Here is a 65,262-nt window from a genome sequence, read left to right on the forward strand (position 1 = left end):
AGATTCTGACTCCGTCTCTGCGAACAACTTATATATATTACATAAAGAAATATGGTTGAGATGAATATAAGTTTGGTTGAAGACACAAAGAACGTGCAATATTTTCAATTCACAACATGCAAAGACTATTGACAATTTTGTAGAAAATTTACAAGTAACCAATGCTTAAACCACTTTACATAATACTCCTCCATTTATCTGTATATAAGATTAACACACAATTTTGACTTCTACATACAGCCATAATTTCCAATATTTTCTCATAGCTCAACATCAAACACAACAACATGGGATTATTAACTTTGTTAGCTTGTTTAATTTTGTCTTGGAAATTTATCAACACATATAGGCAGAAAAATAAGAAAGGCCCAATAAATTGGCCTATTATTGGGGCAGGCTTAGAACAATGGGTTAATTTTGACAGGATGCATGATTGGTTAGTTGAGTATTTGGCTCAATCACCAACTGTTGTTGTTCCTGCCATGACCACAACTTATACTTACATTGCTCATCCAAATAATGTTGAACATGTTCTCAAAACAAACTTTGATAATTACCCAAAGGTGTGTATATATAGTACTTTCTTTCTCTTTAATTAAATTATAAATAGCTTGAGAATATATAATATATGTAAAATTCATGTATAATAATGGTATATACACTAATAGAAACAAAGATTTTTCCCACCGTAAATCAGTGGAACATTTGTACTATGAAACATGATTTTTCCATTCATGATCCATCGAACCAACTCACTGGAGAAATGAATAGTGGGAAACACAATATCACTGAAATAGTGGAAGCTTCCTAATTTTACCATATGAAACATTAGCTATTTTTTTCTTTTCTCACCGATTCAATCAAAGTATTGGTGAGAATAGTCACTGAACATTTTTCAATAGGAAATTCAGTGGGAAATAGTTACTTTTTAGTTAATTAGTGTATAATATATTGTATATTGGCTAAAAGAAGTAAATAGTGAATTCGATCTGCTATTTGTGTAAAAATTTGTTCGGAAAAAGGTGCAAGATTTTTTTTCTTTCTATTTATAAATTAGATTACTCACAACTTACATATGGTTTTTAGTCTAGCATGAGAAAGATTGTTTTTTTTTTCTTTTGTTTTGGCACAGGGTGAAGTGTACCATTCATATATGGAAGTTTTGCTTGGAGATGGTATCTTTAATGTGGATGGTGAGCTTTGGAGGAAACAAAGGAAGACTGCTAGCTTTGAGTTTGCTTCAAAGAATTTAAGGGATTTCAATACTGTGGTTTTTAGGGACTATAGTCTTAAACTCTTTAACATTCTCAATCAAGCATCTTTCAAGAATGAGCAAATAGACATGCAGGTGAGTTGCTGAATTCTGTTTGGAGTTAAATACAATGATTAAGATACTTTGTCTCTGACGGTGTTTGACTGAGCACAAAGTTAAAAAAAAATATGAAAGACTTCGAAATTAGTGATCTAAAACAGATGCATAGCCATTTGTACGAATATAAATCATATCACTAAGGGGTCGCTGGATAGAGATATAAGAATAATACTGAAATAAGTGTATTAGTAAGGTCTTTTTATCTCCATGAGATAGTGGTAAGGTTTGTGTACACTCCATCCTTCCCAGACCTAACTTGTGGGATTTCACAGGGTATGTTGTTGTTAAGTAATGTTGAGATTACTTATGCTAGGATTAGTTATGATGGGGTTATTCCTTATCCACTGTTTGGTTTGGAGCAGTACGGGGTGTTTTATATTTAACCATGCTTATCCATATATGAATAACCCTTGTATTGCTAATACCATAATTTGTTATGTATTAGTTATACATACGTTGTAAATCTTACCAAACAAAGGATCAAATAAAACCACGGTTAATACATAGACCCCTAGGGGCTAAGGGTAGAATTAAAAGTTTAAAGTTAAATTGTTTTCTGTTGAGTCCCACATTGGTGCTTTGGGATGGAATGGTCTCTTTATATAGTTTTGGACAATTCTCACCTCAAAAACTAGATTTCGAAGTTGGAGACCAAGATTCATTTATTTATCATGACATCAGAATTAGGTTCATCCCAATTTATTATTTGCCCAATGTTCACCCCCATCTTATATTATCCACTCTTCAAATATTCATTCTTGGACGTGCAGGGGTGTTGAGTCCCACTTGGTGCTTTAGGGGTGATGGTCCCAAAATCCATTTCTTTATCATTTAATAAACAAAAATATTTGTGTCATTTGTTTTTGAGGAAACTAAAAAAGAAAAGTGTATCACATAAAACAACACAAGAGGAAGTATAATTTTATTCCGTTTTTCTTTTGTATTGTTGCTAAAGAAGAATTGTTTTTCCAGGATCTGTTGATGAGGATGACTCTGGACTCAATATGCAAGGTGGGATTTGGTGTAGAGATAGGAACATTGGACCCAAAATTACCAGAGAATAGCTTTGCAAAGGCATTTGATGCTGCAAATGTCATTGTGACACTAAGATTCATTGATCCTTTGTGGAAAATCAAGCAATTTCTCAACATAGGATCAGAAGCCATCCTTGATCAGAGCATTAGAAAAATTGATGATTTCACATATTCTGTCATAAGAAAAAGGAAGGCAGAGATAGAAACAAATGACAAAGTAAGCTCATACAAACTTTTTATAATCATTGGTTTAGCTAAATTATAGCCTGTTTTGTCAAGCTTCTAGCAAGTCAAAAATTGCTAGGAGGTATTTGTCCAAATTTTTTGAAAAAATAAGTGCTTCTGAGTAGTAGCAGACACCATTTTAGAGAAGCACTTTTGAAACTTTAGTCAAGCAAAATTGTTGTTACAATATAAACTGCTACTTTTCAAAATAAGCAGTTTTCTCAAAGTTTTGGCTAGACAGGTTTATTAGTCTTATACTATGCTAATTTTTTAATGATTTTCAACATAACCAGATTAATAAGCAAGACATATTGTCAAGATTCATTGAGCTAGGAAAAGATCCTGAGAACAATATAACAGATAAAAGCCTGAGAGACATTGTCCTGAATTTTGTCATCGCGGGTCGCGATACAACTGCAACGACTCTGTCTTGGGCTATATACATGATTATGACTCACGAGAACGTAGCAGAGAAGCTATACGCGGAGCTGAAGTCGTTGGAACAAGTCCGTGCTAAAGAAGAGAACGTGTCGTTGCATCAGTATGACCCGGAGGATCCTGAATCTGTTGATTCGAGAGCGATTCAATTTGCTGGACTCCTGAATTATGATTCATTGGGGAAATTGTACTACTTGCATGCTGTGATTACAGAGACACTTAGATTGTATCCTGCTGTTCCTCAGGTTAGTTTCCATGATTTTATTGCAAAAATCAGCACACATTGTTATCAATTGGTCACCATTCAACTTTAATTGATAGGATTTAACTGGAAGCCTGGGTATGGATTCGGCAGAACCCAGTAACTTTTGCACAAATAGTGTATTTGTATTAAAAAGTTTTAATGTGAGCAGGATCCAAAGGGAATATTGGAAGATGATGTTTTACCAGATGGAACAAAGTTAAAGTCTGGAGGAATGGTGACTTATGTACCTTACTCTATGGGAAGAATGGAATACAACTGGGGTTCTGATGCAGCTTCATTCAATCCTGAGAGATGGCTTAAGGATGGAGTTTTCCAAAATGCATCTCCATTTAAATTCACTGCTTTCCAGGTATATATCTATAAACAGAGCATCTCAATAGAATTGGTGACATGGATCAACTTAACAAAACTAAAGAGAAATAACTTGCTTAGGGAAACTAACAACTCATCCGAACAACTTCAACAAAAATTTAAAATTATTTGTTATATATAATAACAACATTTTGAGGGCCTTTAGTTTTTCAGGATCTGAAGCAATGGTTTATGTAACCTTACCTTTAGAGTCGGCCCCGACCAAGGGGTGAATGTAAAAAGTAAAGCTATCGGCTCAGCTGAATTTAGTAGTTTTGGCTTAGATCCTATGGATGTGAAGTAATATACTAATTATGTATACGTGGTAAATTTTAACAAAAACTCAAATGATATGTGCAATTCTGAACCCATAAAGTTAAAATTTTGAATCCGACTCTACCTGGTCTAAAGTTGCCAATATATAATATGTGTATAGCCATGGTCCGATCTAGGATATTGTAAGGGGTTCATTCAAACGTCCCTAGTCAAAAAATTACACCATAAATAACTATATCAAAATTGTATTTTATGTATATATATAGTGAACATCGAATCCTACTGGCTTTCCCAATATTTACTTCATTATATCTTGAATCCCCTTAGTGAAAATCCTTGTTCCGCCACACTGATAACAACATTTTTTATGCCATGGTGTTGTAGGGAGGGCCAAGGATATGCCTTGGGAAGGACTCAGCATATCTTCAGATGAAGATGGCACTTGCAATTTTGTGTAGATTCTATAAATTCAAGTTGGTCCCAGGGCATCTAGTCAAGTACAGGATGATGACCATTTTATCAATGGAACATGGGCTAAAGCTTACAGTTTCACTGAGATCTTGAAAATCCCAAAATGTGTAAATGTTTATGATGGCTAGATTTTATTTCCAAATTGTAACTAACTTATATGGTTAAAATAAAATCTTTCATGGAACCAGAGCAATTGAAAAGAATTATTGTCACTAGAAAATTTATCATTACATACGTCTGCTTTAAGTTTTATGCACTGATAGTTTAAAAAAATTCTACACATTCAAGTCAATACGTCTGTTTGGATGGACTTATTTTAAGTAATTTATAAATTGAAAACTGCTTATAAGTTAAAAGGTGCAGCCCAACTTATTTTTTTGACTTATAAGTTATTTTCCACTTATAAGCTGCTTAAAATAAGTCCATCCAAACAAATACAATTATTTATTGGAATTTATTTTAAACACAAAATGATTTTAAGTTGGTCAGTCAAACACTCAAAAAAGTTGAAAACAACTTATAAGGAACTTATAAGTCAATCCAAACGGGCTCTTAGGAGGCGATCATGCAATTTTTTCACTCTATTTTCGAAATTGAACTCTGAAAAACACGTTTGATCATAAAATCTAGAATTCAATTTAAATTGAATTCTAGAATTGTCAAGAATTTGAAAAACAACAAACATATGTCACATTTGGCATATAGTCATTCCTAGATGACTAAATGCCATCTAGGAATAAAAGAGAAGTAAAAGATAATTAACACTACAAGGCAAAGAAACAAAAAATAAAAAGGAAGGACATATAATAAATATACAACAAAAGCATCATGTCCATTAATGCTCATTACTGCACTAAACAACTGGATTATTACAACTAAAACTTAGGAGAAAAAAAGTTTCCAAATTTCTCCAATTCATACAGACACTCCTAAATGAGGGTGGTAAAAGAATCCACCACTGCATCGCAACAAAAGAAAAAACAAAAATACATAAATTAAAAAAATAAAAATAAATAATAGCCTCATGGATATTATAGGGTCCTAAAGCTATGCTACCCTTAATTCAAATATAATTAATATGACAAAAAAGGACAACTTTAAAATCCCTATGTACTAACAATGACCATTGAGGCTTTAGTCAAGTAGTAAGAGCGTAATACATGATGTGTAGGTCAGAATCACATGACACATCCAGAACTTAAAAAAAAACTTATAATTCAGGGAGACGGATTCATTATTCAACTCATCGAGTTTCTAATCATGTGCCAAATGTTTAGGGTTAGTTTTTCAGTGGAACTGACCACCAGTGTATGTCTGTCCAAAAGACCAACTAGCAGGGGCAACATTGTTAGAGACCACACTATGTCCATCACTAGTAGTAACTTTAAATGAAAGGCTTTGTCCATTTAGTAAACTGTTGCTTTGCCAGTTTTGGCCCCAATTTCTTGACATAGATTGCCATTGGGTTTTTGATCCTTTAATGGCTACAGCGCGAACATCACCAGCACCGCCAACATTAGTTACTAGTACCAAGTTGAAGTAAGAGTGTCCATTGATGGTGAACCTGATGCCTCCCTTTCTGCTGCAGGGTACCCTACAAGAGTTGACAATAGAGTTTATGTTAATTGATTCTATTGCAAGCATTTATAGGTGCGACCTAACAGTTAATGAAGATAAAATGGACCAGGAAAAGAAGAGTTTAAATTCCAACAAAGGCAAAAAAGCTGTTGGGTGATTCTTTTGTATCTTGTAAGTCTTGGTGGACAGAGTATGTGCTGGTATAACATAGCCAATATTTAGTGGACTAATCGAAGTGATGTATAAGTTGACATGCACACCATAGTTATACAAAAAAATAATTCCTATTGCAATTTTTGGGTGGCTAGAGTAGAAAATGCAGTAATCAGTCAAGAACATGTTTCTTCCACTTGAAATTTGCTCAAAAATTACAAATTTCCTGAATAGACAGGGAAAAGCCCTTTACTAAACTAAGAAAATAGAATAGATAGGCTTTTTTCGCTTCTTCGTCAAGCTTTCGAGCAGCTCTTTCAACTGCCGCCTAATCCCCCAACATGCTCAAGAACAGAGAGCCGTCCAGGGACTGCCGGAGGGAGCTTGCTTATAGAAAGAAGATAGGCCAGAAAAACAAGGTGCAATGGGCTCTCCGCTAAAGTGAGGGCCCCGGAAATAGTATTTCTCAACTGTCGATCGATGTGACAATCATGCCTGCTTGACAAAGCCTTTTTCATTCAGTCTCCCAATAAACGAAAAAGGATTTCTGGTGACACGAAAGTTGTGATCGACACTCTCTTTCCTATTCCACTGCGCTAAGTGGTCCTTCCCTTTCTTGCTGGATGACTACTCCCAGACTCCCAGTCTCTGGTCAATCCATGCTGATGCTAGAAGAGCTATTCCCGCTGCCCACCCGAAAGAGACGAGGAAGACTAACCGCCATACCTCTCACATTCATTCAAGTGACTTCTTACCATTACCTTTTGATGTCTGAAATCAAGATTTATGAAAGGGAAAAGGACATTACTATTAATCTATAAGCGCCCTTTGTTTAATATTATTGTAAGCGGCGTATTCCCGCTCGGGGAAGAATGAAATGAAACGAATTCGGTACCGTATCGAAGCAATGCCCTGGACGAATCCACGGCTGGGTACATGCCTCTTGAAATCATTTCGGGAGACCTTGTTACAATTAATTATTGTTATTGAAATATGATAGGGGAAACAAAACTTTTATGTTTGTTTTGATCGGGTAGGGAAAGGTTTCGTTCCTCTTCGAGTGACTATGTACCTCTTCGAATGAGTTGAACTCTGTTCAACGAATCTTCAAAGCGACTTCGTACCTTAGTTGAACTATGTTCAACAAAGCGCAGAGACTTCGTACCTATAACTAAAACCTACGTATCTTTTCCTACGGAATCCAATATGAAGAAGAAAGAGGGTCGATTGCACTTCGAAGGCAAAATGGAGCCTTGTCCAAGTAAAATTTTCAATAATAGTGTGTGTATTTTACGTGTATTTCAATAACGAATCGACCATTGAACATATGTGGCAACGTGAGGACCTAGTTGAATAAAAGTGTGTGTATTTCACCCATATAACGAGCACCGATATGAAGTTTGGAAGGAAAATCACATAAGCAAGCATTATTTGGACCAAACATAACCAGACCTTTCTATAACAATCATCTTCTATAACAATGTTTCACTATATTGACCAAATTATTTTTTGAAACTGATTTTTCATGTTATGTTATATTAAATGTTCTTTATAACGGCATTTCACTATAGCAGAAAAAATTTAACTAGACAAATAACGTCTTTATAGATAGTTTTGACTGTATCATAAAAACCAATTGAACATATACCTTCTATAAGCAATAGGGACAATTCCAGCTCTATATTGGGCAATGTGCTGGAAGATAGACTGAGAAAGGTCAAAGTGGTGAAGAGGAGGATTGCACCAGCCACCAGCATTACTAGGTGGACATAAATTGGTTGCTGTTACTTTAATAGAGCCTGACAAACACCACTTGTGTTCGTTCACACACTTAATCTCATAGCAAGATCCACAACTCAACCCATTGTTGAACAGAGCTGTGCTCAAAGCTGCAGTTTTTGTTCCATAACCTTGGTTGTATAGATTCCCATAACCACAAGCACCACCTGTTATAAAATGCATGTAAATAAAGCTTCACAAGAATCAACATTATTGGCTAGTTTGACGTTGACTGTCTGCCTACTGCAATCCTCATTATTAGAACTTAGGTCGGCAATGTGAGCAACCTCACACAGGTGGAATTTACAAAAATCAACATAAACAAGGGCAAATTTATTGTGAGTTCTATGATTTTAATTTGACCCTTGGATTTTGCCTCAAACTATGTAATACATATGCAAAAATCAATTAAAAAGAATAGCTATAATGAAATCATACTCATTGATGGAACCGTAACTCTCCTCCTCTATCCAGACTTGAGACAAACAATGTGAGCATGCTTACCTAGCTAGAATTAATAAGAACCAACATAAACAAAGACAAAATTATGGGAAGTTGTATGGGTTCAATTGAACCTTTGGTTTTCTCTTAAATTGTGTAATATATATTTAAAATCAATAAATAATATATTAATGTAATGAGATCATACTCTTTTCAGAAAATTCACTTACTCTAGATCCTGAATTCACCGACATGTTTTCGATCTCATGAAAAATTATTTTCCCCTCCAATTAGCCTTATACCCTTTAGGGGATATTTTAATGATAGGTTCTATAAGAACATAACGATCCTATTTGGTCAACCACCTAGCAACGAACTCCGACATTCCTTTCATGATTATAGTATTACGAAACAATAGTTCCAAGCAACAAACTTCTATGTTCCATTCATTATAGTATTTCTAAATAAGTTCCTAGATTACAAGCCTAAAGGATTTGATGATAATTATGTTATTGATGACAGTTACAATCTCGATGCTGGTGACGATAACGATTGTGACCTTGATACGGAGCTAAAATTGCTAATCAAGATGAAAGGGCTAATAATAGTGCTAATTAAGTTGAGATATATATATATATATATATATATATATACATCATATATATTAGTTCTACCAATACTTTTAAATAATTATGTATCTTACCACTAATTAAAATTTTCTGCCATATATTGATGAAGATACGCCTAGATATATGTATTTTTGCTACTAGATACACTAAAAATAGGGAGAAAGGTGAGTGAGATGGGGAGAGAGGAAAGCGAGATAGTCATGTATCCCAGATACATGCGAATCACACTAGATACACATCACATACATATATCTGTATGTATATGGTATGATTCATGGTATGATTCACATGTATCTGGGATACCAGATACGTAGGAAAGGGCGAGATGGGAAGGAGGCGAACGAGATTTGTCTATGTATCCAGATACATGCGAATCCACTTTGATACAGTGTACCTAGAACAAATTACTCCTAATTTTGACCTCATATATTCTGAGATACATGTATCTGGATCTAGTTAGATTCGTAATTTACAAATTAGAGTGTATCTAAGTAATTAGCTCTTAAACCGGTAAGAATTCTATAAGTTCCCGCTTAAATTAAACCCTTAACATGAAAAAGTAAATGGAGAACAAAGAGAAAATATTTGCATACCCATTGTCCCTGAGGCATCACCACCTCCATAGAATGTAGCATGAGCATTGATCCACCCTCCTTTACCATGCCCCTTCACAAACGAGGCAATTGCAAGAAAACAAACCAAAAAAATCACAAGTTGATCCATATTTCTGCATTAAAGATTGGAACTTTTTAAATAGCACTTTCTTTAGTATAAATTCAAGAAAAGTTCACTCAGTTTTGGAAATTTTCATGTTCATTCTAACAAAACAAGGAAAATGTAAGAGAAGTAAAGGGGAGTCTTGGAGAATATAACTATGCAACAAAGAGTAATTGGAGATTGAGTTTAGAAAATTGCGAGTTAATTAGGGGATATAAATAAGCATTTAGAAATAAGAAAGCTGGTTACTCTTCCCATCAACATATGAGGAGGAATTATTGATAGTACTAATGAAGCTAGTAAATACCGTGTAAAATTAAACTGTCCTATTTGAGGCCATGATCTGCTTCTTAGATGTGATATTATGGTAGAAACAAAAAGGCTTAATAAATATGACCTTTAACTTTGATTTAATTGACAACTATGACGTCTAATTTTACTAGTGCACAAGTAGGTACTTTAACTATCAAAAACTTAAACAAATAGACACATTCGCCTTACATGGCACCCTACATAGCAATTTTGTATTCTACATGGCGTCCTACATATATTATACTACGTAGAATACGTATTTCTACTTGTTCAATTTTATATAAGTTTAAGTGTATATTGTGCACACCCGAAATTGAAAAGCATAGATGTCAGTTGAATCGAAGTTAAATGACATATTTATCCATTATGCCAAACAAAAAATGCTCATATTTAACAAGTTTAAAACGCTAAAATTGTTCATAAATATATTTAAAGAATCACTTAAAACTTATTCCAAACAGAAATGATCATTTTTGTCATTTTCTCCATCTCAGGGAGAAAAGTCCACAACCCATGTGAAGATTTCAGTAAGCAAATATTGCAAACAAATTAGAGAAGATGGAAGCATTTGAATTTGAGTTTTGAGGCGCTGGTTTTGTCATGAGTACTTTTTACTCTTTTCTTCGGTTTATTTTTGTTTGTTTACTATATTAAAAATAAATATTTATTTTTATTTATTTAATTTTAAAAATTAAGAAATAATTTATCACTAAATTCCTCATTTATCGTTATTATTAATTATAGTAATTTTTTAAAATATTAAATTTATTATATTAAAAAATTGATATAAATAAAATTATTATTCTATTTATTGCTCCTTAAGAGGTTTGAAAAGTCAATATTGAATAAGGAAAAATATAAGGAAATATTTCTTTTTGCCGAAGTTGAATTTTGGAAATTAGTTTTGGCCATAAGGTTTTGCAAAAATCCAGAATTTAACTTGACGTTGAATTTCAAAATTAAAAACACTGAAAAATTGTTTTTACTTAAAATTACTTACAAAAATTCAAAAACACTTCTAATATATAGTCATGATCAAACACAACTTCAATTTCAAAATACCATTTTTGGACTTTAAAAATCAGTACTTATATATATATATATATATATATATATATATATATATATATATATATATATATATATATATATATATATATGATTTTCAGAAAATTACTCAGTAAAGAATTAATTAATTATTTTGAAATGTACCTTAATTAAGCCATAGCATGACGTTCTTCATAAGATCATATTAAACAAGATTGTTTCTCCATTACAAAGATTATTTTGTTTATTATGTCATTTTAATTCTCCCTTTTTTACTTACAAGAAATTAAACATTATGGATAAATACCACATAATGCATTCTTGGAATAGAGAAATGGGTGGTCATCTAAGTGGCTCATATTATTAGTTACTCATATTCATCAAATAAGTGAGTTGTTAAAAAGCTCTATAACCTAAGCCACAATTAATCTATTATTTCCTTCTCTCCTATCTTTGCCTCTTCATATTTATGTTGACAAGAAATTAGAAAAAAAACAAAAAAAAAAGGAACTTGAGTACGTAACACAAACAAGTTTTGCCCATTAAGTAAAAATTTGAGAATAATTTTTAAAAATAGACTGATTGAAGATAATATTAAACCTTGGTCGTTCTAAAAATTATCCACAAATAATTGAATACAACCAAGATTTGTCATTAGCAATAGGGCATAACATATCATATGCCTTTTAATTTGGGTTCAATTATCATCTATGCCCTTCAATTTTGGATGTACATAAGTAGACATTTAAATTTGTATAAAATTGAAAAGAAAATTTTCAAAACCCTAACTTTTTTCAATTAAAAGGACCAAATTTTACCTGATTTAAGATGTATGTAAGAATAGTATCACGCCCCAAAAGAGTACCTTAGGCGTGACCGACACTTAGAAACCATCATTGGTCTCCGAGAGAACCACTTGGTCTAATCACTTATCTGTTCATCAGCGGAAGACTTATGAGATAAAAAGAATACTTATGTGGGCTCTCCATCATCAACATCAAATGAAAGAAATAATCCTTAGGAGAAGTAGTTTCAATGGAAAATTACTCCAATTACATCATCAAAGTCTGTTTATGAAGCCTTTAACACTATCAGACAGTGCCAATGACATATCCATGACTACCTCAAAAGAAATATAATTCTCAGCAACAAGGAAAGGATAAAGAGTTCTTAACTCACCAAATAGCTAGAAAGTAATGATCTTTAAAGATGCGCTTGTTGAGGATCTCTAACACCTGAATCTGCATCATAAAATGATGCAGGTCGAATGAAGTCAGTACATGAAATGTACGATTATGTAAAATGGAAGGAAAGTAAGGACATATATCAAGATACTCCCTTCAAGAAGACTCAGTTCAGAACTCAATATCATCTCAACATAAATATGCAATGCAGGTTTTTTTAAAAAAAATAATAAGAAATGCTTACTCAATTGGGAGTTTCTCTAACCGACAACCATCACTTATGAGTTAGTGATGATACAACGAAGCGATATCATTTCCACATCCATCCAATACCTTGCCAGGGTAAAGAACATCACAATCTTGGATCCAATCATCAAAATCCTCTTTTTGGGACTTAAGAGGCATAGCCTACATTCTACGCTGGCTACTTAGTTTTGGGGTTTGAATCAATTAAACTCTAACCCAACTCGGTGCGAAATACTACTCCCAAAATATGTGCTCATATTAACCTCATCATTTAGTCTCATTAGACTTTAATTTAAAACATCAAACTCATCTCATTGCATCATCAGCGTCATTACCTCTTCATTAATCATTACATTTCAAAACATTATTTACATCTCATCAAAATACTTTGTTCAAAACATTATTTAACTTAAAGAATCAAAGTCATTTAAACTCAATGATTTTGCTCTTTCAAAATTTAATAAAATACATATATAGTTTTAAATCAAATAACTCTTTTTGTCAATGCATATTAAAAGACAACATCTTTACTCAAAACACGCATGAAAAATAAATAAATCATGAATATCAAATCAATTAGGGTTCATGAAAAAGTAGTCACGAACAACAATTCCAATAATATGAAAGATAATAATAATAATAATAATAATAATAATAATAATAATAATAATAATAATAATAATAATAATAATAATAATAATAATAATAATAATAATAATAATAATAATCTCAATGCATAAATATATCTAACTGAATAGAAGAAGAATTAACTCATTTAGAATTTAAGAATTAAGGTAAAACTCAACTATAACTCAATTACGATGAATTTGAATGTTGGGCACATGGATGAACTCAATCTAATGATATGAATAGACTTACATACCTGGAATCTGTAGCTTTACGCAGAATCGAAGAACTCAATAAACACTCTTGAACCCTAACCTTTTCTCCTCACCGGAGCATTTTGTGTACTACCCAGAGTATATGAATCACCAAAATAGTATTTCTACACTACTAACAACTAAAACTATATTTGAAAATGAGGAAAAAAGTGAATAGAGAGAAGAGTTGCTTGAGAAAGTTTGATGAACAAATTGAGGAAATGAGGTGGATGTTTAAAAATAAATAAAATAATTATGAAGAATGATCTTGAAAATTCAATGGAGAATTTTGATGTCATTGGTGATATCAAATGGAGGACTATTGATGTCATGGGTGATGTAAAATGGATCTAGATCCTCCGTGGTTGGTGAGATGGATCTTACTTTTATAGAATACCCTTTTTCGGAGCTACATTTGAAGAAGTTAACTTCCTAATTAGAATTTGGTATATATGAATTATAGATCTAGAAGTCTCCTTTTATTTCGTTCAAGAATCAACCAATTTGGAGTATCCTACAGTGAGATATAATTTTCTTTCTACAAATACTCCATTTTATCACAACACCAGATCTTGCAAAAATTAATTTATTTGACCTACTTATCTTCCGAATCTTAAGCTATGATCTTCACGAAAGTTGTAGAGAATGATATAGGGGTTCTTCAACAACTTGAATCACCTAATTTGGACCATTCTATGAAGAGGTATGTCAAAAATATAAAAGCAATATTATTTTTATCAAGAATTAAAACACCACATACAATATTTTAGGAGGTGTTACAATATCTCCCCCTTGGAATCATTCGTCCTCGAATGAAGATGAAATTAGGAGACATCAAGCATGAATACCATCAAGACATCAATTACTCAGAAACTCCGATACTCAAATGCTCAAACAACACATACTCAAATAGTCAATGACTCAAACTCAAGAATACACATCGACTCAAAGGTAGAAATAAGGAATATTACCTTGAACATCATCATTGGAAGGTACAAATAGATAAGGATATTTAGCCTTTATATCTTCTTCAGCTTTCTATGTGGCTTTCTCAACAAACTGTTTTCTCCACAAGACTTTGACTGATGCAACCTCTTTGGTTCTAAACTTGCAAACCTGACGATCAAGGATTTGGACAGAAATCTCCTCATAGGACAAACTATCTTTTACTCCAATACTCTTAATAGGGAAAACCAAAGAAGGATCTCTCAAACAGTTTTAAGCATTGAAATATAGAACACGGGATGAATAGCCGTTAACTCTGGTGGTAACCTTAACTCATAGGCTACATTACCTACTTTCTTCACAATCTGGTAAGGACCAATATATAGAGGACTTAAAATTCTCCTTCTTTACAAATCTCATCACACCTTTCATGAGTGAAACCTTCAAGTATACCCAATTATTCACCTCAAACTCCAAATCTCTTATCTTAATATCGGTGTAGGATTTCTAGCGATTCTGAGCAGTCCTCAACCTCTCTTGGATGATCTTCACTTCTCCATGGCTTGGTGAACTAAGTCTGGTCCAATCAACTCAGCTTCACCAACCAATTGGTGATGCATCTCCTCCCATAAAAGGGCCTCATAAGGAGCCATCTGAATACTTGAATGGAAACTGTTATTGTAAGCAAACTCAATAAGGGATAAGTGATCATCCTAGTTACCTTTGAAATCAATGACACATGCTCTCAGTATGTCCTCCAAAGTCTGAATAGTGCATTCTGTCAGGCCATCAATTTGAGGATGGAATGCGGTGCTAAGGTTCACTCTCGAACCCAACCCTTTTTGAAAGAACTTCCAAAATTGAGTAGTGAAATAAAATCCTCTATCAGAGATAATAGATAGATGGACTTCATGAAGTTTGACAATCTCTCGAATATATAGTGGGGCATAGTGCTCTGCGGTGTCAGTAGTCTTAAAGGGTAAGAAGAGGGCTTATTTGGTCATCTTATCTATAATCACCCAAATCGAATCATGTTGTCTACAAGAGCTTGGTAATCCTGTGACGAAGTCCATATTGATCATCTCCCACATCCATTCTAGAATTTCTATATTCTGAGATACACCACATGGCCTTAGTGCTCAACCTTGACTTGTTTGCAATTTGGACATTTGAAGACATAGTATGCAATATACCTCTTCATACCACCCCTACAGTAGACTTTCCTCAAATCATGATACATCTTAGTAGACCCCGGATGGATAGAATATCTGGAGATATGAGCCTCTGCCATGATCCTATCTCGGATACCATCAACACTAGGAACACACAATCTGCCTTGGTACCTCAACATACCATCTCTCCCTTTGGCGATGACCATCACTTTCTGTTTATGTACATCTTATTTTAGCTGAAGTAAAATAGGATCTTGATCTTTTTTTCCTTCACCTCCGTTACAAGAGATGACGTAAACCCATTCTGAGGCATGACTCTGCCTTTGCTAGAGTCAACAAGTTGGACTTCCAATCGTGCAAGTCTATGCACTTCCTTTGCCAAATCCTTATTTTCCTCTTCCACATGGGTCGTACTCTCTATGGATAGCCTACTAAGAGCACCGGCAACTATATTTGCTTTACCAAAGTAGTAGAGAATGCCCATGTCATAATCCTTGAGCAACTCTAGCCATTTTCTCTGCCTTAAGTTTAGCTCCTTCAGACTGAGTACATACTGCAAGCTCTTGTGGTCTGTGAATACATCCACATGTACACCATAAAGATAGTGATGCCAAATTGTAAGACTAATTACCATAGCTGCCAACTCAAGGTCATGAGTGGGTAGTTCTTCTCATGAGTCTTAAGTTGTCTAGAAGCATAGGTAATGACCTTACCTTTCTACATCAACACACATCCCAACCCAATTCTGGAAGCATCACAATAGATTACAAAACCATTTGTTCCCTCAGGTAGGGACAATATTGGAGCAATAGTCAATCTAACTTTCAACTCTTGAAAGCTTTTGTCACAAGCATCCAACTATTGAAACTTATCTTTTTTCTGAGTCAACTTAGTCAATGGTGAGGATATAGATGAAAATACCTCAACAAACCTCCTGTAGTAACCAGCCAAACCTAAGAAACTCCTTATGTCAGTTAGAGAGATGGGTCTGGGCCAGTTCTTAACTTTCTCAATCTTTTGAGTACCAATTCGAATACCATCACAAGATATACTATGGCTAGGAATATTAAAGACTCAAACCAAAACTCGCACTTCAAAAACTTAGCCTACAACTCCCTCTCCTTGAGAGTTTGAAGGACAATCCTAAGGTGGTTAGCATGCTCACCCTTATTTCTAGAGTAGACCAAAATATCATCAATGAAGACAATCACAAAGATATCCAGGTATGAATTGAATACCCGGTTCATGAGGTCCATGAAAGCTGTAGGAGCGTTAGTCAATCCAAAGAACATAACAAAAACTCAAAATAACCATAGCGGGTTCGGAAAGCCGTCTTAGGGATGTGACATTATCTCACTTTTAATTGATGATAGCATGATCTGAGGTCTATCTTAGATAAGCATGTGGCACCTTGAAGTTGGTCAAACAAATCATCTATCATGGGAGAGGATAGTTGTTCTTTATGGTGACCTTATTCAGTTGCCGATAATCAATGCACATTCTAAGAGACTTTCCTTTCTTTTGCATGAATAGGACATGAGCTCCCCAAGGTGAGACACTTGGCCTAATAAATCCCTTATATAGGAGATCTTTCAGTTGTTCTTTTAGCTCTTTCAACTCAGCGGGAGTCATCCTATAAAGAGAAATGGAGATAGGCTATGTATCAAGAAGGACATCAAATCCAAAGTCTATCTCTCTATTAGGAGGGACTCTAGGTAGATCCTCAAAAAAGACTTCAGAAAACTCATTGACAACGGGAACTGACTCAAGAGATGGAGCCTCATCATTAACATTTTTTACTCAGATTATATGATAGATACATCCTTTGGAGATTAACTTTTTTGCCTTAAGGTAGAAAATAAATTTACCCCTAGGCAATACAGAACTCCCCTTCCACTCTAAGATAGGCTCATTCAGAAATTGAAACTTGACAATCCAAGTTTTATAATCAACTAAGTCATGACAAGAATAAGACAATCTATGCCAAGAATCACATCAAAATCAATCATGTCCAACTCAACTAAATCAACCATGGTATTCCTGTGATAGATTGACACAATACAATCTCTATAGACCCTCTAAGCTAAAATAGAATCACCAACAGGAGTAGACATACTGAAAGGCTCAAGAAGACACTGAGGAAGGATATTAAACTTATTGGCCAAGTAAGGAGTCACAAAAGATAACATCGCACCTGGATCTAGTAATGCATATGCATCAAATCAAAGGACTCGGAGCATACCAGTAATAACATCAGGTGCATTTTCTTGGTCTTGGCGATTATCCATAGCATACAAATGGTTTGTCCCTCCGTCCGCACCTAAATGGGCACCTCTCTATAACCTCTATTTTGGGTGTTGTAGAATAAGAATGAGCTTTACTACCTCTATCTCTGTGTCTCCTATAAGGACAATCATTCTGAAAGTGGCTTGTCGCTCCACATCGGTATCAAGCACTGGTGCCCTCGCGACACTCGCCCAAATGGAGCTTTCCACATCTAGTACATGGTGGATTTCCTCTAGAATCTTGAGCCACACTTCCTTGGAACTAAGAGACCTGAGCTCGGAAGTTCTGGTGACTCTGTGACTTCTGATCATACCTGGTATTATGTGCAGGGCACTCGCTGTTGAAGGTGCATAATTAGAAGACCTCTTCTGAAAGAAGGACTTGTTGCCCTTCCCTTGCTTCTGCTCGTTCTCATGCCCAACATACTTAACCTTATTTCTTAAGTGCTCCTCTCGGTCCTTTTTCTTGTCAACCTCAACTTGCTGAGCATACACCATCAATCTAAAAAAATCCATGTCAAAAATTATTAGCATTTCTTTACATTTTTTCTTCACATGTTTGTCGAGGCCAGAGAAAAATTTCCTCATCTTACCTCATATCTGGAATAATCTCTGGGGAATATTTGAACAATTGAATAAACTTCAAACTATACTCCTTCACAGTCATGCTCTCCTGCTTGAGGTTCACAAACTTCTCAACTTTTCCTTTCCTTATCTCCTGAGGAAAGAAGTGGTCAAGGAAGGCGCTTAAAAACTCATCCCAAACTGCAGGTCCAGCATCTTCGCCATGAATCTGCTCCCACTAGTTATACCACACGTTCTCCACATCTTTGAGCTGGTAGGAAACCAACTCTACATCCTCAAACTCAGTAGCATGCACCGCTTTCAATATCTTTCACATCTCATCAATAAAATTTTGAGGATCCTCCTCAACGTTAGACCTTGTGAAGACTAGTGGGTTCATACTCTGAAATTATCTAATCCTTGTGGTGGCAGATGGGTCTTGAAAGCTAGAGCTAGGAGTTGGTCAGCTATGGTTACCCATCTAGGCAGCTACTAGCTGAGTGAGAATGAGAATAGCTCCTTTGAATTCTGCCTCCGAAGTAGGGGTGGACTGAACAATAGGTATTTGGGGTGCCTCAATAGACCTTGCAGGTCGGCCCCTAGTTCTTTGAGGAGGCATATCTGATTGTAGAACCTCGGTGCTGGCAGCGTTTCTCTAACTTGCTATATATTTAGGAGGCACTATCTTCAATGTGTAAATACACGAATTAGAAAGGAAGTTTTATAGAGTTAAATGTTATCGCACGAACTCAGATTATGAAAGAAGTGAAACATTTCGTAATGTCCTATAGCCTCCTAATTATAAGTGTGGTGTACGACACACCCATAATGAAGACTCTACAAGACACAGCTTCATAGACACCCTAGGACTTTTGAACTCTGTGCTCTGATACCTAGTTTGTCACGCCCTGAGAAGGTACCTTAGGCGTGGCCGATACTTAGAAACCATCATTGGTCTCTGAGAGAACCACTTGGTCTAATCACTCATCTGTTCATCAGCGGAAGACTTAAGAGATAAAAAGAATACTTATGTGGGCTCTCCATCATCAATATCAAAGGAAAGAAATAATCCTTAAGAGAAATAGTTTCAATGGAAAATTACTCCAATTATATCATCAAACTCTGTCTATGAAGCCTTTAACGCTATTAGACAGTGCTAATGACATATCCATGACTACCTTAAAAGAAATATAATTCTCAACAGCAAGTAAAGGATAAAGAGTTCTTGACTCACCAAATAGCTGGAAAGTAATGATCATCATCAATGCGCCTATTGAGGATCTCTAACACCCATTTCTGCATCATAAAATGATGCAGGTCGAATGACATTAGTACATGGAATGTACAAGTATGTAAAATGGAAGGAAAGTAAGGACAGATATCAAGATACTCCCCTCAGGAGGACTTAGTTCAGAACTCAACATCATCTCAACATAAATATGCAATGCAAGTTTTTTTTAAAAAAAATAATAAGAAATGCTTACTCAGTTGGGAGTTTTTCTAACCGACAACCATCACTTATGAGTTAGTGATAATACAACGAAGCGATGTCATTGCCACATCTATCCAATACCTTCCCAGGGTAAATGACATCACAATCTTTGATCCAATCATCAAAATCCTCTTTTTGGGACTTAAGAGGCATAGCCTCTATCCTACGCTGGCTACTTAGTTCTGTGGTTTGAATCAATTAAATTCTTACCCAACTCGGTGTGAAATACTACTCCCAAAACATGTTCTCATATTAACCTCATCATTTAGTCTCATTGGACTTTAATTTAAAACATTAAACTCATCTCATTGCATCATTAGCGTCATTACCTCTATATCAATCATTACATTTCAAAACATTATTTACATCTCATCAAAATACTTTGCTCAAAATATTATTTAACCCAAAGAATTAAAGTCATTTAAACTCAATGCTTTTGCTCTTTCAAAATTCAATATAATACATATATAGTATTATTTCAAATAACTCTTTTTGTCAATGCATATTAAAAGGCAACATCTTTACTCAAAACACGCATGAAAAATAAATAAATCATGAATATCAAATCAATTAGGGTTCATGAAAAAGTAGCCACGAACAATAATTATAATAATATGAGAGATAAAAATAATAATAATCTCAATGCATAAATATATCTAACTCAATTGAAGAAGAATTAACTCATTTAGAATTCAAGAATTAGGGTAAAACTCAATTATAACTCAATTACGATGAATTTAAGTATTGGGTGCATGGACGAACTCAATATAATGCTAGGAATAGCCTCACATACCTGAAATCTGAAGCTTTACTCAGAATCGAAAAACTCAATGAAAACTCTTGAACCCTAACCTTTTCTCCTCGTCGTTGCATTTTGTGTACAACTCAGAGTATATGAATCACCAAAATAGTATTTCTACACTACCAAAAACTAAAACTATATTTGAAAATGAAGAAAGAAGTGCATATAGAGAAAAGAGTTTCTTGAGAATGCTTGATGAACAAAATAAGGAAATGAGGTGGGTGTTTATAGGTGTGAAGGAGGGACCTAAATATAAATAAAATAATTATGAAGAATGATCTTGAAAATTCAATGGAGGATTGTAATTTCATGGGTGCTGTGAAATGGAGGACTATTGATGTCATGGGTGATGTAAAATGAATCTTTATCTTCCATGGTTGGTGAGATGGATCTTTTTTTTATGATATACCCTTTTTCGGAGCTACGTTTGAATAAGTAACCTTCTTAATTAGGATTTGTTATATTCATATGAATTGTAGATCTAGAAGTCTCATTTCATGTCGTTCAAGAATAAAACAAATTGGAGCATCCTACTATGAGTTATGATTTTTTTCTACAAACACTCCAGTTTGTTACAACACCAGATCTTGCAAAAATTATTTTTTATACCTACTTAGCCTCCGAATCTTAAGCTATTGTCTTCACGAAAGTTGTAGAGAATGATGTCAAAGTTCTTTAGCAACTTGAATCATCTAATTTGGACCATGTTATGAAGAGTTATTACCAAAATCCAAATACAATACCATTTTTGTCAAGAATTGAAACATCACATACAACATTTATGGGGTGTTACAAATAAAAGATTGTGGATGTTGAGTTTTTCAACAGTATCAGCAATCTATTGAGAAAATATTATTCTTTTGTGAGTGAAATAGCACAGCTATTGAGAACGTAGAGAGGGGAGAAGTCGAGAGAGAAAGAGAAAAGTGAGAACTGAGTGGCGAGAGAAAAACAGGGGGGAGGGGGCAAAGGAAAAAGGAATGTGAACGGACATTTAAAAGAATAATTTTTTCATTCTTTTTAAAAAAAACATAACTATTGATAATTGTTGTTTTGTATTTATATTTTTTGAAAAAAATTACTGAATAGGTAGTTATTCTTGACACTTGTTACAACAGTTGACAAGTCTATTGAAACAATGTGTGATGATATCCAATAGTGCCACCTATTGCAATAAATACCAATTCTGTTGAGACAAATGTAGACATCTCTATCACCAGTTTCAGCATATTACACTTTTGTTGGACACTTGCAGACATCTTTGTCACCTGTTCCAATAGGTTACACTGCTGTTGGGATATATGTATACATTTGTGCTATATTTGTTTTAATAGAATTGAAATTTGTTCCAACTGATTACACTTTTGTTGGGATACAAGCATACATTTGTGCTATATTTGTTTTAATAGAATTGACATATGTGGCAAGAAATGTAAATTTTATTGGAACATATGCATATATTGTGTGATATTTTTCAAAAGAAGTTACATATGTTGCCACATATTACACTTCTGTTGGGAAACATGCATACATTTGTATTATATTTTCCAATGAATCTTACATCTGTGGCAACAAATGTCAATTCTGTTGGAACATATGCAGACATCTATGTGATATTTTTCAATAGAAGTTACATCTATTGCCACATATTACACTTCTATTAGAACACGTGCAAACATCTATATAAACTATTATACTTCTGTTGTGATTTATATAAAAGTCACAACACTAATTTGTTCGTCAGTCTTGCAATCATCTACATCAATGTTTAGAATGTAATATTAAATACATTAATATATAAGCAGTCGCCTTTTTTTTTACAACTTATCAATAAAAAGGTAACTCCAAAATTAGACATAACCATAACCAACAGATCTACATCTACTCAATGGTAATCATAACATTTTCATCTAGAGGTATAAAGATGGGTTTAGGTCTAGGCAGCCTCTGTGGGTCTTCATTGTCACTAATATAACCATTCTGATCCATTATAACTCCATAATTTCATAAAAATGAAGCATATCTCATGCGAAGGGATTTAGCAACAATCCAAGAAGATGGTACTCGTAGTCAATCCCAGAAAATCCACAATCCCTGCATCATGGTGTATCATCCATTAAAAACCTAATAACATTACATTACATTGTAAATGAATTAAAAAAAAAAAAAGAATATGATAGTACATACTATCACTTGCTTGTTGGGCTATGCCAGCAACATATTCAACTTCAAATGAGTGGGATTCGTTCCTGCCCTTATAAGATTCAATCACTGACCAGTCGATTCGATCTTTTTGCTCAAAAGAATCACTGTATTGAAGATACCTTGGCAACATTATAGCTAACATTTGCATTTCACTAGAAATTTTTTTGTTTCTCAATGAGGACATAGGATCATACACCTTTGTACACCGATCCTTCAATACAACAATCGTTATGACTCAATAAAACTCCCCATCATAATTTATCGAGACTTACACCTTATTTATCAAGTGTCAAGGCAGTCTATCACGATCCTGAACTGCTGTGATTAGACCTACACTAACCCCCTTCAGTGGGAGAATCATTATTACAGCCCAAATAAAAGCATTCGCAGATATAAACAACTAAAAGATGTAGAAACATGTTTAATAAATAAACAAAGGCTGAATTCCCACAAACTCAGAAAATATCTAGTTATCAACTTAAAACATACGAAATTTATCTCCTAGGAACCGAAAGTCGAATGTACCAAAACTCTAAAAAAATACATTGTCTAGGAAGGGGGATGCAACCACAACAAGTCATAAAATAATAGTGTTAAGAGTCTAAGTCCGGAAAGAAGGACTAGAATAAGGAGAGTCCACGAAAGCCTAAAAGAAATGGCTCACCCTTGAACTCAAGGAGCTAACGATCCTCTATTTTAGGTCTCTCAGCAGTCGTCTGAATAAGCTATGCACTAAATAAAGATAAAGCAAGTGTAGTATCAGTATAAAAAATTAACAGTGTACTGATAAGTTCATGCGGTTAGCTAGTAAGCGAGACATGCATGCGTGCGCGCGCGCGCACACACATATATATATATATAGTAGACTTAATTATCAACATCTTATAACCAGTGCCAACATGATCACAGTTCATGAATCTCAATTATGATACAATTTAACATAAGGGTTCTCTCATGAGACCTATAAGCACTTATTATATGTCAGAACGATCGGTCCAAAGTTTGTGTCGAAATGTGACATTCGATCTAAATATGTATCGGAATATGACACTCGATTCAAGTATGTGTCAGAACGTGACACCCGATCCAACATATAATTCAGCCAAAATCACAATGAATAGTTACACTTATATATCTACTAAGAACCGTTCATCACAAGTCAATGCCAGTAAGTAGTCATTTCATATAGTTCATTTTGTTCTGTCCTATTCATATACACATATCGATACAACAAAGTAATTTAATGGTACATGAATCACATACGGGAAAACAAACCATGGCCTACCTCAAAATCATGCTTTGACAACTCTAAAGTGCAGGAGTTTTTCCTTTTCGAGTTTGTTTAGCTTGTTCTTAGTCTAAAATCAATAATAACATACAAAGGATCAATACAAGGGCCTAATTTACATGAATTATAATATAATTCCCCTCTTAGGCCTCACTCAATCCTAACCTCCATCTTAGGGATATTTCCCACCATTAGGGTCGGTCCAAAACCCTCCTCCAATGATCACCAACCATAGTCTATGGGTTCTAGGAATCAAATTACAAGTTGAGGGAGTAATTACTTACCTTTGGAACAAATTATGGTGGAAATCAATAAAAAAATTCCCTAGGTCATTTCTGATCTCTTAAGAATGAAGTGGGAATGAAATAAACCATTCTGGAATTTATTTTCCAGACTTAAGTCATGATCTGTCTCGTCAGAGCAGGATAGGAGGAGATAGAAAGCTCGTAAAAAGTCTCAAAGTCTCCTATTTTACAACACACCCTCATCCTAAGATGCCTTAAAATATACCTTTCACGCCAAGTTCAATTTTGGGAGTTTTACTCACCCGAATACGATTCCATAAAATCGTACAAGATACGTATCAGCTTAGCTATCCATTAACTCAATAAAACTAGAGGTTCCATCCCCCATCCATTTCTGGATCACCTTAAACTTGACTCAAAATACGTGCAATTTTGGCCTAGGCTCAAAATTTTTGAAGTCACTACCTAAAGTTTTCTGGCCCGGATTCCTTCCCTATTAGCTTACCCATAACGACCGGAGTTGGTCATTAAAATAGATACCAATCTACGCATCACTCATCCCCGAGTGACCAACTAGGTAAAAATAGGGCTAAGATAGAGACAGAGTAATACCTGATTTGACGAACAGTTGGGGATACTTGTCTCACATGTCTTTTTCATTTTTCCAAATAGCTTCCTCTACCGAACGATGCTTCTATTGAACTTACACAGACTTAATTTATTTGGTCCTCAGCTTTCGTACATCACGATCCAAGATTGCCACTGGCTCTTCTTCATACTGAAGATCCTTGTCTGACAAAATTGAGTCCATTTAACGATGTAATCTCCATCTCCATGGTACTTCTTCAGCATGGACACATGAAACACAGGATGTACCTAAGAAAAGCTAGGTGGTAAAGCCAATTTGTAAGCCACTAGCCCTACACGATCAAGAATCTCTAAAGGAAAAAAATATAGTGAGGACTGAGCTTGACCTTCATACCAAATCTCATTACCCCTTTAATAGGTAACACTTTTAGAAGCACTTGCTCACTAGCTTAGAATGTCATGTCCCTTACCTTACGGTCAGCATACTTTTTTTGGCGACTTTGAGCTGCTAGAAGCTTAGCTTGGATGCTCCTTACCTTATCTTGGGTATTTCTTACTAAGTCAACCCCCAAGGGCTCTACTTCTCCAGACTCAAACTACCCTATGGGAGACCTACATCCCCTTTCATAAAGGGCTTCAAATGGTGACATCTCAATGCTGAAGTGGTAACTATTGTTGTAAGAGAACTCCTACAAGGGCAAGAACCTATCCCAATGTCCTCCAAAGTCGATCATACATGCTCTCAACATATCTTCCAATACTTGGATAGTCCTCTCTGACTACCAATCTGTCTGTAGATGAAAGGTTGTGCTGAAAGTGAGTTGAGTGCCTAACTTTTCATGCAACTTTTCCCAAAATTTAGAGGTAAAGTGCATACCATAGTCTGAAATGATAGAAAGAGGCACCCCGTGCAGCCTTACTATTTCCTTCACATATATTTTGCCAATCATTGTGTATTATAATCTACTCTAATCAGGATGAAGTGGGTTGACTTTGTCAGTTTATCAACAACAACCCAATAGAATCATACTTCGCCAAAGTATTGGAAAGTCCTACCACAAAGTCCATGGCTATCCTTTCCCACATTCATTTAGGAATGGACATTCTTTGAAGCAAACATGTAGGTCTTTAATGCTCCTATTTCACTTGCTGAGAATTCTAGCACTTAGCTACATATTCTAGCTATGTCTTTCTTCATACCCGACCGCCAATACAGACGCTTTAATTCTTGATACATCTTGGTCACTCCGAGATGGATAGAGTACTATAAACTATGGGGTTCGAACAACACTTTCTAAATTAAATTATCTACCCAGGAAACATAAATCATTCCCCTAAAGTTGGGCACCTTACCTGCATCAACGGCTACATTTTAGGCCTTGCCCATCAAACGTTTTCTCTAATCTCCATCAAGTTCACATACTCAAACCATTTGACTTTCATTTCTTCAATAAATGTGGGCTTTAGATCAACATTAGTCATCACCCCACCCTTTTATGAGATGTCTAGCCTCATGAATTTGGCCTCTAAGCCCCAAATCTCTATAGCCAGGGGCTGCTCATAGGCTCCAAATAGGCTAGACTGCCCATACTAACCAATTTCCAGCTTAATGCGTCTGCCACCACATTAGCCTTGCCTGGATGATACTGGTTAGTGACATCATAATGCTTGAGCAACTCCACCCACCTTCGCTACCTCAAATTCAAATCTTTGTGGATGAATACATGTTGCAAACTATGGTGATTAGTAAACACCTCACATTTGACACCATAGAGATAATGTCTCCATATTTTTAGAGCAAACACTATTGCTGCCAACTCCAAGCCATAATTTTAGAGCAAGCACTAGGACGGATGAACCCCTTATCAAAAAGTTCTTGGATTTGAGTCTTAAGCTCTCGCAACTCTGTTGGAGCCATGCAGTAAGGAGGTATAAAAATTGGACGAGTGCCCGGCTCCAAGTCAATATAGAAATCTATGTCTCTCTTAGGAGGCATACAATGCAAGTCTATAGAGAACACATCTGGAAATTCACACACTATTGGAATAGACTCAATGGAGAGAGACTCCACATTAACATTTAAAATATGGCCCAAAAAGGCTAAACAACCCTGCCCACCATTTTTATAGCTTGCAGAAAGGGTATGACCTTAGCTGGCTTAGACTTGTATACCCCTTCTCACTCTAACCTTTCCCTCCCCGGGATCTCTAGAGTCACAGTCTTAGCATTACAATTAAGAACAACATAATAGGGGGATAACCAAGTCATGCCTAAGATCACATCAAAATTGGTCATGTCTAAAATCACTAAGTCTGCCCAAGTTTGGAATCTCATGAACATAATAGGACAAGCATGATAAACATGGGTGACTATAACGGACTATCTAACAGGGTAAAAACATGGATGTGGGCATCAAGTACATTACACATCATATCAAAACCCAAGGCTTATCTTACTAAAATATATGAATAAGTAGATCCCGGATCAAATAAAATAGCAGCCATCCGGTCACAGACAAAATACTACCTGTGATTACTACATCAAATGCCTCAGCCTTGGTCTTGCCCGTAAAGGCATTAAACTGAGCTCTGTCTGTTTGACGGGCCACCTTTCTACCTAGATACGTTGTTCCTTGACCTACACTACCATTACCTTAGCTGGCCAGTAAAGAACTCTCATGTTCAGAAGATGCATGTTGTAAAGATGAGGATGTTGAGATGGATGTGTGAACATACTAGAAGTGATAAAATCAGGAATAAGGTTATTTAAGAGAAGGTGGGAGTGACATCTGTGGCAGACAAGATAAGAAAAGCGAGAATGAGATGGTTTAGACATGTGTAGAGGAGAAGTGTCAACGCTCCAGTTAGGAGGTGCGAGCGGTTGGATTTGGGGGCTATACGATGGGTAGGGGTAGACCAAAAAAGTATTAGAGAGAAGTGATTAGACAAGATATGGTGCTACTTTATATCTCCGAGGACATGACCTTAGATATAAAGGAGTGGAGGTCGCGGATTAGGGTAGATGACTAGTAGGCATAGAATGGTGTCTTGTCGTGTGTCGGTTTAGGGTGGTCATAGATCTAGGCGTGCCTTTATAGTTGTGTTGTTATTGCCTTTGATTATCGTATTACTTTTCTATTGTTATTGTTCTTGTCTTGTAAAATTTGCATTGCGTTTTATTTTTTTAATTATTCTTTTTATTCTTTTTTAATTTTTTTAATTTTTGTTTTATGCTATATATATTATTTTTCTCTCGAACTTGGAATTGTGACTTGTGAGCCGAGGGTCTTTCGAAAATAACCTCTCTACCTCCATGAGGTAGTGGTAAGGTCTTCGTACACCCTACCCTCCCCAGACTCCACTGATGGGATTTCACTAGGTATGTTGTTGTTGTTACCACCTTATAGACGTCCTCTACCACTTCCACCTCCACTCGTAAGTACCACTGCCCTGGCCTGCTCGGGTGCTAAATCTGTCCCGCGAGGGTGGGGACACTCCCACCTGATGTGCCCCAGCTCTCTGTAATTAAAATAGTTGCATCTAAAGGACGACCTACTACCAACCATAAAAGAAGCTCCTTAGCCTTTCTGGGTCAGATGTTGTTGTAGAGTACCTAAAACGTTGTCAGTAGAAATGGGCAGTGCTGACTAAATCGGATGGGTTGCAATTATTGGCCTACCTGACCCTCTAGAATAGGATCCCTGAAAGTTACTTGTACTCTTGGGATTCTTAGCCAAAGCCTTGGCCTGCCCATCTTATTGTACTCCCTCTACCTGTTTCATAAAATCTATTACCTCATTGAAAAAACCTGTAACTCATGGTTCAACTCCTTCACAAATAATCAGATTCTCTCCTTCTATGTGGTAACCAGCTAAGTAGCATACCTGGATAATGCATGGAATTTGGCCTCATAGGCGGCCACTAACATACTACCTTGCTCCAATGCCATGAATTCGTACTTTTTGCGACCCAAGGTACGCAACACATATTTCTCCGAGAAGAGGACATGAAACAGGACCTAAGTACGTAGGGGTAACACTGGTGAGGGACACTCTACATAATCCCTCAACCAGTGATTGGCCTCACCATTTAGCTGAAAAGTCATAAACTCCACTCTGTGTTGGTGTACTATCCCCAACTTATGCAACCTCGCATAGTAGTCAAGGATGAACTCATATGCATCCTCACTCTAAGATCCATGAAAGACAGGAGGCTTAAGTTTCAGAATCTTTGTGAGCATGTCATGTTCAGTATCGGTTATAACTAGGCCCATAAGTAGTCTGAAGAAGGAATCAATGCCTACCACCTCATCTACTAAAAGAGCTGCAATAATAAATGGTCGAGCAATAAGAGATGGTGATGCGGGCATGGTGGGATAGCTCCAGTACCAACCAACCTACTCAGAAAGGCTATGATCTACAACGCTAATATAGGGTCTAGAGAGAGAAGACCAATAGCCCCAGCTTAGGTGTCCTTCACCTATTCAACCTCTTTTTCCTCCACCTCCATGTTCTCTTCCAACTCATCCTGGGGTGCGGGAGGGGCCTCCTCTCTAGGGACTTCTTCTATCAGAGCCTCACCACTAGCGGGTGTTACTCTCCCTCAACCTCTACTACGTCTCTTTCTCCTGCCTCTTCCTTGTCCACGTCCTCTCACGATTGGTTCCTCATTTGGTTGGATTGGAAATGTGGGCTGGACAACATTGTAGCGAGTGTTCACCATCTGCGGAAAAGAGAGTGATAGAGGTTAGATACCATTTTGGATCACCAGATATCAATTGGAATCAAGTTATAGCACAAGGGGAAAGATTGGAGAACTTTTCTTAAAGTTTTATAGTCTCTCGAAAAAAAGTACAAACGTCTCCGTACTGTTCCACAAGACTCTACTAGACTCCTTTTGGTATAATGACATTAATAAACATAGGACTCTGATATCAACTTTATCACAACCCTGACCCACTGTGATTGACACCCACACTATCCCTCTCCTCAAGTGGGAGAACCACTATTATAGCCCAACTAACAGCATTCACAGATATAAACAACATAAAGATGCAGAAGCAGGTATAGTAAATAAACAAAGGTGGAGTTCCCCAAAACTCAAAAACTATCTAGTTATCAACTTAAAACATGCGAAATTTATCTCATAGGAACTGAAAATCAAATATATCAAAACTCTAGCAAAACATCACGTCTATAAAAGGGGATGCAACCTCAACAAGTCATAAAATAACAGTGTTAAGAGTCTAAGTCCTAAGAGAAGGACTAGAATAAGGAGAGTCCACGACAACCTGAAAGAAATGACTCACCCTTAAATGCAAGAAGCTAACGATCTTCTATTCTAGTTCTCTTAGCAACCGTCTGAATATGCCTTGTACTTAACAAAGAAAGAGCAAGTGTAATATTATTACATAAAATCAATAGTGTACTAGTAGGATCACGCGACTAGCTAATAAGTGAGACATGAACAAGTAAGTACAACAAAGAAAGAGCAAGTGTAATATCAGTACATAAAATCAATAGTGTACTGGTAGGATCACGTGGCTAGCTAATAAGTGAGACATCAACAAGTACAACACAGTAAGCGCCCCCTCCCTATATATATATATATATATATAATAGACTTAATCATCAACATCTTATAACCAGTGCCAACATGATGACATTTCAAGAACCTCAATTTATCATGCAATTTCACATAAGGGTCCTCTCATGGGACCTACAAACACTTATTATGTGTTAGAACGGGACACCCAGTCAAAGGTTTATTTCGAAACGTGACATCTGATCCAAATACATTTCGGAATGTGACATTCAATACAAATATGTGTTAAAATGTGACACCCGATACAAATATGTATCAAAACGTGACACTCGATCCAACATAAAATTCAGCCAAAATAACAGTGAATAATCACACTTATATATCTACCAAGAATTGTTCATCACAAGTCCAGGCCAGTAAGTAGTCATTTCATATAGTTCATTTTGTTCTTCCCAATTCATATAGATATATGCATACATCAGAGTAATTTAACAGGTACATGAATCACACAGGAAATAAGCTATCAACTACCTTGAAATCAAGCTTTGAAAACTCTAAAGTGTAGGAGTTTTTCCTTTCCAAGTTTGTTCAGCTTGTTCTTGGTCTAAAATCAATAATAACATACAAAGGATCAATACTAGGGTCTAATTTACATGAATTATTACATAATCACCCTCTTAGGCCTCACTTGATCCTAATCTCCATCCTAGGTATATTTCTCACCATTAGGGTCAGTCCAAAACCCTCCCCCAATGATCACCAACCATAGTCTATGGGTTCTAGGAATCAAATTACAAGTTGAGGTAGTAATTACTTACCTTTGGCACAAATTATTGAGGAAATCAACAAGAATTTGCCCTAGGTCACTTTTGATCTCTTAAGAATGAAGTGGGAATGAAATAACCGTTCAGAGACTTTTTTCCCGACTTAAGTCATGTTCTTTCCCACCACAGCGAAACCATCCCACTCTGATGGCCCCGCCATGGTAGGAATAATCCCTCTTTGGAAGGATAGATGGAGACAGAGAGCTCGTAAAGAGTCTCAAAGTCTCCCATTGTACAAAACACCCTCATCCCAAGACACCTTAAAATATACCTTTCATGCCAAGTTCAATTTCGGGAGTTTTACTCACCCGAATGCAATTTTGTAAAGCCTTACAGGAACTGTATCGTCTTGCATATCCACTAACTCAATAAAACTAGAGGTTTTATCCCCCTCCATTTTTGGATCAACTTACACCTCACCTGACTTAGAATACATCTAAGTCTGGTCTAAGCTCAAAATTTCTGAAGTAACTATTGGCTTACCTGTAACGATGAGAGCAGGTCGTTACACAGTCTAACGGCTATACTAATTTTTTGATAATATTAACAACTTTCTCCTCATAACTAGCAACAAATCTGTCCTTGTCAATGTATGTTTTGAAAAATTAATTAGCAGTGATGTATCAATATTGTGGATTAGTCTGTTGCTTCAACTTCTACTGCAGATAGTAAAAAATGGCATCCACACATAGCACACATGCATGAATAAATTATGTATCAGTTGTGTGGATGTTATTTGTACGTATACATTAGTAGGTATTTCTCAAAATATAAGTGGCATGGTTATACCTCATCATTCCAACTCTTGTGGGTTGGGACATTAGGTAGAGCCAGCCCTTCATCTTCGAAAGCGCAACTATAAAATGTAGTTGTTCGAATTCAAAACTCGAGCATTAACTTTATAGTACTCATTCTTGTCTTTCTTGTAATTGTACAAATATTAACTATAATTAATGAACATCAGGAACATTATTACTATTTAAGGGTTGAGAAATAAATAGTTGACTGACTTACTTTTGTGCATGTTACTTGTAAAGACCCTCATTTATCTATTTTGAGAATGATGACACTATTTGAGTTGGACCCTCGCCGGAAATATTATAACATTCAAATGCATTGTCGTACATCTGAAGTGACTTTTTCTCCTGCTTTTGAGTTTGAGACAAAATCTGTCGAAGGTAGAACAGATAATGGAGTGATAGGACTTGATATTTTTCCCTTTTTATTTTTATTTTTGATAATGATCTGGAAATATTTTTTCAACTTCTGTAAGACCCCGAAAGTTTAAAAGTTGAAACAAGGAAAATTTCAGGGAAAGTGAACTGCCTCAGGTGATACGACTTGACCTACGAGTCGTGGAAACTCCAACGGGTCATAGGAGTGACTCGTAGGAATGATATTGAGGTTAGGAAATTGGTCGAGTTTGGAAGGGAGTTGGCGAGTTAGTGTAGGAATTGTATAAAGTTTTATGACTCATAGGAGTGGGTTGTAGGGTCAGTGTCCGAGTTTGGTAAAATAACAAGCCTCAGTACTTTTGTTACGACTCAATAGGACGAGTCGTAGAAGAGTTTATGAGTCATAAATGGAATCGTAGGGTAAACTTTAGAGTCAAAAATTTATGTTTGATGCGACAAATTGGGTCTACGACCCGTAGAGGAAATGACGACTCATAGAAGGCCACTCTTAGGGTCTTCCGACCAAGTTTAATACGGGGTATTATTGTCCTTTTCCATTCTTGGTTTAATTAACCTAGACGGATTTTGGGTAATATTCAAGACCTATAAAAACTCATACCCTTCATATTTCCCCTACTTTCACTCATTCTCTCATAATCACCCAAAACTCCCAAATTCCTCTCCTTAAATTCTCTCAAGATCAAGGAAGAAGAAGCTAGGGTTTCAGTGAGTTTTTCAAGGTTTCCAAGCTTTCATAGGGACTTGATTACCAAGGTATGATAGGTAATCATCCATGGATTTCTTCCATCCATGGAGTCCCAAAATTTCCCTCTTTTTCAATCAATTTCAAGTTCATTGATTCTAGGGTTTTATTTAATTTGCATTGGGTCAGTTCAATTATGATTATACTTGTTTTAAATGCTTATATTATATATGAATCACTCCCAATTGCATAATTTTAACTTGATTTACAAAGACCCATATATGGTGCTAATTTCAATTATGATTATAAACTTATGATTTGAGGATTTTGACATTAAATTATGTACAAGATATGATGACTTGAATTATGATTACATATATGTTTCAAAGTATGATTTACATGCAATTTTATAACAACAGGTGACTTAGGATCCTTAAATGGTGACCTAGGAACCTAATACTATTTCTCATGAAAGTAAGATTATGATGATGGAAGGCTTTTACCCTCATTACATATATGTTATAAAAATGAGCTATCCCATGAACTATGAACTCGATGATCAAGCTTATAAATATATGTTAAGTATGATTTTCATTATATGTATTTCATGGGATTGTGACTTAGCACCGAATGAGGCTTGAGGAGGGGGATTGACCTACGGAGTCCTTATATAAAGTATTTAGTCACATAACTATGTGCCACCATAGGTTACCTTTATGGCCTAACTAGTGGATCCACATATAACACATGTTCATGACCCACCTAGTGGGGTAGATTTCTACCTTGGCAAGTAGGGTTCTCTTTTCCCCGATGTACGGGTAGACATTGAGATTTCATATTGTAGCTCACATGGTCTTATTGTCGGTTACGGTTCTATCCCACATATGTATGCTTTTATAATGTACTTCTTATGATCTTACTTATGTCTTTCAAATGCTTTGATCATCTATGATTTTACTCATGTCTTTACCTACCATATATGGCATGTACATCACTCTATTATTTTATTACATGTTTTATATATATTGCATGGCATGCCCACATACTTAGTACATTCAAATGTACTAACGCATACTTTTGCCTACATTATATCAAAATGTAAGGTTGGACAACCATTCCTCTCCTCATCTCTATGGCTAGGTCGAGATCTATTTCCTAGTGTTTAGTGATTCCTCATTCATCGAGGGTGAGACTTATGACTTCTTTTTATTTCAAATATATTTCCTTATAGTGAGGGTGAGCTAGGGACATGTCTTAGCCCCCGCTTATTTTAGAATCTTAGAGGCATTATTGGAGAAAGTATATGTCGAGGCTATGTTATCTTATCCCTTTCTTGTTATGCTATTATGTTTGGACTTCTCATTTGATCTTTTGCTTATTTATGGTTTATCAAGTTACCTTATGTATGCTTTTGATATGCTAAGAGGCTAGGTTGGAGCTTCTTGGATTTCGATCGTCGTATCGCACCTAGGGCCTAACTTGGGTCGTGACAAGTTTCTAAACTCTAATGGCGCTAAAATCTTTTTTGATGGAAAGACACCCATATTAGATGTCAATTCCTTAATAGTATCTCTCAATGCATTAACAAGGTTAATAAATCATCATGTTTTTACTAATATTCTTTGCATTGACATAATAGTATTTGTTAGAAGAGGAAGCAACAAAAGATGACGTGTAACACCCCGAGCTATTCTAACTTATATCAATGTTGAGGATCCCACAAATCTAAGAAAAAGTCACTGGCCACTGGGATATGAGTGTCATCTACGATCCGTAGAATGTTCTATGAGTCGTAGGGAGGATTCATAGACCCCATCAGGACTTAGTGAAATTTTTGAGAGTTGAGACACTTCTACAAGTGGCTTCTACGACCCTATAAGTTTCTATGGATCATAGGAAACATCGGTACACCAGGTATCCAAACCCAGTATGTAATGATATTGAGGGTCATTTTTGGAAATTCTTGAGATATTTCCATTCCCCCCCTCTCATTAGTTTTTCCGAGTGTTATTTGACCAGTTTGTGTAGTTGGTTTTGATAAATTCTTAATTGGTTGGGAATTGTGCTATTTTTTAAGTGTTAAAGGTTTATGTTTCTCCAAAGTCTTCAATACCAACCGAAGCTACGGATCTCAATATGGAATTCTATCAGATCCATCAGCTTCGAAATGGGAAAATTAGTCTAGGAGTGCTTTCATTTTTTAAATTCGGAGTTGTTTCATGAAATTGAGGTCCTAGGATGGAAAGTTTAGTTTTAAATGAGTTTGAATTGACTTTGGTCAATATTTTGAGATCTAAGCATCGGTTGAGAATTCTATCAATTTTGTTGCATCCAGAGTGTCGAGTCTGGTAGAATATTGACTTTGAGTCTCGAAACCTTAATTATCATTTTGAGATTTTAGGTCAAAAGTTGAATTTTAGGCCGAAATGGAGTACGGGAGGATAGTTTCATCATAACGAATTCTTTTTGAAAATTCGACGATTCCATTGAGTCCGGGATGTCGAATTGAGTGAAGTAGAATATCCGGGTTATTTTATCGGACACCAAATGATTTCTGAGGGTCCAGCCAGAGTATTTTTGGACTTGGCTTGCTGTTGTAATTTTATTTCTGGTACATCTCATTTCCTTCTTCACAATCGCGGTGGTCAGGCCCGCGTTCACAGAGAGTTGACTTCGTGTTCCTCGCGATCGCGTCTGGAGACCACAAGATCGCCGAGGTTGTCTTGTCAGTGCTTCACGTTGAAGGCACCTTCCCTACGTTTGGGGTTAATGACCCACGATCGCGATGAGTAAACAGGTTTCCTGAAATAGTAACTTTGGGACTTGGCTTATTTTTTCCATTTCTTCCATTGTTAGTCGATTAGATCTTAGAAAAGGAGATCCTTGGGATGATTTCTTGAGTATTCTTGTGTAGGTAAGCATCATTATCATCTTTAAATCATTTTCCTATCAAGTTTCCATTCAAAAATCATTCAAAAGCCATAATTTCAAGGTAGGTTTTGGGGGGGTTTCTCCCCAAATTTCTAATTCGATTTTCTTCGATTTCTCACTGGATTATTGGTCAATATTTATGGATTTTTCACCCACAAACTTTCCTCAATGAGTAGAACGTTTTTTTTAAAAGAAATTTCCAGATTCGATCTTTTTCAAAATTCATCGATTTTTGGACCATTTTACCTCCAGTTCTGAAACTTATCATTATGGATTTCATTAGACACCTTATGTTGTGAATATTTCATTCTTGATAGTGTATTTTCAATTCGAGCGTTGAATTCAAGGGTTGTTCGTCCAATAAAAGTGTTCGAGTGTAGTTTTGGCAATTGAGGTAGGTTTGACTATCTTTTTTGAGACTAGGGTGGGGTAATTAGTCAATCTTATGTTATAGACTATGGGTTGAAGTTGTAGTGTAGATTGAAACTGTGTAATTATTTGTGATGCCCGTGTGGGGCTTATCTGTGTGGTGTAGCCCATATGGAGGCCTTATTCTTACCTGCATTGAGAACATGTAATTCATGAGTTAATTGTGATAGAGGGATGAGGAGACTATTTGACTTGAATACCCGCCTGAGGGGTTAAGTTAGGGGTTTTTAGCGTAATTAGGTATTGGATTGTATCCGGAAGAAGGTGAACACTTATTTTAGTAAAATTTCTTCCTATTGCTATCTATTAAGGGTGAATATTATGCTTATGCTGAGTTTAGAGAACTTGAACCTTATTTCACATGTCGAGTATAATATTACACTCATGACATATGTATTGTGATGCACACATTCTCATTCATTTACATCATTGATATTGGAAAGTTGAGAACTGTGACAATCCTTTTTGATATAGAAAATATGGCATCTTTTTTTATCCTTGACCATGAGCTAGGTGGCAAGTTATTAAGATTTGTGTTTTTCAGTATATGGACTGTGAGTCCCCCATGGGTACTTGTATGGAAGGTATATGACATGTTATGTAATAACCTTGATTCCACTATACCGTCAAAATATTACATCATCATATTGCATTGATATTTGTGATAGTTGACTTATCTGATTAATTGTGATATCAAACTGTACTTATGTGTTTACTTTAATCGTGCGTTCTATATAAATTGGCGGCACTGAAGCCGGAATGGGACTTTTCTGTATACAAGTGGAAATGTTCCTTAATTTATTTCATAGATTTAATTAATTTCTTATACTCAGTCAGTTAAACTTACTGAGTACATGTGGATTGTACTCACACTTACTTCTGTGTCTTTTTTTATGCAGATTCTAGTCAGGGCATTCTGTGTGGCTACTGATTCTCTAGCGGACTTTATATCCCCAGATTAGTGGTGAGATCTCGAAATCCGGATCGTCACTAGTCTATCTTTATTTTTCTCATTCTTTAGTTCCTTTTGGAGACTTATATGTATTTACATATTCAAACATTGTATTAGATGCTCTTATACTTATGACATCTGGTTTTGGGATTATTTCTTTCCTATCTTTCTTTTCATTTAAATTGTGGCATGACTTCCCTTTGAGAATCTCATATGAGTTTTAGTTTGAGGCTTACACATCGAGATTGGGTTCGGGATGTGTTCCATTATGACCTCAGTTTTTGGGTCGTGATACAGTGTTAGACCCATTATACGAGCCAAGTCTACGACCCGTATAAGGGACTTGTAGACATAATGACACTATTCCAATAGCTACTGGAAATTATACCTAGACTCTACAAAAATAGTCTACGACCCATAGCAAATTGTACGGTCCGTAGAAAGGGTTCGTAGATCCTGTAAGGGGGTCAACTCACGATGATCTAACCCACTTCGATTGCCTAGCATTTAGACTCAACTCTTTTTTTATTTTCCCTCAATTTCATTTCACACTTACAAAATGCCTACGAATATAGAAACACACCAGCACGTACAGGAACAAGTCCCAACTTTGTATTAAACTCATGCCACAAAGAAGCACACAAAATCAACCTTACAATATTCTGACCCAATGACTCTCTGCCTGTACCATTAAATAGGCCACAAGACCTAGTTACATTCCAGTCATGTGCCTTCAAAGTTAGTTGACATCTCCAACTGATAGGACAATATTCAAATTCGAATTTGCAAACTTATCTAAAATGTTGACAAAGGCCAAAATGACAAGAAACTGCCCAACCGCCCAACTGCCCACGCATGTGCGAGGCATATGCGAGCAGCCTTCAATTTTGGCACTAAAATAAGTCTCTAGCCACCCAAACTCGCGCCTGCCTACATGCCTGCACTGTGCCCAGGTCCTGCCGCGCACAACTTGCCATTATGGTCTAGTTTCCTCAGCTTTTTCCCTTTCATCCAACACTTAGCCCACACTTGTTTAGCCATGACCTTGCCACGATCATAGCCTTGCATTGCATTAGCTTGTCCAGCCCTTGTCATGCCTTAGCCACTTTTTGCCTTGCATGCGTTAGCCTTGCCGTAGCTTGGCCAGCCCTTATCATGCCTTAGCCACGTCTTGCCTTGCAAGCTTTAGCCACGGCATTGTCAAAGTCTTGCCAATTGAGCTTAATCTTGACTGATTGCATTGGGCCTTAATTAGACTCATCATGTAAATCTCTAGTCATGCCCGATCCATTCAAACCATCAAGCTGAGCGTCTAACAAACTTTCCCCACCCGATGAGCTAATCGTCCTCGATGAGGCAGAATCTAAGTATGTCTTTCTCTCGTCGTTAAATTGCCACAATGATAAACCTTTCTCCCATGTAGCATCACCTACTGGCTTCTCTCTCCATTGAACTAGAAATTCTCTTCGCCGATTCTTCTTGCTTTCACCCAAAGTCCTATGATCCAGAATCCTCTTAAGTTGTTCTTCAAACTGCTTTCTTATAATAGGAGGAGCATGTCTGGTTGCTGACCTTGTTGGATCCTCAGCATCTTCATGAAGAGGCTTCAGAAAACTCACATGGAATGTCGGGTGAATTTTCAATCTTTCTGGAAAGTTTAACCGATAAGCAATTTCACCCACCTTCTCTATGACTTCAAAAGGTCCATCATATTTTGAAATCAGTCTACGATGAATCATCTTGCTACTGATTTTCTTTCAGATTTGGGGAGAGTTTTAGCAACACCTTATCCCTAACCTGAAATTCCAAAGCACGCCGATATTTGTCAGCATATTTCTTCATTCGTTTTTCTACTTTCCTCAAGCTGTCTTGTGCCTCATCTAGCAACTATTGCTTGTCTAGCGCATACCTGTAAAAAGCAGGGCAACTGCCTTGTGATTTAGACTTAGCAACTTCTAGTGGTGTGTTAGGTTGAATGCCCAATACCAACTCAAACAGACTCTTCTCTATTGTTGACGACCTATGCAGGTTGTAGCAGAACTGTGCGCTGTCCAGCAACTCAACCCAATTCCTCTAACTTGCAGTCACATAGTGTCTAATACATTCTTCAAGCATATGATTGATCCTTTCAGTCTGTCCATCAGTTTGTGGGTGGTTTGCCATTGAGAACTTCAAATAAGTACCCATTATTTTAAACAAAGCAGTCCAAAATTGACCAGTAAACCTAGTATCACGATCACTCACAATATCCAATGAAACACCAAAATTGTTCACAACATTATTATAGAATAACTCAGCAGTTATTTCAGAAGAACAAAAAGTAGGGGCAGCAATAAAGATACCATATTTTGAGAACCTGTCAACCACAACCATGATTGATGCTTTGTCATTCACTGTTAGAAATCTGCTAATGAAATTCGATAGAGGCTGAAGTAACACAGCTTCTTTCCTTCTTTCTGTCTTGTTCGGTTGACACACTAGACGTGATTTTACATAGGCCTTAATGTCATCTTCCATCTTTGGCCAGAAATAATTTCGAGACAGCAATGCCATCATTATTTCAACACTTGGATGCCCAGCATAAACAGTATCATGTGTCTCTTTTAGGAGTTTTCTTCGCAGTCCATCACCTTAAGGAACAACGATTCTCCCTCCTTTGAAATAGAGTAGATCGTCCTCGATCCAATACCGTCTAATTATACCCTCCTTCACTTGATCCATCAACTTAACATAAAATGTATCATATGCAACACTAATTTTGATCTTATCAAGAAAATCAGATTCAAGTCTAGTAATTGTATAAACAGCAGCAAATACGTCTTTGCAACTTAGTGCATCAGCCACTTAAATTTGCTTGCCTGGTTTATGTACCCACACAATGTCATGTTCGGCCAATATCTCCTGCAATCTACCCTACTCCGAACTCAGTTTCTGTTGAGTTTTGAAGTACGTATTAGCCACATTGTCTATCTTGACAACAAACTTCGTCCCAAGTAGATAAACCCTCTAGATTAGAAGACAATAGAGTACTGCCACCATCTCCTTCTCAAGAGCAAAATACATTTACTCCGCAGGATTTAATTTTTGGCTTTCAAATACAACAGGATGTTCACCCTGCACCAGCACACCACCAACAGCATAATAGAGGCATCAGTATGTACCTCGAATGGAAGATCAAAGTCAGGCAGCCGTAATATTGGTTCAGATGCAATGGCCTTTTTTAATGAATTAAAAGCCTTCTCGCTTGATTTTGACCAAACCCATTTCACATTGTTCTTTAGCAAATTCGTCAATGGGGAAGCTTTCTTTGAATAGCCTACTATAAACTTCCTATAATAGTTTGCAAGTCCTAAAAACGATCTCAGTTCTTTAACCCTACTGGGTGCTTGCCATTCTACAATTGCCCGCACTTTCTTAGGGTCCATGCGTACTTGGTTTTCACTTACCAAATGGCCTAGAAATTTTATTTCATGACTAGCAAACTCACATTTTTCATCTTGACATAGAGTTGATATTCTCTAAGTTGTTGCAACACATTTCTCAAATGCAGCAGATGATCTTCTAGAGTCCTACTATATATGACTATATCGTCTAAGTAGACTACTACAAAGTCATCAAGATACTCATAAAGTACATTGTTCATTAAGTTGCAGAAAGTAGTCGAGGCATTAGTCAGCCCAAATGGCATTACAAGGAATTCATAGATACCATATCTACTGACATAAGTGGTATTTAGGGCATCCCCCTTAGCAATACGCACTTGCCAATAGCCAGACCTTAAATCTAACTTAGAAAAATAACTAGCCTTAGAAAACTATCTAGCAAAACTTGAATCAGTGGCACCGGATACTTGTTCTTCATAGTCACTTTGTTCAATTCCCTGTAATCAACACACATCCTAAAAATGTCATCTTTCTTCTTTTGGAACAGGATAGGCACACTCAATGGAGTCATCGAAGGCTAAAACATTCCAGTATCAAGCAACTCAGACAATTGCTTGCAAAGTTCAGTCAACTCCAATGGGGACATGTGTTAAGGAGGTTGTGGCGGTGGCACTGATCCAGGAATTAGTTCAATCCTATGATCAATATCCCTCCTCAGAGGCATCTCTTTAGGCAGTTCCGGAGGCATCACATCCTTGTACTTAGCTAGCAACTTAGCAATAGCATCTGGAACTTTAACCTGCATATCCGGCTTCACTTCAACCAAGGCAGCAAGATAAGCTGGTTCACCCTTCTTCAAGCCTATCTCAAAATCCATAGCAGACAGTAGTGCAAACAATTCCAGTATTCTTCTTACTTGCCTCGTCAAAACAGTGAATTTCTTTCATGAATCAAGGGTCCTTCTCACCCATAAACATCAGAACATCTAAATAAGGAATAGGAATAACTTTGAATTTCCTCATACAGTCAATTCCCAATAACAAATTGAAATTATTAAGAGCTACAACAGCCAGATTATGCACACCAGACTAGTGCCCTATTGTTAGAGGCACGTGAAGAGCCATGTTATAGCCTGGTTGTGCGGTAAAATTGACTGTCTTCATCCTTGTTGCACAGTCAGACACCTTCAAACCATACTCTTTGATAAGTTTCGAGGCAACAAAAGTATGAGTCACAATAATATCCACCATCATAATCACACTCTTGTCTCCGATCTTTATGTCAATGTACATTAGAGTCCCATAGGCGTCTGATAAATCATCCACCATTTTAGTAGCATTTATGTAGGCAACATCAGCAGCAATATCTTCAGCAGTGTCCATTTTACTAACACAAGACAAAGTGTTTAGCAAACGCAAAGGATTAACATAAGCAACAATTTCTTGTCCCTCTCCCTTTGTTTGTTTCTCCTCTTCGACCAGTAGAGCATTTATTTTGCCTTGCTTAGGACAATTCCTTGCTTAATGGCCTAGTTTCTAACAAGTCCAACAAACCTTTTCACCGGTGGGATTTCTTTAACTGGATGATGCAACATCCATCTTTCCCTTTCCTTTGTCATTTCCTTCTTGCCTTCGGTTGTCTTTCTTTCAATCACTACCCCTCTCATTCCTCTTAGTCTTAGATGAAGGAGTTTGGTCAGTAGTGGTACTGTTAGACCATAAATCAATCAAGGCATCCATTGCAGTAATTACACTTGGCATATCTTGGACTTTCTTCCTGTGCAATTAATTTTGTGCCCACCCCTGGATGCCAGAAATGAAGTTATGCAACTTATCTTCATCTGACATGTTTTGAATGTCCAGCAAAATTAATATGAATTCTTTCACATACTTAAAAATGGATCCCACTTGTTTCAAACGTTTCATCTTGTACCTAGCAACCCAAGATTAGTTACTTGTAGGAATTTCTCACAAAGTGCATCCCTAAGTTTCTCCCACGTATCAACCTTGGGCCTGTTTACACTCTCATCATTAGCATTCATTGTCTGCCACCACAGAATAGCATCACCACGAAAGTAACGGACTACAATAGTCAACTTGTCATTTGTAGGGACACAAGCACTAGCGAAGTAGTGCTCCAGATCCCACAAGAAATTTTCCGATTCTTTGGCACCACGAACACCATCAAACGACTTGGGTTCAGGAACTTTGATCTTGGCATGTTCTTCGATCCTCTGGGCAGATTTGCAATATCCAGACGAAGGACTGTCACCTCTGTCTTCAGATCTTCATTTTCCTTCTTAAGGTCCTCAATTTGTGTACCCACAGACTAATGAAAAGCCTGTAATTTGGCCAACTGGCCATCAACATTGCCACGATAAGTCTGGATCACTGCATTGATGCCCTGAATTTGTGTCAGAACATCAATCGTGCCTTCATCGCTTGTTGTCATGCCTAGAATGGCCTCTAATTGTGCAACATTTTCCCATAAGTCATTGTAACTATTTTCGCCAGCCATTGTTAGTGTCGAAATCCTTTTCTCTGATACCAGTTGTAAGGGAGTCAACTCACAATGATCTAACCCACTTCGACAGCCTAATACTTAGACTCAACCCTTTTATTATTTTCCCTCAATTTCATTTCACACTTAGACAATGCCTACGAATATAAAAACGTAACCAGCATGTACAAGAATAAGTCCCAACTTTGTATTAAACTCATGCCACAAAGAGGCACACAAAATTAGCCTTACAAAATTCTGACCCAATGACTCTCTGCTTGTAACTGGTCTGCTTGTGCCATTAAATAGGCCACAACACCCAGTCATATATCAGTCATGTGCCTGCAAAGTCAGTTGACATCCCCAACTGATAGGCCAATATTCAAATTCGAATTTACAAGCTTATCTAAAATGCTGACAAAAGGCCAAAACAGCTAGAAACTGCCAAACCGCCCAACTACCCACGCATGTGCGAGGCACACGCGGGCAGCCTTCAATTATGGCACCAAAATCAGTCTTTGGCCGCCCAAACTCGCGCCTGCCTGTGTGCCTGCACTGTGTCTAAGGTTCTGTCGTGCACAGCTTGCTGTTGTAGTCTAGTCTCCTCAGTTTTTACCCTTTCGTCCACCACTTAGCCCACACTTGTTTAGCCACGATCAAAGCCTTGTCTTGCCTTAGCTTGCCCAGCCTTGTCATGCCTTAGCCACGTCTTACCTTGCATGCCTTAGCTTGCCCAGCCCTTGTCATGCCTTAGCCATGACTTACCTTGCATGCCTTAGCCACGACATTGTCAAGGACTTGTCAATTGAACTTAATCTTGACTGATTGCATTGGGCCTTGACTAGTCTCATCATGTAAATCTCTTATTATGTCCGAGCCACTAGAACCATCAAGATGAGAGCCTAATAGATCTCAAGTCCAATTTCCTTAGAACAATCCTACAAACATGTTGTACGATTCATCTTAGGGTCTATGACCCGTAAGAAGGGTCTATAGACCCAATATGACAAAATTTAGTGAGGTCCAATTTTGAACCTCAGTTCCTACGAGAGGGCCCCTACGGACCGTAGAAATGGCTCAGAGACGGCCAAAATAGTTTTTAATGAGGGATAAAATCATCTTTTTCCATTTTTTTCAAACCAAAATCCTAACATTTTTAGATTAAAATAAGCCCCATATCAGTACCCCATGATGTTTTTTCTCTCATTAACACTTCACAATATTTTGAGAGCAAGAATTGGAGAAGAGAAAAGCTAGAATTTGAGTGTTTCAATCAAGTTCTTCGAGTTTTGCTTAAGATAATGATCTTCCAGGTATGTAAGGCTATTAATAGCATTGGAATGAGTTCGTCCACGTGCCCTACATCTCAATTCCGTAATTAAATAGTTCGAGCTTGAGTTTCAATCCCGTTAAATTGAGTTTTGAGTTAGTTATCAAATCCCTTACTGAGTTCTCTATATTTAATTCTATTGTGATGATTTCCATGATTTGAGCTCTTGAATTGTCGTTCATGTTTACACTCACATAAACCCTAGTGAGTATTGACATTGTACTATTTCATGCATTATTTTGAGTTTAAAGAATGATTTAAAATTCATATCTTAGTCGAAAAAGGAGCTTTGAGCATAATTTATTTCTTGAATTTTGAAGTCTTTCATTCACTGATTTTGAGCATGATTCTTATCAAGTTTAATGAGTTAGAGTGTTATGCATTTATTTTGAGATTGAAATTGAGAATCTCAAAGTTATATTCTATGCATATACTGAGTTTGAGAAGTGTAATTATATTAAAGAGAAGTTATGAGTTAAGAAGAGTTGAGTTAAATTGAGTAAGTCCAATGAGACTAATGAGATACTATTTTGAGTACTTACACTCACTTGAGTAGATAAGCATAATGAAACATTTTTGGAAATAGTATTGGACACCGATTTGAGTAAGAGTTTAGAAAAACTCAAACCCCACAAACTACATAGCCAGCGTAAGATAAGATCGTGCCGTTGGTTCGGGCGATTCCCCACTTCAGTCCATGATACATACTTTTATTAGATCCATGTGATGAGTTTGTGTCCCTTATCCTGGCAAGGTATTGGACGACTGTGGCAACGAGAATAATTTATTGTATCATCACGATGCATCATATTGATGGTTATCAGTTAGAGAAACTCCTCAAAGAGAAAATATTATTTCATACTGAGTTACATTTATTCATTTATATTTTATAAAGCATTGTCTTATTCTTATTTTGAATGTTTTATTGAGTTGAGTTACTTTAGTATTCATTCAGTCTATTTTTTCTTGAGTATGTTTCCTTTCAGCTATTTTACATACCATACATTCCATATACTGACGTCTTTCAATGATGCATCATTTTATGAAGCAGACATATGTGTTAGAGATCCTCAATAAGCGTATCTTTAAAGATCAATCCTTTTCGTCTTTTGGTGAGATCTCCTTACATTCGAAGGAACTCTTTAGTTTATTCAGTATTTACTTATTAGTTTTGAGGTAGTCGTGACCTATCCCGGTACCTATTCAGAGTTAGTTTAGAGGCTTCATAGACACAAACAGAGTTTAGAGTTCAGTCAGTCTTATTTTCAGAGTTATGTTTCTGAACAATCTTTATATTTATTCAGAGTATTTTGAGAAGTATTAATTACATTCTTTGCATGCTCATTTGAGTTATTTTTTGCCGTGAGTTAAGTCTTTCGCTAAGTAGTTTGCTAGACCAAGGGTTCGCTTGGAAAACAACAATGATTTCTGAGTCGGACACGCTTAAGATATAGACTCGGGGTGTGACATGACGGTACTGCTTTTTTCACATTGTATTGAACATTTGTTTCTCTTCCTGACATTTTATTTACAAGGCAAATAAATAAGGGTTAATAATTGATTCAAAAATAAGGAGTATCAGCTTATTTAACAAATACAAAAAGTGAAAAAAAATTCTAGAAGATGTATCATATGTTGCAACATATGAGTGACATATGTGGCAACAAATAGATCAACTATTGAAAGAAATCAAAATACTTAACTCTATATTTGTACCAACATATGAATCATCTGTTGCAACAAATAACCTTCTTTTAACATATGAGTTATAAACTGTTGCAACAAAGTTTTAGAATTTTTAACAAAAGAATTATTTTTCACTATTTGAACAACCATTGTGCTCAACAAAAACAACGGAAAAAATGAGTTTTTACTGAGAACGACAACAACACATCATATCACATATTCATATTCAACAAATGACTGTAAAGATTTCCCAAAAATTAAGATTTTTTGGGTTTCTCCATTTTCTTTCATAAACATGAAACAAAAATCCATTAACATAACTTTTGAAGTAGAAGATTTAAGTCAAACGAGTTCTTATTCACAAATCCTAAAAAAAATTTAGAAAAAAAACGACGAAATCTTACCTGATTTAAAAAGATATCGATGAAGAAAAAAGTAATGAAGCATCGACGTTGAATTTTTCGAAATTGTAGCGGCCGTCGACGACGAGGCGACAAATCTGTTGTAAAGCTATTGCCACAGCTGTTGAGGATATAGAGGGGGAGATGTTCGTCAATTATTCCAAGATAGTTGACAAAGATTTTTTAAAATTTGTTTTTATATTTTAATTAAATGGGTAATTGACGAATAGGGTGTGTTGGGTATTTTGGAAAAGTTTTTTTTTTTTTTTTGTAATATTAATTTCATCCCCCAATTAACTTAAATAAGTTTTTAAGTGACTTTGACCCGCCCTTAATAAATAAAAACGATAATTATTTGACAGCTTCTATTCAATTTTCTAGAGTTTCTAATTGGATCAAACAAAAGATCAACGCGGACAATCAGTGATCGGTTTTGTATAATTTCAACGGTTCCATCAACCTTTGATTGGCTCTGCAACAAATTCGCCAATTTTTCACTATCATCATTTTCTGATTCTCTCTCTCTCTTTGTTTCTTTCAGGTTTATTATACACTATACTTTTCTCTTTGTTAATTTTTTTTGTAAAATATTTTTCTTTCGCATTTGACTTGAATTTTCTCTCCATCCGAATGCTCAGAAATTCTCTGTTCTTGCTGAGTTTTTCGGCTTAGCTTGGGCGGTGAATTTCCTAGGTCTGCATTCAATTTTTTTTTGTATTTTTTGGGCAGTGAAATTGTTAATTTGGGATCTGATTGAAATTGTGAATTTTTTGATGTAGTTGTATAAAATGGGAGAGCATTTGTTGGAAGGATCTGAAGACCGGGTCCGGGTTGGAAACGCAGATGCATCATCATCATCATCATCATCATCATCATCAGGAGAACCGATTGAAAATGAGAAGAAGCCAACAGAAGTGGTGGAAGGAGCAGCATCTTCTTCAAAGACGGTAAAGGAAAAGGAATTGGCTGTTGTGGAAGAAGATGAAGCTAATGAGGAGGTGCCGTTAATTGGGGGTGCAGAGTGCCGTATTTGTCAAGATGAAGATTCTTTGAATAATTTGGAGAGTCCTTGTGCTTGTTGTGGAAGTCTCAAGGTGAAATTTTTCTGTTTTCAGCTTCCTTTTCATCTTTGTTGTTAGCAAAATTTGATCATTTGCTTAATGAATTGAAATAGTAAAGAAATAAATCGTTGGACCTAACTCAAAAACTAAAAGCAAATTCATGAGGTAAGGAGACCAATTTCTTATCCCGCAATTGATATCTAGGCCTGCCAATTGAAGCACGGATAACATTTATCGAAGAATTGAGATGAGTTTGACTCTGATATCAAGACATAAACTTTGCCTCATATCATGATATCTGGTGATGTTTTCATCACACTCCTTTACTCACCTGAGAAATTCTTATGACACTACTTAATGATATATTCCTTCAGGATTGCTTTGACACTTGGTGCTATCCTTATTATGTGCTGTTTTCTTTGTATATATCATCATCCTAAGTATATAGGGACACTGATTGTCCGATATCTTATCTACGCCTTCCGAATATTGCGTCTATATTGAGTGCATAACTCTTGGTTTAACTGTTTACATTTTATTATACTGATAAATTATGTGATTTCTTATAGTTGTATTTGAAGAGATTTTGCTCTACATCCTGTTTTTACAGTTTACGTCACTTCCTTTCTTCAATTTGCTTTTTTCTTTTTGTTGGAATAGTAAATCTGTATAAGTACTGATGGGTTTGGTGGAAACAATTGATCTGCAGTATGCACATCGAAAGTGTGTTCAACACTGGTGCAATGAGAAGGGTGACATTACTTGTGAGATTTGCCATCAGGTATGTCTATGCTTAGTTGTTTTGCACCGTATCTTGCATGTTGTGAGATTGGTAAGAGGACTTTTCTATTAAATAAGCAAGTTCTCATCTCATGTCAAAAAAGGAAAAAAGCATCTTCAAATAAAATAGTGCAAGATTATATTTGCCTGTTTGTTAAGTTGTCCATCTCTTTCATCTGTTATGGAAAAAAAAGGATCTTTTCTACTTTATAGCACCTGGAACTGAATCATGGTAGTCAATTTATATATGTTTCATTTTTGTGATTTGAGCATACATGTCAATGAGGATGTTTCTTGGAATTACCTTAGATGGCACTAGACTTTTAGTATTGGAAATGATTATAATTTAATGTAATACATATGCATGAATGGACAAGATTTAGTAGAAATGCTTTATTGTGGATAGAATCAATGCTTAGATTGGTCAGACAATGTTTTGGCTATCTATCTGTTTTTTTGGAGAACTTGGGAGTGAGCGATGCTTTTGAATTCTAGCATCTTCTATTGGCCGTCTACTTTATTCATATAATAAGTTTCCATTTCCATTCTCAAATGCAGCAATACCAGCCTGGTTACACTGCCCCTACTCGAGCTCGGTCAGAGGAGACAATTATAGATATTGGGTGAGTTTAACTTTCCTTAGTGCAGGTTTCCTTTGTTAGCTATGCGTTAATTTTTTTCTTTTTCAATTAGCTTTTCACTAGAATTGTTAAAGGCATGCTTGAGTAGTGCTTAAGCCTTGTAATGAGTCACAACAACGGTTGAATTCTCTGCTAGGATATGTGTGCTTTACCGAGGTACCAAGGTGGTGAGGCATTCACTTTAGACAATACCAACCAACCAACAATTATTCTTCTTAATTTGGTTAATCTAGGAGAGTCATAGATGTTATCTTGAACAGGGCAACTCTAGACAATAAGTGTAATGATTAAAACAATGTTTGTTAAGAGAAAAAAATATGTAATATGTGATACCAATGAGAGTCATCAGGCCATTAAGGAGGAGGATCCTATAGATGAACCTACTAATTAAATCTGCATCTGCATATTTGGGGTGGTTTGTGAACTTGATTGACCTGCCTTTAGCCTTTTACATTTTTGTTTTCACTAATCAAAATATTTCATATTCTTCTTTTGATATAATTGTTATCTGTACTTAAGAGTTATTTTTCCGTATATATACATGTCTGTGCGCATGTGTGTGTGTGTGTATTGATACATAAAGACAATTTTTTGGGGGCATGCTCATTCCAATTGAAGTTAAAGTTCCAAAACGTGTTTTGCCTTAGACAACAATGTGCAATTCATTGTGTTATATTGTTACCTGCATGTTCTTTTTCCAAATATTAGTTAAGTGGTGTTGGTCATAAGATTCAACATTTCTCCACAGTTCATTAGCTATTTGGGTTGCTTCATTGTTGTGCAGGGGAGGATGGCAAATCGCTGGCACACCTTTGGAGTTACACAATCCTCGCCTTTCAGCAATTAGAGAGGCTGAACGCCAACTTTTGGAAGCTGAATATGAGGATTATAATGCTACAAATGCAAGTGGTGTTGCGTTCTGCCGTTCTGCTGCTCTAATTGTAAGCATTTACTGGTATTTGTCCCAGAAGAAATCTAAAATTCTACGTAGGCGTTTGGAAATAGATTTAGTTGAAACTCGGAAAAAAGTACTTTTGAAGTTGAAAAATGGTATTTGGAAGTTAAAATTGTGTTTGGACATGCATTTCACTTGAAAACCCGTTGAAGTTTGTGAGTGGGAGAATGTTTTTACTTGAAAAACTCATCTTCAAAACTAACCAAAACTTATTCCAATATATTATGTTCTTACTTGAAAAACTCATCTTCAAAACTAACCAAAACTTATTCCAATATATTACCAAATAATGCTTTGAAAATAATTTGGGAGAAAAGAAAAATTTCATGTCTAAACAGATCCTACTGAAAGACGTCTAGATAACTAGTTACAAACAAAATGTCCAAGCGGGCCCTAAGGGCATCTCCAACCTACTCTCTATTTTACTCTCCAAATATAGAGAATATCTATATTTGGAGGCAACCAACTCCAACCCAATTCTCTATTTTACTCTCTAAAAAAGATTTTTTTTCTCTCTCCTCAATATTATATTATTATTTCTATTTTATTTTTATTTTCTTATTTCATAATATAAATCCTTTCTTCTTTTTTCAAATAATCACCCTATATAAATTTCATGTAATATATTTTTAGATGTTATATTACATGAGAAAATAATTACAAATAGTAAAGACTTAATTGATGGTCTTACATAATAGAAATAATATTAAAATAGTCAAAAAGTGAAATAGAGATGATGAATAATTGAACAATAGTTCTCTAAATTTGGAGAACTACTATTCACCTCTCTATAAATGGAGAATATAGAATAAAATGAAGGGGGGTTGGAGAGCTCATTCTCTATTTTACTCTCCAAATATAGAGAATAGAGTATAAAATAGAGAGTGGTTGGTGATGGTCTAAGCCTCTATCACTGCATTTCTGTCATCGCTTCATGCTTGATTCACCTTGTAGGAGTGGGTAAAATGCCTCTTTGTACCTTCCAGTCAAAAGAACAACAATAATCCAAAATGTTGAGATTTGTCTAACTAATCTTGTAGGTAAACATGAGAGTGTTGCCTCTTATACTATCCTTATTCATTTAGCTCAAGATTTTCTTTATTTCTACGTTTCAATTGGTTGTGAAGAAAATATGAAGAGAAATAGTTTCTTAAATTACCATGATATGGATGATATCTTAAAATGTGTACCATATGTCCTTATTTTGTGGTTGGAGTTGGAGCTGGAACTGGTGTCTACACACAGACACATATATATGTATATATACAAATTTGCGCTTAATACTGATGATCCACATACAATTGTGGCAGTTAATGGCTTTTTTGCTCTTGCGCCATGCATTACCTGTAGCAGATGCAGATGACGAAGATCCATCTGCTTTCTTCTCGGTAATTTTTTATATCCGTTATGCTCTATTTCTATCTGTTTCTCTTAAAAGAATTTATTAGTACTGCTGGAAATTATAACTCCAATAATTGTATGGTGTGCAGCTTTTCTTGCTTCGGTTAATTGGCTTTCTTTTACCTTGTTACATCATGGTCTGGGCCATCAGCATTTTGCAGCAGCGCAGGCAAAGAGAGGTTGGTGTTAGTTTTGCTGTTTGAAATATTTTCCTCGAACATTTGCCAACTAAAGCAGCCAAATACATTGAAACACGCGCATTTGTTTTTAGTTATAATTGAATGTAAAGCTTGTTTTCACACAGGAGGCAGCAGCATTAGCAACAGCACAATTTGCATTTGTGGTACAATCTGGGCAGCCAACAGGTGTACAGTTTGCTATGGCATCAGCTACACCATCTGTCCCTGCTTCAACGGACTCTTTGTCTGTGCCTGCACCAATGGATCGGGTTTAAAATTGTCATGTGCGGATACCGGTTCCTGTTATGAAAGGTTCCAGAAACGGGCCTCGTTTTTAACCCTAGATGCTGCGTCGTTTTGTAAGTAGTATTGTGCATATAATAGCAGCATCTATGTCATTTCAAGAACCAACAATTTTACCAAGCTGTATATCAAATTCTTTTGATCTTGGCATGTATGTATGACATTTAGTAACCATTTTTCACATCTGGTTAAGACCAGTTTTGTAACATATTCTTGTAGAAATGCTTCTTTTTTTTCTCTCTTTCTTTTGTTTCATTTCAGTTGGCTAAATTATTTCGCTGTACTGTTGAATATAAATATATAAAAAGGTTTTGTATAAAGATTATGCCAATAGATTTTGGTGACTTTTGCTTGTTTCAATTATCCAGGAAGATAATTAAATATGAACTTACATGTAAAAGATATGAACTAAAAACATATGCAGTTTGGTTCACTTCTTCCCTAATCTGCAGATTACAAGCTCATCTATGAAGTCAAGTAGATAGTTTTCCATATCAGTTATCCAGTAGTTTCCATTAGTTGTAATAATCATTCCATTTCAGTTAATATAAACCTGAGAAAATTGTCCCAAAATTGTCAAGTTTGATTTCAGTTGTAGTTAATTTCTGTGTTAATTAGTCAGGTCATGACACAAAATCAGGTCATCTCTAATAAGTAGGTTAACTTTAGATTGGTGTTTTCAAAGCATTTTGAGGCAGGTTTCAAGGCGGGGCGTACCAAAAATGCTCTTGGCCACAGATGAAAGGCATAGATCATTGGAGTAAAGACATTTATATTCAGAGACAAATTTACATGTTGAGAATGAAACATGTGAATCTGTGGTCTCTCTACTAGGTAGTTTATGTATATATTAGTGAGCTTATCCGCGCTTCGTGTGGAGTAGAAGAACTACACCACCCGTTTGGTCATAAAAAATTATAAATTAACCTTCTTTCTGTAATAATTTTTACTTTATTTGAAAATTATTTTATACCATGAAAATTTTAAATTAAACTTGAAGTTGAAATATGAATTTGAAAAACTTCTCAACTTCTCCGTATTCAGAATTTTAAATAAAATGTTGTTTTCTTTCATTTGTTAAAAAGTATAACCAAACACAACTTCAATTTTAAAAATTTCTAGTAAAGTGAAAAATATTTTATTTATACTTATACATGGCCGAATGCCCACCAAATTCACGGTCATTTTTTTCTTCTAATACTTGAATATTAAAATTATCAAAAAATATATTTTTATTAGAATCAATTTTATTTAAAATATTTCTTTCAAACGTGTAATCTAAACAGAAGAAATCATAACATCCACCAAACGTCTTTTTCGAATCTTAAATTTCAAATATTAAACCAATAATTATATAAAAACATCATCTATATTTTATTTTAAGCAAATATGAAAAAATATGTATAAAAATAATTTGTTGGCAGATCTTTTACAATATATTTGTCCGCTCAAGTTATCTGTTTAGTTAATCTTTTCTACCCAAGAAAAATTGAATGAAAACATGATATCAAAAATTTCTAAACACACCTCATATATCACCCAAAAAAGAATATAAAACTTTCATTAGTTTTCTACTCATACTCACCACTTCAATATTCTGAATTCATGATATAAATAGATTAAATGAAGATGTTTCTTGAAATGTTGATATTCATTTAGTGAGTAGGTGTAAATATAACGATGCTCAAATTTTTTGATTTAAGTTGGATAGTTTTTTAAGTTTTATAGATTGATAAATGCACAAAGTAATATTATAATAAAAATAATATGTTAATTCTATTTGAGAGATTTTAGAAAAGGCAATGGGCAAAATATACATGCTTCACTTATTCGGTATATAAGCTATTAACCCAAATTATTATAGGAATTTTATGGCGTATTAATAAAATAAATTGAATTGGACCTTCTATTATAAATATTGAGTACCAATTTGTTTCACAATTATATTGTTGAGTGAACGAAGGGTATAATGATATTTTAATTTATAGAAAAGTAGCTTACCTATGCCTATCTATATAAGATTATGTGTTAACTTTAAAATATCTAGAAATTGCCAATGCATATATTTAACTTGATTGATTAGTAATCCATTGGCATAACATTTGTGATACAAGTCAAGCTTTAAGACGATTGTGAACTGGATGATGATGAAATTGTCATTATTTCTGTCTTGACTTATTTTTTTCTCCCTAAAGGCATTCGTCTTTTGATTATTTTTTTTTGTATTGTTAAGTTTCTTTCTTCCACTTTTTGAAAATTGAATGGACAAAAATTAAATTTATTTTATTGAAAAAAGTAAATTGCTAAGTATTATGACTAAAAAGAAACTAAGAATTTTGAGGAATGTTCTGAGATTAAGATATTATAAATTTACCTCACTTATTGGATAAAAAATTATAAATTCAATAGTTTGGAGTGGAGCTGAATCATCTCTAGTTGCAAAGGTGAAAGGAAAGCAAGGTCAGGACCCCATTTTCCTTCAACTGGTAGATGAGGTTCACAAGCAGAAGGTGATGGCTTTTGCCAAAGGGAGGGAGATGTAGATCACCAATTGGTTGGTTCGAAGTTGATAAAGCTGAGTTGATTGGACCAGACTTGGTTCACCAAGCTATGAAGAAGGTGAAAACCATCCAAGAGAGGTTGAGGACTGCTCAGAGTCGCCAGAAATCCTACACTGATGTTAGGATAGAGATTTGGAGTTCGAAGTATATGATTGGGTATACTTGAAAGTTTCACTCATGAAGGGTGCGATGAGATTTGGAAAGAAAGGGAAGCTTAGTCCCCGCTACATTGGTCGGGTTGGTAACGTAGCCTATGAATTGGAGTTGCCCCTAGAATTAGCTGTTTTTCATCCCGTGTTTCACATCTCTATACTTAGAAAGTGTTTGGAAAGTCCTTCACTTGTTGTCCCGACTGAGAGAATTGGGGTGAAAGAGAGTTTGAGTTATGAAAAAATTCCAATTCAGATTCTTGATCGTCAGGTTCACAAATTAAGAACTAAGGAAGTGGCATCTGTCAAAGTCATTTGGCGAAATCAATTTGTTGAAGGCTACACAGGAAGCTGAAGAAGATATGAAGGCTAAATATCCTCATCTATTTGTGCCTTCCGAAGATGATATTCAAGGTAATATTCCTTACTTCTACCTTTGAGTCGATGTGTATTCTTGAATTTGAGTCATTGACCATTTAAGCATCGGAGTTTTTGAGAAATTGATGTCTTGATGATATTCGTTCTTGATGTCTCCTAGTTTCATCTTCATTCGAGGACGAATGATCCCAAGGGGGAGATATTGTAACACCCCCTAAAATGTTTTATGTGGGTATTGATTCATGGATCCTTTCATTCATGAAGCCCAAATGAATTATCAAAGTTGTCTATTTAATTCAAGCATGAAACTTTATGGGTTTTCATATCATGATTCCAAATGCATAGATTATTAAATATTTAAAGTTTGATTACCTATCTTATATTAGCTTATGTTGGCTCTTAAATGCATTGAATTGTTGATTTATCAAAGGTCCTTATATGAAGGCATGAAAAGGTTTTAAAGTACTTTGATTATATTATGTTCTCTCATGCCTAAAGTATTTTGATTATAATTATGTTCTATCATGCCTAAAGTATTTTGATTATAATTATGTTCTCTCATGCCTAAAGTATTTTGATTATAATTATGTTCTCTCATGCCTAAAGTATTTTGATTATACAAATTATGTTTTTTCTTTAAGTTCTACTCTAAGATATGTAAGACTTCAATGAGAGTATTCCTTCCTGTAACACCCCCTAAAACGTTGTATGTGGTCTTTCAATTCCCGATGAAACTAATATTGCTTCTGTATTTTGAGCATAACTTTTCATAGAATAGTCCAAATTAGGTAATTCAAATTTTTGAATAACCCCAACATTATTACCTACAATTTTTATGAAAACCATATCTCAAGATTCAGAGGATAAGTAGATCAAATAAATTAAGGTTTGCAAGACATGGTGCTGTGACAAAATGGAGTGTTTGTAGAAGAAAGATAATATCTCACGGTAGGATGATCCAAATTGGTTGATTCTTGCATAAATAAAACTAGACTTCTAGATCTACAATTCTTATGAAGATACCAAATCCTAATGAGTAATTTATCTTGTTCAAATGCAGCTCTGAAAAAGGATATTCTGTTAAAAGAGAGTTCATCTCACCTACCATAGAAAGATCTAGAATCATTTGACATCATCCATGACATCAAAATCCTCCATTGAATTTTCAAGATCATCTTTTGTAATTATTTTTATTTATTGTTGGGTACCTCCTCCACACCAATAAATACTCACCTTATTTTCTTATTTTATTCATCAAGCTTTCTCAAGCAACTCTTCTCTCTATACACTTCTTTACTCATTTTAAAATATAGTTTTAGTTTTTAGTAGTGTAGAAATACTATTTCGGTGATTCTTATACTCCGAATAGTACACAAAACACTCTGGCGAGGGAAAAGGCTAGGGGTTCAAGAGTGTTCCAATTCGGAGTAAAGCTTCAGATTCAAGGTATGTAAGGATATTCATATCAATGGATCGAGTTCGTCCATACGCCCAATATTTAAATTCATCGTAATTGAGTTATAGTTGAATTTTACCCTATTTTTTTAATTCTAAATGATTTAATTCATCTTTTATTGAGTTAGATATATTTATGTATTGAGATTATTATTATGTTTATCTCTCATATTATTGGAATTATTGTTCATGGCTACTTTTCCATGAACTCTAATTGATTTGATGTTCATGAATATTTTTTGAGTAAATATGTTGTCTTTTAATATTTATTAACAAAAAAGTGATTTAAATTAATACTATATGTATTTTATTGAGTTTTGAAAGAACAAAAGAATTGGGTTTAAATGAATTTGATTCTTTGGATTAAATGATGTTTTGAGCAAGATGTTTTGATAAGATGTAAATGATGTTTTTGAAGTGTAATGATTGATAAAGAGGTAATGAGATGAGTTTGATGATTTAAATTAAAGTCCAATGAGACTAGATGATGAGGTTAATATGAGCACATATTTTGGGAGTAGTATTATGCACCGAGTTGGGTAAGAATTTAATTGATTCAAACCCCAGAACTACGTAGCTAGCGTAGGATGGAGGCTATGTCTCTTAAATCCCAAAAAGAAGACTTTGATGATTGAATCCAAGATGGTGATATCCTTTACCCTACCAAGGTATTGGATGGATGCGGCAACGACATCGCTTCGTTGTATCATCACTAGCTCATAAGTGATGGTTGTCGGTTAGAGAAACTCCCAACTGAGTAAGCATTGCTTATTATTATTATTTTTAAACTTGCATTATATATTGATGTTGAGTTCTGAGCCGAGTCTTTCTCAGAGGAGTTTCTTGATATCTGTCCTTACTTTCCTGCCATTTTACGTACTCGTACATTTCACGTACTGACGTCATTCAACCTGCATCATTTTATGATACAAATACAGGTGTTAGAGATCCTCAACAGGCGCATCGTTGAAGATCCTTATTTTCCAGCTATTAGGTGAGTCATTCTTGTATTCGGAGGAAATCCTTATCATTTTATTATTGTTGAGTATTATGTTTCTTTTGAGGTAGTCATGGACATGTCATTGGCACCATCTGATAGTATTAGAGGCTTCGTAGATAGAGTTTGATGACGTAATTGGAGTAGTTCTCCTTTGAAACTACTGCTTTTAAGAATTATTTCTTTCCTTTGATGTTGATCATGGCAAGCCCACATAAGTATCCTCATTTTTACTTACATCTTCCGCTGATGAATGAATGAGTGATGAGACCAAGTGATTCTCTCGAAGGTCAGAGATGGTTTTTGAGTGCCGATCATGCTTAGGGTACCTTCTCGGGGCGTGACATCAGCCCACAATAGTTGTCGTGCTATGACGGGATTCAACCCGCTATGGTGGTTTGAACGAAGATAGAAACTCAGAATTCGTGTCTCAGGCCCTCATTTTGCAACACAACATCAAATCTTGACGTTCTAAAATAGCCCTTCACACCAAATTTGATTTTGAAAGTTCTACTCATCCATATCCATTTTTGTAAGGTCCTATGGATTTCTTAACATCTTTGCAACTGTATCAAATAATCACAACTTAGGAATCCATCTCAATCTATTGCCGGATTTCCCTAGACCTCACCCAACTCAAATTCCGTTCAAGTTTGGTATTGTAATGAACCTGAAGCTCATTTTTGGTAATTTTTGCAAAATAACTATTTTACCCCTCCCGATAGTTTTCCTGAGTCATATTTGATCAGTATCTAATGTTGGTTTTGTGAAATTCCTTGAAAAATGAGATTTTTAGTAAGATTTGAGTTTTAGAGGCTTAAGTTTCTTTAAACTAGTATTTGAAGCCATCTGGAGTTTCGGGTATCGAAATAGAATTACGTTGATTCCATCAGCTCTGGAATGTTGAATGTAATTTGTCGGACCTATATCGTGGATTTGAGGCATTGAGTTGGAAATCTTTAAGTTTTTGGCCATAGAATTGACTTTGGTCAATATTCGGTGATCGGATGATAGGAATCGAATTCCAATGACTCCATTGGATTTGGGGATGATTGTAGGCCTAGGGAGAGTTCCTGTATATTTTTTGGAAGTTCTGAGGGCGTTTTATTTTTTTAAGGCATAAAGTTAGTTTAGCTACGACTTTTTAAATTTCAGATCATGGAGACCTCGAATTCAAATTTCTATGGCTCCATTGAGTCCGGAACGTCAAAATTAGTATAGTGGCATATAAGATTTTTGTGCATGAAATTCTGAACAAATCCCGAGAGTTGATTTCGAGACTTTGAGACTTGAGTTAGTTGTTGTCATCTGGTGCCTCAATACTCTTCGCGTTCACAGACCATCTTGACCGTGTTCACGAAGGGTCAGTTCTTTGACATTCGCATTCGCGATGAGATAGAGGCCAATGGACTTCGCGTTCGCGGAGCTCCATCCGCATTCGGAAAGGATCTGTTAGCTCAATCATCGCGATTGCAAACAAGGGGGCCGCGATTGCAAAGGGATAAAACTCCCTGAACAATAGACATTTTCTAAAGATGGGAAATGAGCCATTTTTACCATTTTGGGACTTTGGGAGCTTGAGAAGGTGATTTTGAGCGAGGTTTGTTTGTGGAAAACTATCGGATAAGTGATTTCATGCCTTAATCTTTATTATTCATTAATTATATCCTCTTTTTAACATCAAAATCAGTGTTTTTAATTCTGAAACTTGGGGTTTTTATTCAAGAGCTTGAGATTTTGTAAAATAATAATTTCAAATTGGTTTTGACTCTGATTTTGGATTGGTTTTCACCAGAAGACTCCTAATGTTTTGAAGAACATTCACATCCAAAATTTTTCGAATTTAGACCTCGTTTTTTTAGAATCGGATTTTTGAGTCATTTTGACCCTCTTTCCCGAATTTTGCATTTTTGGTGTTGTTGGACTTGGTTTTTTTATTGTGAAATATTTTTTGGTAAGATTGTGGTGATTCGGAGTATATTCGAAAAGGAAAGGCTCACGTTGATTGATTGTTCATGATTTTGGCTAAGGAAAATGGACTTCAAAAATTCTGTGAATCTCGTAGTATCCTGAATTCCTTTCTTGTATGTGTTGGGGAGTAATGAAAATGAGGTTACGGATTGAGTTATGCCATGAACTAATCTAAACTGATCGACGGGGTTAATAAGAGGTAATATGTGCTATTGTAGTGATTCAAGTGTGACATGCCGTGATCTTGATATCTATGCATATTTGTTGAACTACTTTGATAATATGTTTATGATTGCGAATTGTTTGAACTTGTTATATTCTTCATTACTTGTGTGAGCATGATGATTGCATTTGTTCTTGAACACTGTGATGAGATGTATATGATTTCAATGTCGAGGTAATTTTCGATGAGATATTGATGTTAATGTCATTTTCGACTAGAGTTTATGATGCTGAGGTCATTTTCGATGAGAGATTATGATGCCGAGGTCATTTCTGGTGAGAGGTTATGGTGTTGAGGTCATTTTCGATGAGATTATGATGATGAGGTCTTTGCCGGCGAATTGCACACATGCATGATCATTGAGTGTGCATAAACATTCCTGCATATCTTGTGTGGCAGACTTGATATTTGTATTTGACTTGTGATTATTTGTACGCTATGTCTTGTGATATTGAGTTGTGATGTGAACTTTATTTGAACTGTTTAGTATGAACTATTAGGATGGGCTGATTTTTCTGTGCAGATTGTAGTTTTGGAGATTCGATTGGGTTGGAAAGGAGTTCATATATCCTATTAGATTTACTTAGTTTTGTTAGTCAGTTTGATAGGTATCATGTTGATTGATACTCACCCCTTGCTTCTACACTTGTGTAGGTTCGAGCTCGGACTTTGATTATTCATCTTTCTGATCATCTAAGGCTTTCAAGAGATTGAGAGAGGAAGCTATTGACATCCGACGGACTCTCTTATTCCTGTATTTTATGTTTTACTCTATTTGAGAGTCAAAGACATACTTGAGACTTGCATTTACATTCCAATTCCATTGTAGTGGCGTGTACATGTGACAACCAATCTATGGAGGTTATTTAAGTTTGAAAGACTTCCTCTTTTGTTTATTTATATACCTGTTTAAACTGTTTCCATGTTATTTTCCACAAATATTGAATTTTAGGCTGACTTGTCCGGTGGAAAAGGACGTGTGCCATCATACCGGGATTCGGATCATGACATCTCTAGTCTCAAAAATTTTAAGTTACTACTCAAAAGTTTTCTAGCCCAAATATTTCCTCCTTTGGCTTATCTATAACGACAGAAACGAATCATTATAGTTGATAGAAAGAAAATAATTATAGACCATGAAAAATTATAACCTCTTTGTCGTCTAATCTAGAGAATTCAAAGGTCAATAAGTAATTAAATAGACTCTCCAAGTACCAATATTTATTGATTTTAAGGTATACAATTTTTATGTAGCAATGTCGATGAAATTACAAGTTTTTTATTGTATTAGCAAATAGTATCTTTATTTTTACAAATTCAGATGTTCTCCTTGGACTTTCAGTTTCTTTATTATTTGTAAGCCAAAACAAGCCGTCATTACCAAATCAAAGAACGGAATATATGTAGCAATGAATATCAAGTTAAATTATTTGTGTCGGATTTTTAAATTTATAAACCAAACAAAATTAATAAAACTCGAATTTTTCAACATCGGGTTTTTTTGAATTTTTTGAGTTTTTTTCGATAAAATATTCATACAAACATATAATACTTGTGTTCCAAATATTTCTTTAGTCCTACCAAAATACAACTATCTAAGGTGTTTCTTAAGAAAATAACACAAAATATGAGATGAGTGATGACACTAAAATATTCAACAAAAAAAATAAAAATGAAATTGCATAAAATAAATATTGCAAATTAAAAAGTCATAATGAAAATGATCATAATTGAAAAATACTAAATCATGTTAAAATAAGTCTAATAAGTATCAATTACATGACTAAATATTAAAGAAAAATTAAAATTAGATTATGTATTTTAACTGTCTAAACCAATGTAAAACTAAAGAACAAATATTCCGCATTATTGTCATTCTTAGTGTTGAATTGACTTTTTAAAATTAGCATTATTATTAATTTTATTTTGATTTAAGCTTTATTAGAGTTACTAATATCTATATTAAAAGATAAAAACTATGAAAAAAAGTATAAGAAATTTTTAGAAATTATATCAAATAAATACTTTTATGTATACAAAAATAAAATTTTAAAATTATATATATTATGTCGCGTTGATTTGGACTCGAGTTGACTTTGTTTAGTTAAAATCAAATCAACCCAAGTATAATCGGATTTTTTTCCAATACCAAACTAAGTCAAACCAAATCAGTAATCGAATTTATTTTTTCGATTTGACTCAATTTACGATTTGGTTGGATTATTTATTATCCAAAGAGAGTATTGATGTGTCTTTCGTTCTTTTTTAAATGAGAAGGTATCTGTTATTTTTTTTGGAGAAGTGTCCAAAGATTCAATGAAGAGATTTCCCAAGGTTATAATGGAAATTTTAAGATCATGGCCAGATATTCCAGAGACCGTATGCCATTTATCTAATTTTGTTATATTATTTCTGGATGGTAATGAAATTAATTCCAGAATGCTTAGGAAATCTTAGCATGCTACAAAAGCTTCATTTGGGTTCTAGTAAATTTTCATCAAAATTTCTATTGAACCTTTGGAAAATGAGTGGTCTTCTCTATCTAAGTGTGTCACAAAGTTATATTGGCGTGTTGGTCTCCAAACTTGGCCAGGCCGGACCCAACACGCCTAATGATCAATGCTCGTTGCATTTCATTAATGACATTTCCTTTTTCAATATTTCGGTGTGACGCAATTGGAATTCAAATTTTTTTAAAGTGTTTTGGGATGTGTTATTTCACTGATTTATGATATTTAGTCGACCAACTCTGTTGGTCCCCCAAACTTGGCCAGGCCGAGTTTTACAAGCCTAATTAATGATCAATACTCGTTGCGTTTTCATTAATGGTGTCTCATTTTTCAGTATTTCAGTGTCACGAAATTGAAATTCAAGATTTTAAGCAATTTTGTGTGCGTTAATCCACTCATTTTCCGAAAATTTGTTGATTGACTTCGTTGGCTTCGAAACTTGGCCTGGCTAGGCCTCACAAACCTGGTAATGGATACTCATTGCATTTTCATTAATGGCGTCTCTTTTTTCAGTATTAAGGTGTCACAAAAATAGAAATTCAAGATTTTAAGAGTTTTTCATGTGTGTTAGTTCATAGACTTTTCGAAAATTAGTCGACCGACTCTTCTAGCCCCAAACTTGTCCAGATTGGGCCTCACAATCCTGGTGACTAGTACTCATTGAATCTTCATTAATGATGTCTCTTTGATCATTGTTTTGGTGTCACGAAATAGGAATTCAAAACTTGAAGCGCTTTTCATGTGTTAATCCACTGATCTTTTGAAAATTAGCCGATCGACTTTGTTGGCCCACAAATGTGGCCAGGTCAAGCCTTCTAGTCTTGTGAGCATTACTCATTGCATTTTTATTAATAACATCTCTTTTTTTCATCTTTTCGGTGTCATGAAATAGCATTTCAAGATTTTATGCATTTTTTATTTGTGTTAGTCCACTAATTTTTGTAAATTAGTCAACCGACTCTGTTATGCCCCAAACTAGGCCAGGACGAGCCTCACAGAATTTATAACTAGTATTCATTGCATTTTCGTGAATGTCATATCTTTTTTAATGTTTTGGTGTCAAAAAATATAAATTCAAGATTTTAATCATTTTTCTCGTATGTGTTAATCCACTATTTTTTTTAGAAATTAGTCGATTGACTGCTGGCCCCAAACTTGGTGAGGTTGACCCTCAAAGGACTAGTTACTAGTAGTCGTTGCTTTTTCATTAATGACATCTATTTTTTAGCGTTTTGGTGTCACGAAATAGAAATATAAGATTTTAAATATTTTTTGTGTGTGTTAGTCCACTGATTTTTCAATAATTAGTCACTTGACTCCGTTGGTCCCCAAACTTGTCTAGGTCTAGTGACCTCTACTCGTTGCATTTCATTAATGACATCTCTTCTTTCAATGTTTCGGTGTCACGAAATAAGAATTTAATCTTTTAGCATTTTTGGTGTGTGTTAGTGCATTAATTTTTCAGTGACATCTCTTTTTTGTTGACCGACTCCGTTGGCCCCCAAACTTGGTCAGGTTGGGCCTCACATGCCTGGTAACCAATACCCATTGCAAATTCAGTAATTGTATCTTTCTTCTTCAGTGTTTCGATGTCCCATAATAAGATTTTAAACGTGTTTCTTGTGTGTTAGTCCACTGATTTTTCAATAATTAGTCGATAGACTATGTTGACTCCCAAACTAGGCAAGGCCAAGTCTCACAGGCCAGATGACTTGTACTCGTTGCATTTTTCTCAATGATTTTTCCCCAGTATTTTGATGTCATGAAATAGAAGATTTTAAGTGTTTTCAGGTGTGTTAGTTCATTAGTTTTCTGAAAATTAGTCATTCGACTCTGTTGCCCTCAAAACTTGGCCAAATCGAACCTCACAAGCCAGAAGACCAATACTTATTGTATTTTTATTAATGATGTTTCTTATTTGAGCATTTTAATGTCACCAAATAGAAATTCAAGATATTAAGTATTTTTTATATGTGTCGGTCCACTGATTTTCGAAAACCGACCTGTAAACACCCATTGAGCTCTGCCATGATATATTTTTCCACCTAATTAGTAATTAATGTTGACTTCAATGATTTTTATGATTCGATTATTAAATTCACAACGTCCTCGTCGACAATCCAAGAAGAAGAAGAACTAAATCTCCTATTTCTCCCTCTCTAATCACAAAACTCATATAACAAGGGAGAAAACTGGGAAAAGATTTGAAGGGAAAGTGGTGATTGTAGCAACTGGTGGGTTTAAGGTGTGAATTGGGAAATGTGGGGAACCAAGTGAAGGAAAAATGAAAAGTCATTTCTTTATTTTAGTAGAAAAAAGGAAAAGTTTTTTCCTTATATTAGAAATCATTTCCTTTAGCTCTTAAACGGTTAAGTAGAGGGTGCCCCTCATGCCGCCGTCGTCGTCGCTCGCTCGACTCGGCCTCGGCCTTAAATTTATGATTCATTGATAACTTATTAGACAAAATTTATTTATCACTCTCATTAATTAATTTTCTTTTTTCTTAATATTAATCCGCCGAATTATGTATTAATTAATGAATTCATGGGATTAATTTTAATTAATTAAATTCGTGGAACAAAATTAATTTGAAATTCGTAGAACTATTTTGGAAATATTTTGGAAAGGACTTGTTCCTTGTGAACAGACATTTCTTTTTCCAAAATACATTATGCCTTCTCTGAACAGATGAGTCGTTCTGAACTGGTGAGTTCACACCTATTATTGGCTATAAATAGAGACGCTTCCTCTCAGTTTTCTGCATCAACTTTCTCCTTCTTCTACATTTATTTTCTTACAAATAAAGTGGAGTTTTTGTGTGATTTCATTGCTGAATTTTGAGTTCACTGAAATTATT

At 35.4% G+C, this 65,262-nt stretch overlaps 3 protein-coding genes and 1 long non-coding RNA gene across 6 annotated transcripts; 2 read left to right on the forward strand and 2 right to left on the reverse strand.

Annotated features, from left to right (window-relative positions):
• The first annotated feature begins 216 nt into the window (after positions 1 to 216).
• Positions 217 to 4,616, forward strand: LOC129887538 (cytochrome P450 704B1). The gene is made up of 6 exons (XM_055962660.1): positions 217 to 563; positions 1,133 to 1,348; positions 2,345 to 2,623; positions 2,925 to 3,314; positions 3,483 to 3,683; positions 4,346 to 4,616. The coding sequence occupies exons 1-6, from the start codon at positions 288 to 290 to the stop codon at positions 4,523 to 4,525; spliced, it is 1,542 nt and encodes a 513-aa protein (XP_055818635.1). The 5' UTR covers positions 217 to 287; the 3' UTR covers positions 4,526 to 4,616.
• Positions 4,617 to 5,655: 1,039 nt separating this feature from the next.
• On the reverse strand, positions 5,656 to 9,759 carry LOC129887540 (expansin-A15-like). The gene is made up of 3 exons (XM_055962663.1): positions 9,606 to 9,759; positions 7,812 to 8,109; positions 5,656 to 6,026 (listed from the first exon to the last, which is right to left on the reverse strand). Exons 1-3 carry the CDS (start codon positions 9,733 to 9,735, stop codon positions 5,720 to 5,722), a joined length of 735 nt encoding a protein of 244 aa, XP_055818638.1. The 5' UTR covers positions 9,736 to 9,759; the 3' UTR covers positions 5,656 to 5,719.
• Positions 9,760 to 22,426: 12,667 nt separating this feature from the next.
• On the reverse strand, positions 22,427 to 47,166 carry LOC129887542 (uncharacterized). Of its 2 annotated transcripts, XR_008766426.1 has the most exons (4): positions 46,845 to 47,166; positions 30,293 to 30,360; positions 22,847 to 29,706; positions 22,427 to 22,753 (listed from the first exon to the last, which is right to left on the reverse strand). It is a non-coding gene; the product is annotated as an uncharacterized LOC129887542 (long non-coding RNA). The 2 variants fall into 2 exon arrangements; XR_008766427.1 differs by lacking the exon at positions 30,293 to 30,360.
• A 70-nt stretch (positions 47,167 to 47,236) lies between these two features.
• Positions 47,237 to 52,398, forward strand: LOC129887539 (uncharacterized). 2 transcript variants are annotated; one of them, XM_055962661.1, is made up of 8 exons: positions 47,237 to 47,382; positions 47,621 to 47,935; positions 48,612 to 48,683; positions 49,241 to 49,305; positions 50,108 to 50,264; positions 51,589 to 51,666; positions 51,769 to 51,858; positions 51,984 to 52,398. In XM_055962661.1, the coding sequence occupies exons 2-8, from the start codon at positions 47,630 to 47,632 to the stop codon at positions 52,131 to 52,133; spliced, it is 918 nt and encodes a 305-aa protein (XP_055818636.1). In that variant the 5' UTR covers positions 47,237 to 47,382; positions 47,621 to 47,629; the 3' UTR covers positions 52,134 to 52,398. The 2 variants fall into 2 exon arrangements, with proteins under 2 accessions (XP_055818636.1, XP_055818637.1); XM_055962662.1 differs by lacking the exon at positions 47,237 to 47,382 and adding an exon at positions 47,413 to 47,534.
• Positions 52,399 to 65,262: the final 12,864 nt, after the last annotated feature.

The sequence above is a fragment of the Solanum dulcamara genome, chromosome 4, assembly GCF_947179165.1.
Source record: "Solanum dulcamara chromosome 4, daSolDulc1.2, whole genome shotgun sequence".
In the NCBI taxonomy this organism is placed as follows: domain Eukaryota; kingdom Viridiplantae; phylum Streptophyta; class Magnoliopsida; order Solanales; family Solanaceae; genus Solanum; species Solanum dulcamara.

Coding starts and splice junctions, on each gene's coding strand:
- LOC129887540 (XM_055962663.1), bottom strand. CDS start 9,735: ATGGATCAACTTGTGATTTTTTTGGTTTGTTTTCTTGCAATTGCCTCG. Junction 8,110..9,605: donor TGATGCCTCAGGGACAATGG/GTATGCAAATAT, acceptor ATTTTATAACAG/GTGGTGCTTGTGGTTATGGG. Junction 6,027..7,811: donor GTCCCTATTGCTTATAGAAG/GTATATGTTCAA, acceptor CAACTCTTGTAG/GGTACCCTGCAGCAGAAAGG.
- LOC129887539 (XM_055962661.1), top strand. CDS start 47,630: ATGGGAGAGCATTTGTTGGAAGGATCTGAAGACCGGGTCCGGGTTGGA. Junction 48,684..49,240: donor CTTGTGAGATTTGCCATCAG/GTATGTCTATGC, acceptor TCTCAAATGCAG/CAATACCAGCCTGGTTACAC. Junction 51,859..51,983: donor AGCAGCGCAGGCAAAGAGAG/GTTGGTGTTAGT, acceptor GTTTTCACACAG/GAGGCAGCAGCATTAGCAAC.
- LOC129887538 (XM_055962660.1), top strand. CDS start 288: ATGGGATTATTAACTTTGTTAGCTTGTTTAATTTTGTCTTGGAAATTT. Junction 564..1,132: donor ACTTTGATAATTACCCAAAG/GTGTGTATATAT, acceptor GTTTTGGCACAG/GGTGAAGTGTACCATTCATA. Junction 1,349..2,344: donor ATGAGCAAATAGACATGCAG/GTGAGTTGCTGA, acceptor TTGTTTTTCCAG/GATCTGTTGATGAGGATGAC.